The sequence below is a fragment of the Diadema setosum genome, chromosome 6 (assembly GCF_964275005.1).
Source record: "Diadema setosum chromosome 6, eeDiaSeto1, whole genome shotgun sequence".
Lineage (NCBI taxonomy): Eukaryota > Metazoa > Echinodermata > Echinoidea > Diadematoida > Diadematidae > Diadema > Diadema setosum.
The window spans coordinates 5,731,715-5,803,803 of record NC_092690.1 but is presented as its reverse complement, the minus strand read 5'-3'; the positions used below and the strand labels follow the sequence as shown (position 1 = coordinate 5,803,803).

Below are 72,089 nucleotides of genomic sequence, written 5' to 3'. Positions count from 1 at the left end.
CTTATTAGTTTTAAATTTGTCAGGTTTCAGTACCACCATTGCTGGATGAGAACACTCCTTCAGTTTGTGATGTCACGTGACCGTTGCGTGGAACATTATAAAGAAAAATGAAAATTCAACATATTTTCATTTTTCTCGCATATTACACTATTAAAGAACACATGACTTGCTTCTTTCAGAAGGCAAGGAAACTAATGTTACCCATATCATACACTCGTAGCAAGTGAATCTTACAAGGGAATACTTTTTTTTCTCCCACATTTTTTTTTTTTTTTTTTTTTTTGGGGGGGGGGGAGGGGCTTTATATTTTTTTCTTATTTCATTCTACGCATGTGACTTTAGAAACTGCAGTAGTATCCTCATCCCGGCAGAATGAGTGAGAGTTTTAATGCAGCAACAGTTTAGTGTATACCAACGTAGGCCCTATGTAAATCATGTTCTACTCTGGAAACGTATGATAGCTCGGTCACAATAATAGTTCACATTTTAGTATAGGTTTTTTCTTTTTCTTTTTCTTTTTTAATCACATAGGCATACCCCGCTTCTCTTACTTGGTACCATTAAATCGCGTGGTCTAATCTTTTATCTGCTCTCAATTTCTTTTTCCCAAATACTGATTACTCGGGGCTTACAGCCAAACAAGCTTGCTTTCATGTTTAGGTCCCGTCAGACATCTCTTTGTCCAACCCCATTTCGATTTCAACCAGTTATCATTACAATTGCTGTGTTATTATCATGTGTAATGTTTGCTTTTGTACAGTGTTGACAAAGTAAAAGATCTTGTGCTATTATTTCTGATGCAATATCATACATGAAAAGTATGAAATAAATAAATTGAATTGAACTGAAATTGAATTGAGTGTATGCACTGAAATTTTCCAAATTCATAACATTTTAACAGACTTTCCTCAGACTTTCACTGATGTGCTTTGATACAACTAAACCTTTCACATGAAGAACTTTCTTTTTGTGAACAACGACATGTTCGTGCACTATTTCTCACAAATCAAAATGTCTTTAGGTAATTAGCTAAATCATCGATTATTTCACCCATGTCCTGTATAGCAGGTAGAGCCGGACGTTTATAATCTTCCCCGAATTCAAATTGTAATCAATGTTGTTGTTTGGAGTTTTTTAGGGGGTGTGGGGAACTGTAACGAGGTTTTCAACACTCATGGATGTTGGCGTACCTTTCACGCATCATTCACCTGCACACACACCGGCAGTCGTTGAAAATCAAAGTCCCATTCCACACAAGTCGTATGTGAACCTTGGTGTCCGCTGGACTTTTATTCAGCCGAAAATGATGTGTACAGTTGGAGTGAAATGATTCTTCACTCAATGAGCTACTTGAAGATGTCGAGTTGTAACTAACTATTTTGAGGTCTTGCACCCTGGTTTTGTTTCAGGCTCTCAAGCTTCATGCATATGATTATTTTACTGAGTCCGCCCCTCTTGGAAACCAAATTAAAATGTAACATTAAATATGGCACATAGATGTCCCTCCCCTTGCCGACACAATTAACCAATCATATAGATGACCATTGGTCATCTGATGAATAATTATGAAGTGGACACTCCACAAGGCACTGTCAGCAAAATAAAGACTAGTGTCAGCACAATAAAGACTAGTGTCAGCACCTAGGGACTAATGTCAGCACATTACCCCCTTGTCAACTTAAAGCTAGTACTCATGGGGCAGATAAAACTGTCACTCCTCATCTTGTTTTGACCAGTGTCAGACTTCCACCAGTTATACCTTTTCTTTACAACGGGTATTCCCTTGTCTCGATTCCAGGTGCCTACAGCTGACCATTAAAACAAGTGTGATCCCTCTCATCGAATTCAGGATACCTTATGTAACGTACAAAGAAGGGTCATATCAGCACTTTGAGACACTTTCTTATTCTGTACATTGTCTACCAGGAACACTTTGTTATTATGTACATTGTCTCCCAGAGACAATTTGTTATTATATACATTGTCTCCCAAAATGAAGCTTCTCAGCAATTTCAGCATTTCTCATTTTCGAGAAAGACACTCATCAGCAGTTTGGCTTCTCTTCTACTTTGGATGGTCTGCCTGGACCGATCTGCAGCTTGATGTCCAAGCACAATAATGTGCAATGAATATGTTATTAGTCATATTCATTATAGGCCCTATATTCCTTTAATATGCTTCGTCACAGACATCCCCCTTCCCAAGACAATGAAAAGGGAATGGAATGCAGTTGAAAGTTTTCACTTCATTAAGACCCTTTTCATATCCAAATTAGAATAGTTGGATGGATACTTGCGAGTCACTGTTCTGTATGAAATGAAACAATCATTATTAAATCATAAATCACGAAATCACATAAACATTACTACTCATGCATTTGTACATAACACCAGAAGCATAATCGATCATATTTCTTGAGTCAGTGCATATTTTGTCACATTTAATGACGACACACTTCCAGTTTTCAAAGTGTCCATGCTAGTTCAATATGCATGTGTGTTTGGGTTCATCGCTGATTATTCGAATCTCTTGACTTCTAGTTACTCAGTCTCTTGATGCACGGTTTCCTTTGGATAGCAATGTTCAACATGTTATGTCTAGGGTACAATTGTGAGCTCTCTTTCACTATTGGCAAGGCAGAGTTGACACACATAATTATTTCATTCAAACGGTAGGTATTGCATGCTTACCGGGCCTAGTCTGGCTTTATAACATGTATATATTTCCCATGATCGGTTGCTTTAGGAGTTGAAATTAGCCAGTTACACGAATACCTAACTTTGCCCTTTTTTTTTTTGTCAACATACAATTAGCATACATGAACACTGACAGTTATATCTTAACTGAAAATATGACATACAAGTACTACCTCATCCGCCATCTTAGTCATGTCATGCCATTTCAGATATATTACATTCTAGACAAACCGTCTGCATTCCCATTTTTGCTACCACTCCTGTGCTCAAGTTTCATTGAGTGTGTCTGTAGTGCCAGACTCCATCTCATCAGTCTTGGGTTTTGATTTTTCATCGTGTGGAGCCATTTCAAAGGATTGTGATCGGTCTGTACGAGGAACTGTCGTCCAAACAAGTATGGCTGGAATTTTTGGATGCTCCACACGATTGCCATACACTCTTTCTCGATAGTGGCATACTTTTGCTCTCTTGGCAGTAACTTTCTGCTTATGTATGCCACTGGGTGATCATCACCTTCATCATCCCTTTGACTCAAAACTGCTCCAATTCCCCTTTCTGAGGCATCTACCTGTACGATGAATTCTTTGGAGAAGTCAGGATTTTTGAGCACAGGTGAGCAAGCAAGGGACTTCTTCAGGGACTCAAATGCCTGGCCACATTCGTTGTTCCACCTAACTAGTCTAGGTTCACTTTTACGAGTGAGGTCCGAGAGTGGGGCTGCCACTTTGCTATAGTTTGGAATGAACTTCCTGTAGTAGCCTGTTAGGCCCAAGAAGGCTCTGACATCCGTCTTTGTTGCAGGCTGCGGGTAATTCATTACTGCCTCCACTTTAGCTGGTTCGGGTTTCACACAACCCCCTCCCAAAACAAACCCCAGATAGAGTACCTCCCTCCTGGCGACTTTACACTTACTGGGTTTTGCTGTTAGGCCTGCTGCTCTCAACCTTTCTAGCACTTCCCGGACATGGACCAGATGCTGCTCCCAAGATTCACTGTAGATGATAATGTCATCTATGTACGCAGTCGCAAACTTGCTTAATCCACGCAGCACCTGATCTACAAGCCGCTGAAAGGTGGCTGGCGCGCCCTGCATCCCAAAAGGCATCACATTGAATTGAAAGAGGCCAAAGGGTGTAATAAATGCAGACTTTCTCTTTGCATCGTCGGTTAGGGGAACTTGCCAGTACCCTTTTGTCAGGTCGATCGTGGTCATAAACTTGGCCTTTCCTAGCTCGTCTATGATGGCTTCTATATTGGGCATTGGGTATGCGTCAAATTCAGTCACTTGGTTAAGTTTGCGATAATCGACGCAAAGTCGAAGGGTGTCATCTTTCTTTCTAACAATCACAAGGGGGCTAGCATATGGGGAATCGGAAGGGGAGATGATTCCCGCATCCAACATCTCATCTAGTTCTTTCTTTACTGTATCTTTTAACGCATGTGGGAGTCGGTATGCCCTCTGTCTGATTGGGCGGTCATTTGTAGTGATTAAGTCATGTCTCACTACATCCGTCCGTCCAGGTTTGTCACTAAGGATGTCGCTATACTCCCCTACTAGGTCAGTCACTTGTTTCGTCTGTGCATCTGAGAGGTAGTCTGGTATCTTGACCTCAGATGGGGACACTTCACAGGTCATTGACTCGATGACCTCGTCTAATTCCTCACACTCGGCACTTTCAACGTCTATGTACAATGTACTCTCCCGCTCTCGCCACTCACGCAGCATGTTTGTATGAAACACGCGGTGTTTCTTTCTTTTGTCCCCCATCTCAATCACATAGTTAACGTCACTCAGCTTTTGTATCACTGGATAGGGGCCTTGCCATTTAGCCATTAGCTTATTAGTGCTACATGGGAGTAGCACCAGCACTTTTTGGCCTACATTCAGGTCTTTTGCTCTGGCTTTCCTATCATACCACACTTGTTGTTTCTTCTGGGCCATGGCTAGGTTTGTCTGGGCTGCCTTCGTGATTGCGGCCAGATTTTCTCTGCTCCTTAGCACATACGTCACTATGCTCTCTCGTGAGGGAATTTCACCTGTCCAGGTCTCCCGAATGATATCTAGGGGTCCCCTTACTCTGTGCCCATACAAAAGTTCAAATGGGGAGAATCCCGTTGATTCTTGGGGAACCTCTCGGTATGCAAACAACACATAGGGGATGAGTTCATCCCAGGTCACATCCCCTTCTGTAGTGTACGGTTTCAGCATCCCCTTCAAAGTCCCATTAAATCTCTCTACCAGTCCGTTGGCTTGGGGGTGATAAGGGCTGGTCCTTAGCTGCTTGATACCCAGACTACTACACAGCTGTTTCATTAGGAGGGACATAAAGTTTGACCCCTGATCTGTTAAGAGCTCGTCTGGAATCCCTACTCGGCTGAAGATCTTTATCAGTTCGTCTGCCACCTTTTCAGCCTCTACTGAGGGGAGGGGTACTGCCTCGGGATAACGTGTTGCGTAATCACAGAGGACAAGGATGTATTTATTGCCCTTTTTGCTTCTTGGTAAGGGGCCCACAATATCCATAGCAACCTTCCTGAATGGCCTGCCGATCACTGGGACTGACACTAGTTTTGCCTTCCCTCCCCGGTACTGACTTGCACACTTTTGGCATGGACCACATGTTTTGCAAAATTCTGCTACATCCCGGAATATCCCTGGCCAGTAGAAATTTTGCATCAGCCTCTGTTGTGTTTTACCAACCCCCAAATGACCTGCCGTCAGATTGTCATGTGCAATATGTAGCAGCTTTCCTCTGTACTGCTTAGGGACTACTATTTGTCTGTATCCCTCCCCTTGGGCTTGATTTGCACCAGACCATTTACGCATGAGCACCCCCTTGTCCACATAAAAGTAGCATTTCGTGTTTCCATCCTCCTCCTCTACTTTCTCCCAAATTGACTTTAGGCCTATGTCCTCTTGCTGGGCTTGAATTAATTCTGTTACCCCCATGTCTAATTGGCTGTGCCCTCTACTTCTTGAGTCTATGGATTCTTTCTTCCCCATCTGTTCTCCTGCTTTGTGGCTACTTTCTTCCCCCTCGTGAGATTCCCCATCCATGGGAGCTTTGTCAGCATCGACTACTTCATCATTTCCCTCATTCATGCTGAATAAGTCTCTCACACGAACTTGGGAGTTCTCCCTCTCTGTTCTCTCGTTTTCTACCTTTTCTTTTTCCACGCGAGCCTGGCTCCGTGTTACTACCAAGCCCTCTTCCTTTCCACTCACTACGGGCATTTTCAACTCGGGGTCTTCTTCATGGACAAGTTCATTGCCCAGTATCATGTCTACTTCAATATCATCGACTACTCCCACACGAATCCACTTCTGAATACCATAGGCATCACTCGTCAGATGTACTCTGGCCACTGGTAGCTCTTTCTTAATGAATAAACCCCTAACATGGATTGTCTCTCCTGGGATAATGAGGTCAGGGTCTACTACGTCTACTCTAGCAAGGGAATGGGTGCAGCCTGAATCACGCAATAGGCTCACCTTTCTTCCTCCTAGCATAGCCTGGCTAGTGTATGCCTCTAAGAATTTGTGGGGTCTAGATCTACAGAAGTATGCAGGGCCTTGTTTTGCATCCCTTTCCTCCTTTGGGGTAGATTTTTGAGCGTTCTGACAGTTTACTGCTATGTGCCCTAGCTTGCCACACTTATAGCACTGTATCTTCCCCCGACTGCCTTTCTGTTCTTGGTTGTGTACCGGTTTCTGGGGTATGTTTTCCCCTTTCCCGCTCCCAAAACTGGGCTTTCCTCCAGATTTAGGGAATGATCTGAGGTCCTGTCTGCCTCCTGTGTATCCCTGGGGCTTTCCCATTCCTTTTCTACTCTGCACATATTGGTCTGCGAGCCTCGCCATGGCCTGAAGTGTTGGCGGCTCATGATCCCGGAGCCATACTCTTAAGTCATAGGGGACTTGCTTCAACATTTGCTCCATAAGGATTTGCTCCTTCAATTTGTCAACATCTGTGTCTGCTCCCGCCCCCTCTAGCCAACGCCCTAACAGGTCGGAGAGCTTCACAGAGAATTCTGTGTACGTCTCTTCTTTGTCAACTCTCAACTCTCTAAACTTAACCCGGTACGCATCTGGAGTCAGGTCATATCTACGCAGTATGGCTGCTTTCACTGCGTCGTAGTCCCTACTACTCTCTAATGACAGTCTGGCATATGCTTCTCTGGCCTTTCCTGACAACAGTGGGGCCAGTTGTAGTGCCCATACATCCCTAGGCCAGTTATTCAAATGGGCCATCTTTTCAAAAGTACGCAGGAATACATCTACATCCTCCCCTTCTTTGTAAAAGGGAAGTTGCCGCCTAATACCTCCCTCCACCACGCTTGCATTTCCAGGTGCTGCGCCAGGCATGTTTTCACGCTTTTCTTTTTCTAGCTCTGCTAGCCGCACTTGCATTCTCAACTTTTCTAATTCAAAGCGCATGCGCGTTTCTTCTAAAGACTCTTTGCGTGCAGCAGCATTTTGGGCCTCATCCCCATCTGTGCTAACAACAGTCGCCTCTGGCTGAGATGAAACTTGCCCTTTATTTGCCTCTTCTATGCTCTGAACCAACTGATTTCTATTCAGTCCTTCATGTGGCAGCCCCAACTCTTCACACTTTTGCCTCAACTCTTGCATTCTTAACTGACTTAAGTTGCTTTCCCCCTCCATGTTAATACAGTCTTAACAACAACCTGTCACAACACTTAGGATATAACAGTGATTATTTGTAGTACTGTTTACCCCCTCTGCCTTGCCGTGAAATTGACCGAGAGAAGCTCACTTACCCCCTACGATAAGACTTTTGCTCTCCCTGTCAATCGTCCCTGGCGATGTGTTGTGGTCACCCTGCTCAGCTGTCTGCTGCTCCGTGTAGTCTCGTCCCTCCTGGGTCCCAGACTCCGTCCTGACGGCACCGTCCACGTCCTCGTCTCAGCCCGTCCCTGGACCGGCGTCTGTCTGCAACCTGGTCAGCCCAATGTCGGAAGCGTTGAAGACATCACAACTGCGTTGCAGACGACTGACTTCATGCAGCTCAGCTTAGCTTTTCAAATTGTTCTCTCAATGTTGGGACTCGCCAAACTTCTGAGTCTCAAGAAACTGTTCTATAACAGCAACATCACAACCAGCATGGTTGCTACTCGGCTACTCAGGTGATATTTCTGGATCACACAGAAACAGTCTCAACTGATGGTTGCTTGCTTGCACTTTCATGGGAGTTCATCCCACCGCTGCCACCAAGTGTAACGAGGTTTTCAACACTCATGGATGTTGGCGTACCTTTCACGCATCATTCACCTGCACACACACCGGCAGTCGTTGAAAATCAAAGTCCCATTCCACACAAGTCGTATGTGAACCTTGGTGTCCGCTGGACTTTTATTCAGCCGAAAATGATGTGTACAGTTGGAGTGAAATGATTCTTCACTCAATGAGCTACTTGAAGATGTCGAGTTGTAACTAACTATTTTGAGGTCTTGCACCCTGGTTTTGTTTCAGGCTCTCAAGCTTCATGCATATGATTATTTTACTGAGTCCGCCCCTCTTGGAAACCAAATTAAAATGTAACATTAAATATGGCACATAGATGTCCCTCCCCTTGCCGACACAATTAACCAATCATATAGATGACCATTGGTCATCTGATGAATAATTATGAAGTGGACACTCCACAAGGCACTGTCAGCAAAATAAAGACTAGTGTCAGCACAATAAAGACTAGTGTCAGCACCTAGGGACTAATGTCAGCACATTACCCCCTTGTCAACTTAAAGCTAGTACTCATGGGGCAGATAAAACTGTCACTCCTCATCTTGTTTTGACCAGTGTCAGACTTCCACCAGTTATACCTTTTCTTTACAACGGGTATTCCCTTGTCTCGATTCCAGGTGCCTACAGCTGACCATTAAAACAAGTGTGATCCCTCTCATCGAATTCAGGATACCTTATGTAACGTACAAAGAAGGGTCATATCAGCACTTTGAGACACTTTCTTATTCTGTACATTGTCTACCAGGAACACTTTGTTATTATGTACATTGTCTCCCAGAGACAATTTGTTATTATATACATTGTCTCCCAAAATGAAGCTTCTCAGCAATTTCAGCATTTCTCATTTTCGAGAAAGACACTCATCAGCAGTTTGGCTTCTCTTCTACTTTGGATGGTCTGCCTGGACCGATCTGCAGCTTGATGTCCAAGCACAATAATGTGCAATGAATATGTTATTAGTCATATTCATTATAGGCCCTATATTCCTTTAATATGCTTCGTCACAGGAACAGAAAAACATGTTCATAATGATCCAAGTGTTACACCGCTCTTTCCTCGGCAACAGAGTGCAGCCGTGTATGTTTTCGCATTCAAATGAAACCAATGGCAGCACAAGCATGATGCGTACGAAGCAAACAAGCGTATCTGATCTGGTAACAGTTCAGGATTTTCTCGGTCATTTTCGGTCTGCTGAGCTTGACAAATTGTATTGTATAGAAGATACACATTACGTAACGCAGTTGACGCAGTTGGACTCCCCAAGGGCAGCCAAAGCAGCTGGGTGGAACGCGTCACTTACAAAATATTATGTTCAGACTATTAAACCCATCAACTCCTTACTTCCATTACGAAGTTTGATTAATGTTTTATAGATTTTCAGACTCAAACGATTATAAACATTTTTTTTTCTAATTGACTGGTATTTTGGTGTTGTTGCTGCTGCTACTGCTGCTGTTGTTGTTTTGTTTGTTTGTGGCACACCACCAAAACCAGGTCGCTTTTATGTGCCCCAATGATGTTTCTGTTCCTTTTGTGTGATTTTCTACTATACACGCTATATTGATAAGTGAGGTATGAACGGCTTTGTTACGCGTATGATCTGTTTTCTATTGAGTGAAATTCACGTATTGTATTTTTATCATGTTGTTACAAATTCCATTATCAGCACCATCATGATTTCCATCTTTCTCGTTGCCCTTTTTTCGTAATGAAAACTCTCAGAGATTGTGAATTTCTTGACAACATCGTTGATTTTCTTCAATTGATTGCTCTTGGTCAATTTGTTCTTTTTTAATTGCCATATTTTTTAAGCATTCGTAAAATAAACAGAAAAGGCATTGTAATAACATCGCGATAGCTATTATCGCAATTGTGTTCCTTGAAATTATTTGGGGAACAATCATGTCTTTAAATCTAAAGAATGGTATTAAAGGAATGGTATAGTTTTAGTTGATATGGGGCTTCAGGTTTCCAACTTTTCAGTTAGATAAAGTCAAGAGAAAGCAAAGCAAACCAAACGCAAAGGTGTCCTTAGTGTAAAGGTTGGACCCACCTTTTATTAGGACCACTTTGTTTTACCCTTTTGGGGGTTATCTCTGCCATTTCAAAACCCATTTTCATCGAAATTAATAAACTTTGAATTCCTCTTAGAATTGTATGCTCTTTGTTATTTCATAACTGGCTATTATTATTACTAACTGGTTATTATCTTACAAAAAGTTAAAATCTGAATCCCTATATCATCCAAAATCACTCATTCCCTTTCAGTTATCAGAAAAGTACCCGCCTTGTCTTTTTCATATAGGGCCTACCAGCTGTAAACATGGAATCATTGCAACATAGTTTCCGTAATATCAGGCTGAAATGTGTGGATTGTCGAGTTTCAGCTGCTATCTTAACTCCAACATTTTGAATGACGGTAATCAACACATCGATAAGCTATTTTCTAGGGGTTTTATGTTTTTGTTTTTGTTTGTGTGTTTTTTTTTTTACAATTTATGTTACCTGCCAGTCACTGTTGCATTCTCTTTACATTGGTTTTGTTTACTTCTCTCTGTAGGTGGATTGGGAAATTCAAAGCGTTGGTGGCTACTTCTTCTGCTAGTGTGTCTTGTGACATTTTGCATCTTTGCACTCGTTTCCGAAACCGGTAGTAGCATGGGCATCCCACAGTACGTCAGCCATTTCACCAGCAAGGTATAGTCCTGATTCAAGGAAACCAAAAACCCAAAGAGCAATGTGCATTGAGTGAAAGCAGCAAAATTAGTAGAACACATCAGTGAAAGTTTGAGGAAAATCTGACAATCGATGCAAAAGTTACGAATTTTCTAAGTTTTGGCGTTGGAACCACTGGATCAACAGACTAATAGAGTTCATGACGTCATTTGTGTACAACAATATAAAGAAAATATAAAGAAAATGTAAAGAAAATTCAACATGCTTTTACTTTTCTAGCGTAATGAAAGAACACTTGACTAACCGCCTTCAGAAAGCAGGGGGATTATTACTACCCCTATGTCAGTATCAAGTTCATGGAATGTGTAATTTTTATGAAAAATGATTTTTTTTTTGGTGGAATTCTCTTTATACAGTGTATTTTCTTTATTGTTGTCAACAAATGACGCCATACTCTCTAGTAGTCTCCTTATCTAGTGGTTTCAACATCAAAACTTTAAGAATTCATAACTGTTGCATCGATTGTACAATTTTCATCACACTTTCACTGATGTGTTCTACTATCGTTGTCGTGTTCATTCAATCCACATAATGCCCATTATTGAGTGTACACTGATACTGGAAACGATGATAAAAAGAATACAATGGCGGAGCAAACAATATTATGGAACTATGAGATCTGAGTCTAAGATTAAACTAGATGTTTTGTAATATTGAAGATAATAGTCCTGTTTTATTTCTGCAGTTTAGCGGCGTTATTGTTTTCTTTTGTTTACGTTGTTGTCGCTGCTGCTGCTGTTGTTGGTGTTATTGTTTGTTGTTGTTGTTGCCGTTGTTGTTGTTGTTGTTGTTGTTGTTGTTGTTGTTGTTGTTGTTCTTGTTGTTCTTGTTGTACTTGTAAAGCCCTCCTTCATACACTGTACTCCCTTTACAGGTGATTATGATGGCGGAAACGGACGTGGGCCGGAGACTTCCCTTCCGCTTCGCACCGGCCCGTTCCCGTGCGGATTCAAACACGGCGGGGAGCAGCTCCTACCCGGTCTATCAGACTGTCGGACCACCGAAAGAGGGGGCACTTCCGCTGCCAGCCCAGCAGCAGCAGCATGCTAGTGATACCTTGTTGGGGAAACAGCAATCCACGATGGTAATTTCATAAAACAGGTCACAGGTCGGTTGTGCTCGTGGAGTACATCTATGACTTTGGGGCTGAGAGTTACCCAATGGGCGATTTCAAGTTCGGTGCTAGTGCTGGTGCTAGTGCTAGTGTCAGTGCTAGTGCTAGTGCTATTGTCAGTGCTAGTGCTAGTGCTAGTGCTATCTCCCATCCAACTGCCTCAAATCGAGCTCCAATACCGACGGTCAGATTAACGAGGCGATACCGACCAAAATCATCGATCACCAGCACTAGGCGTTGGAATCACAGCACCACGAGGTCCGCGGGAATTGAGAGACGAAAAAAAAAAAGTGATGGCGCGTGATTACAATAAAATATTGAAAGATGTAGACAAAACTGCTTAGTTTTAGACACATAGCGAGGAAAACGGATTTAAATGCCACACATTTCATCCATTTTGCTCCCAGGCTCAAATAAAAAAAAAAAATAATAAAATTATAGCCTTGTCTAGAGTGTTCGTTCACGTTTACGTGATGAGCGAGCACTGCATTACCATGGACTTTACACGTAAAACGAATATCTACTTATGGACGTAAATGTGGGTTTCGCACAGCAATGCTAACACCAGCACCGGACTTGAAATGCAGAAGATGTTAATCCCTAGGGGCTAGTGTTAGTCAGTATGGGGAAAACACAAACAGCTGAGCTTGGTTCAGCAGACGACATTCAGCACCGAGCCCAGCACCAGCAACCGGAAATACGTCATAATTTTGAGGTCAACTTCCAATACCGGCGTGATTTCAAGTTTGGTTTTATCGCTGCAGAAAGTGCTGGTGCTGAGATAGCACTTGCTGAGATAGCACTTTGTCCCTCGGATAGGACATAAAATGGAGGTCCCGTGTATGAGAGAGTCACAGCTCATGCACGTAAAAGATCCCGCTTCATTCATTCATCGCAAAGAGCAGGGTGTCTAACCCGGTGAAGTGGTCCCACCCCACATCCAACTGGACCCCATGGAAGACCAGCTTAGTGTAGCTGAATATGGGCTATCCAGCCATCTTCACAGATGGAAAATGAACAACAACAACAACAACAACAACAACAACTAGCACTAGCATCGAACTTAAAATCACCCAATGAATGAAAACAAGGAAACACGTTCAAGGAAGCTCCTGAGAATTCAAATACCGTTCCGAATAGAGAGATCATTTGTGACCCTGCATCACAAAACCAACAAAAAGTCGCCAGAAAGCTAGGGGAAGATTCTGAGGGATCAGACTCTAAGCTTTAAAATTATGGAATACTTAATTCAAATGGACTCGCCTAACTTATATAGAACTTACATAGAAAAGAAAGCACTTAATCTGGAAAATTGTTTACTGAGAAAAAAGGTTCTAAATCACTGGGTCTATTTAAGCGCTTTAAGTCGTGTTAGCTGTGCAATGAATGGGACAAAAAAAAAAAAGGCTGTAAATCTCCGCAGCGACAACAATGAATTGATTATCAAAATAATTAAGCTGAGATTCCTCACGCTCAAATTAAGGCCTATATTACTTGGTATTACTACCATTAGCGGTTTTAATATTATTATTGTTGTTTTTATTTGTATTAACATTATTGTCATTATTACTATTATACATGTTACTATTTTTATTATTGTTGTTTTTATTTGTATTAAAATTATTGTCATTATTACTATTATACATGTTACTATTTTTATTATTGTTATTATTATTATTATCATCATCATCATCATCATTGATAATAATGATAATTCTACGAGTATTACTATCATTACTGTTGTTAATTATGCTTCCATTTTCATTACCGTTCTTAATATCATCGTTGTCATATCTAAACTGAACAGTCTATCAACCCGAAGCTGATGACAAGTGCCCATTACTCGCGCTTTTACATCACCAATCCGAAGCCATTCTACTCCATTGGCGAGGAGGTCAACGCCGTCATCGAGGCCAGAGACGACCTCAACCGACCCAAGAGGGTGGGCGGAGATCTCTTCCGGGCCAGGATGCTCAGCCGGGAGGCGACGGCCTGTCAGGGAACGGACGAAATGCTCGATCTCGGCGACGGCCGCTACGAGGCGACGTTTACCACGCGATGGCCTGGCGAGGCCAAGATCGACGTCTCCCTCGTTCAGGCCGCCGAGGGGCTGGCGGTGATCAAGGACATCGCTTCCAGTTTCCCGACAAAGATGGTTTACATTGGCAGATTTGGGAATTCAAAGAACGCAGAAACTCGTCGATGCAATGTTTTTCCACCAGAGGTAAGCTTCCTTTATAGATGGTGATAATAACGACAATGATGATGATGGTGATGATGATGATGATGATGATGATGATGATAATGATACCACTACTACTTTTTCTACTACTACTACTACTACTTCTAATAATGATAATAATGATAATTATAATAACAATTAAAATGTTTATAGCGAAAATTATAATAGTAGCAGTAGTAATGATAATAATAATAATAATAATAATGATAATAATAATAATAATAATAATGATAACAACAATTATAACAATAGTAATAATAATAATAGTAATAATAATAATAATAATAACAATAATAATGATACAGGGTACTTATACTGCGCCTATTCCTCAAGACTAATGTTCTCAACGCGCATTGAGAAAGAATGAATCATTACATACAGAAATAATTACACGCACAATGCCATGTACAGGGAAGTAAGTAAACAAGAATAGAACAATGATAATGCCACGAGAACTAAGAAATTACATAGTGTACATAATTATAAATTCAATGAAAAGCAGTTTAAACCCGCTGAGGACTGACTGATTTTACTACTACAGGCATTTCCCATAGACACTTGCCCGAGTATAGTACCCGGGACTCGTCCTCAACGGGTACAAACGAGTCTTGACAGCAGTTATAAAACAAATGATACATGTACATGTATTGGGTAATGATTAGGATCCTAGTGATTAGAAAAAGATATGATTCTGATCATGATAATAATTTCAATAGTAGCAATAATAGTAATACTAATATGAATCACGGAAGTATAAAGGGAAGTATAAACCGTACACCCACACGACGTACCTGTGTACACAAGCTCTCATTCTCCTTCTTTCCCACTTTGTTTTTATTTATTCATGTTTTATGTTTTCTTATGTTATTTCCAAACCATATACATGGGTAATACAAACGTCAAAATGATGGTATATTATTCCCCCCCCCCCCCCTTTATTGTCTCTTCTGTTTTGTCTATAATATATTACCTTCTCTATGAAAGTACGGGGCATTCTGCAACTTCACCAACCCAGTAAGCGGGGTGCCTTGGTATTGCCAAAAACCGGTACATCCTGGTCTGTCTTGCGGCGATTGGAGATGGTCGCAGAGCGACGAAATGGCCACAGCTGCACTAAAGAGGGCGCTATTGGGAAATCAGAACCGAGCAACATGTATTCTCAGGTAAATCATTATAATGATTATATTCGCTAACATTTACAGATAATACACTATTGTCCATAATCTCCCCTCCCCTCTCTCTCTCTCTCTCTCTCTCTCTCCTTCTGCATATTAAATACAATTATGCATGTATGTGCATTAATCGTGCAGTGGGTGATTTGATCGATGTGTTCCTTCAAAACTTTCTGCGTTTGGATGATCTACCGAAAAAAAAAACCCAATAAGAAAAAAAGAATACAGAAATATCAATATCATATACACGTATATATGAAGAGTTTGTTTGCAAAAACCGATAAGTCCATATTTGTCAAATGGAGATATTTGCGATTAAAGGTCAAGAAAAATAAAGAGAATGATAAGAAAATTTTTGCTTCTTTTGACCATAACTTCAAAAATATACCTTTATAATGTGGTGACCAATATATCATTTAATAGGTATTATTTTGTACTTTATGACAGAGACCGTACTTCAAATCCTTCAAAAATAGACTTATCGGTTTTTGCAAACCAACTCTTCATATATATATATATATATATATATATATTCCTGAATATAAGAACGACCCAAGTCCAAATTTTGGCAATCGTCTTTGGAAACCATTTACGAAGTCAGGCAAAAAAAAAAAAAAAAAATACAGATAATCATTCAAGCGACTGTGTTACATTTAAATTCGTATTTTGTATGAATAACATCCCAATAACTGAAAACACTAAAAGCAGTTGGAAGATATGTATTCATTTTTATTTTACCCAAATTATTATATATATATATATATATATATATATATATATATATATATATATATATATATTGAGTGAGCGTCGAATAAACTCATTGTTTATTGGCAAAAACTGCATTACCAGTTTTTATATATATATATGAAGAGTTTGTTTGCAAAAACCGATAAGTCCATATTTGCCAAATGGAGATATTTGCGATTAAAGGTCAAGAAAAATAAAGAGAATAATAAGAAAATTTTTGCTTCTTTTGACCATAACTTCAAATATGTGCATTTATTATGTAGTGACCAATATATCATTTAAAAGGTATTATTTTGTACTTTATGACAGAAACCGTACTGAAAAATCTTCAAAAATGGACTTATCGGTTTTTGCAAACAAACTCTTATTATATATATATATATATATATATATATATATATATATATATAATATTATGTGTATATAATATTTCATCATGAAACTATTTGCTGCCATTCCTGTTGCAGATACAGACAGAGACTGAATAACCAAAACGCAGAGACGACAATCAAGGTAGTGGCACCAAACTCAAAAGGTGATTTCTTGCGATTTCCTACACGCTGAATAATACGAGCTGCCTACAGGCGCCTGCCTATCTGCTGATAACATTTTCTTTCGTTTAATGACATTTTGTGAAAACTGAACAGTGAAACATGTAGAGAGATATTAAAAATAATAATTACGCAACCTGAATTTTTGCTTGGTTGGAACGACAATTTCGTTATAAGCGTGTTCGTTACGGCGGGAGTGCACTGCGCTCGTAATGTACGTTCCATCGCCTGCATTTCGTAGACAGTGCTTTGCTGAATGTGTTTAAACAAAGAAGAATAACGGTACATCGAAAAGAAAAAATATTCAAGGTACGTCATTTCTTGAAATAAAAATAGGGCTCTATCGCGCATGACTTCCGACCATTAAACTGAGCAATCATGATTCCGAGTAGTTTACAACATACACTGCATCTTACATACGTCAGCCGGACATAAACAAGTTTGTAACATAAAATAAAACAACAGGAAGCTACCTAGGTATGAATAGCAGAGACGCCTTTCGGGTGATAATGCTTAAACTAGAGCATACCAGTTGTAAAGTGAAAGCGTAAACATATAACGTAAAGTACCATTTCTTGAAAATATTTCCATAATTTCTTTCACTGCCCTTTGGAATTATTATTTCTGTCTATTAACGCCTTCGACAATTTCATAATATCCCTTTGTTGACAGACGATATCAACAACGCCCTCCACGTTACCGAATTTCCATGGCAGAACAACAGCCTTCCCCCATGCCGGCCGGGTCAGCACATCGGCAAGTCGCCTGATATGACGGGCTACTACTACCATGACACGTGGTACTCACTGCACTGCAAGATACGGCGGAGGTGGACAGCCGAGAACGTAACGAACTGCCTGCGGAATACAACACTGCAGATCATCGGGGACTCGTCCGCTCGCCAGATCTACCACATGATGCAGGGCATGCTGCAGGAGCAATTTACGAACAGCCGACGCCACTTTCTGCACGAGTCTGAGGAGCGGAGCGGACCGTTGTGGGACATCGACGGCAACAACGGCATCGAGATCCGATTCAATTTTCACGGTTTTCCCATCGGAGGATCGAATTGGTTCAACCGCTCGAATATCATGGACGCCGCTCGGCGGCTCGACAGGATGCAGCCGAGCAGGAACCGCACGATCATCGTCATGACCATTGGTGCGCATTTCACTTACCACAACCTGGATCTATACGAGAAGAGACTGCGCATTGTCAAGGCGGCGCTAGACCGTCTCTTCGTCAGGATTCCCAACGTGCTGGTCATTATGAAATCCATGACGCCCCGCGAGTTTAGCGACGTGACGCACATCGAGGTCAACAGCGAGTGGTGGATGTGGCGCCTCGATCAGAGCATGCGCAAGATCATTGCCAGTGATCCGAGAATCGCCCTCATTGACGCCTGGGGGATGACACGCGCGATGCTGTTCCCCTATGACGTACACCCACACGAGACGGTCATCGCCAATTTCGTCAGTCAGATATTGTCGTATGCTTGCCCGACGGAGAGGTAGCAAATATCCTGCTCCCTACCGGTGAGGGAGTCATCCATTATTAGTAGCTCAGGATAGACGGTTTGAGTAGATATCGAATTGAATACTATAGTACCTTATGCAGATCATCTAAAATAGACACCTCACCTCTCCTTGCGCTGACGTCACACAGACTGTCCCGAAATTGACGCAAAAGGGAGACACGAATAATTATGGAATTTTTTACTTCACGCGAAGTTGGAGCCAGACTTTATCAACGTCCAATCATCAGCCGAAGCAAGTACGATGGGTATACAAAAAAGGTCTCACCATGGCATCTTGAACGCAGACTATGGTAGGCCCTATAAAAGGATGTGATTTTTTTTTTCAAGTTCACCCGAAGGACATACATACGGCCACACGATTGCTACATGACATTGCATTGAGAGTACAATGGCCGTATACGAAGGGCAAAAAAGGCACACGAATTCCAACACGGAAATGGTCTTGGATTATTTGGGCGTTGTTTTCCCCCTTTTTACGCATGCATTACGCTGGCGTCATACTGTCCGGAAATTAACACAGGATGGCCATACGAATATTATGGAATTGTCAGTTTAGCGCGAAGTTGGCCCGAACGACTCAACATCCGAAGCAAATCAGTTGTCGTTTTTATGATATTTAGATAATTTTTCCCCACCTTCTTTTCATGAGTTTTTATGTTTTGTTTTGTTTTGTTTTATTTTATTTTTTTGTTTGTTTAGGTGAAGAGTACTATTCATTATCATCCCTCTCGTAATTCTAAAAATGTTTATTTGCTTAATCCAAAGTTATTAACTGCTCAAAAATCCTTAAGACGCAACGGACCTGACCTCTGAAACATTCTTCCAGATTATGTTAAATCATGTAAAACTTTAATTCTTCTAAGAAAATTATGTTTCTGTCAGACAACAATCTTTAAACATCAATTCTGTTTTGTTTTAATCAGATTTTTACCTGTGAAGTAGAGTGAAAACTCCAGTAAACAGTATTAATAATATATGCAATGATTCTGTGCCTACCATTTCATTTTATCACAATCAAAATAACACTAGACGGTATTTGGACTGATGGAAAAGGGGAAGATATGGGATAGAATTAGGGAAGTGCATGATTATGAGCATAAAGTTTACTACATGTGTATTTCAGGATGATTTGTAGGTAGACATAGTAGATGGGTGGTTCTGATTGCACATAGCTGATTTTGGGAGGTTGTTATATTTCTCGAGTCATCTCTTGACTCAAGATGAAGGAGATAACATTGAAGGAGACTAGAACAACAGTATTACACTCAAGCAATGTGTTTGAGTGGTTAGTTGCAATATTTACTCGGATGTAACCACTCCATAAATGAACGTGGTGGCAGTGGTGATCTAGAAGGGATATTAGAGTAAAGGCCACCGCACACTGTTCGACTTTCAGTCGTACGACTGACTGACTCTGGATCCGAAATAAATCACAAAAACCTCAGAATAGACATGCTAGGGCTTATCAGATCTAAAGTCGGTCAGCCGTGCGAGCGAAAGTCATGTAGTGTGCAAATTCCTTAAGGGAATGATGGGAACTATGATCATATTTAATGTTTTATTTTTGTTCCACTTATGCATTCTTTGTACAGTGCAATTTGAAAGGATACTGTGTATATCAGGTGTATTGTCATCGATAGAGATTATAAGATTTAGTAAACCATGAAAGATTTATTTCACTTTGTGTCGCATTTTCTGGTGTTGTATATCGTCATACAAGGTCTGATGTCTTCCATTCCTAGAAAATATTTACGGCAATTTTTAACATCGGCACGGACACTGTAAAGTATATACAGTAAAGTAATTTGCTGGACAAATGAAACATGTTGCAGTTCTCGCGAAATCGGGAAGTCAACGTAAGTTCGGCAAGTCCTATCAATAGCCCAGATCTTCAAGAACACATAACCCCTCACCAAATTGTTCTTTTTTTTTTGTACTGCAAGAACTCCACAGTACTAGTGTCTTTCCCAATTTTGTTTGTGCTTTCTATCATTACCTGTATTTTATACTCATATGATGTTTTCGGGGTTTTCTTCTCTCATAGTGTGTATGTTGTCCATTGAAATCAAATACCAAACTCCCACAAAGATTAGCACAAATATTAATTTTTCCTTTTCTTTATCATTACTAATTACAACTCTGCTTTCTCTAATTTCTTTATTCCTAAAAATGAATACAAAACCCTTCGAATAGGTGACTTGTTGACATCATGGCTTGAAAATGACAAAAGGAAAATAATGGTACAAACACATTTTCGATTTGGAACAAAAATACTGAGACTTTGTCAAGGTCTTCCCAAGGAGAGCCTATAACTGTATAACAGTTTTTTTTTTTTTTCCATCTATTGAGAGTGACGGTTATGTAGGCAATAGTGAATGTAGTTGTCACCTATTTGCTCGTTTGTTTCATTCCTCGCCTGACGCTTCTAAAAATACACAGAATGATTTGGCTTAATATTGACCTCAATTAAAAGACACACACGTTATTAGCGCGCGCGCACACACGCACACACACATTTAACCACTTTCCTATCATGCACAAGCACATTCATACACAAGCATGTTTGATGAAATCCCATTGCCGCATTTATGACACATTAATATCGCCCTTCCTGACAGTCATATTTTGCCAATTAATCATTGTATGTGTGTGTGTGTGTGTGTGTGTAGTGTGTGTTTATATGTATGTGAATGAATCATAAATGCATTATATATATATATATATATATATATATATATATATATATATATATATCTGTATATGAAGAGTTTGTTTGCAAAAACCGATAAGTCTATATTTGCCAAATGGAAATATTTGCGATTAAAGGTCAAGAAAAATAAAGAGAATAATAAGAAAATGTTTGCTTCTAATGACCATAACTTCAAAAATGTACCTGTATAATGTAGTGACCAATATATCATTTTGAAGGAATGATTTTGTACTTTATGACAGAGGCCGTACTTGAAAATCTTTAAGAATGAACTTATCGGTTTTGCGAACAAACTCTTCATATATATATATATATATATATATATATGAAGAGTTTGTTTGCAAAAACCGATAAGTCCATTTTTGAAGATTTTGAAGTACGGTCTCTGTCATAAAGTACAAAATAATACCTTTTAAATGATATATTGGTCACTACATATAAAGGTACATTTGTGAAGTTATGATCAAAAGAAGCAAAATTTTTCTTGTTATTCTCTTTGTTTTTCTTGACCTTTAATCGCAAATATCTCCATTTGGCAAATATGGACTTATCGGTTTTTGCGAACAAACTCTTCATATATATATATATATATATATATATATATATATATATATATATATACATACATCACATCTGCTTCTAATGTATCAACATCTATGTCAAACAGAGTAATTCAAACATTATCGAATCTCGTAGACGCGGCATGGTAGAAAAAAAAATATCATAATTGCTACACATTGCAGAGCTTGTTGCAATGAAGTGTGATTTATTTTTTTCTACTATCTAATGTTTTCCATGCAGTTGCAGGTATCGACAGTTATTTGACGCTTAATGGCGTTTCTCGAGAAACAGTCAAATTTCCGTTACATCGTCGAGGATTGTGTTGAGCGAGCTGTTTATATTCCGTTTTGACCGCCAGCACCTGAAAAAGGATAAAAACAGAAAACAAAACGGATAAACACTTATCATGATGCGTATATCAGGGCTCGACGTTGGCGTTGGTCTGAAGGGACAATGACCAGGGGCCATTAGAAATTGATGTTGGACCACTAGACTTTCAAAAAGCTTAATGTTTTTGTTCCCCCGACCTTGCGGTTTAGATTCATAATAAATTCCTGTCTTTCCTTTTATTTAGTATCACCACACTTCACTTTTCCGGAAGTCCAACATTTGATATATATATATATATATATATATATATATATATATATATATATATATGAAGGGTTTGTTTGCAAAAACCGATAAGTCCATTTTTGAAGATTTTGAAGTACGATCTTTGTCTTAAAGTACAAAATCATACCTTTTAAATGATATATTGGTCACTACATATAAAGGTATATTTTTGAAGTTATGGTCAAAAGAAGCAAAAATTTTCTTATTATTCTCTTTATTTTTCTTGACCTTTAATCGCAAATATCTCCATTTGGCAATTATGGACTTATCGGTTTTTGCAAACAAACTCTTCATATATATATATATATGATATATGATATATAATATATAATATATAGTATATAATATATAATATATAGTATATAATATATAATATACAATATATAGTATATAATATATAAAACATAACATGTAATATGACACTATTGACGCAGGTACTGTGCAACAAGACGAATTCATTCAACATGTTCAAAACAATGTACTGCAGATAAGGTAAAATAATTGGTATGTTTTCCTACGGTGGGGGAAGGGATTGTTGTTTTAATAAGATGATGGTATTGTCGTTGTCAAGAGGTAAAGTTTGTGGAGACCAAACTTATGTTGTTTTGCCTAAACAAAAAGATGGGCATTTAAACAGATTTTCTTTTTAATGCAGGTACTATCAAAAGCTGGTAATAATTACGACTGCAACCATTTAGTACTGCCTACGTAAATTACATAATGGCGGAACACCCATTGCAAGAAAAAAAAAATGTGCTTATTAATTTGAAAGTCTTTGCCCGATATTAGAGAAATTTGGATATTGCACTTTTATATTTGTGGTGGTATTACTTTTTGTTTTCTATCTTTACAAGAAGAGGGAGAAAAAGGTGGGTTGAAAGAGGGCTTTTTTTTCACTAATGGCTCCCTCTGTATTTCAAGATCCCCACTGTTCATTTCCAAGTTTAACAAACGTGTGAGAAAAACGAAATCAAAAGGAGGCCTGTGCTTTTGATCCTAGCAGAATCTTCGTCAGAGACAAAATGACAAACAGGCAGGGAAAGCAGTCATGTATAAGGACTTCGCACAACAAGAACAGTCAGGGACAGGCTAGGGACACAGAACAAAGAAAACAAAAGGAGAGGGTGGGAGGTCATGGGCAAGGAGCCCAACAGGACAAGGGAGGGGGGATTAGAGCAGGAGGGTAGACAGACAAAAGGCAGAGGAGGGTCAGTAATGATCCTGAGGACCATGGGGGCAACCACTGAAGGAAAAGGATGAATAGGGTGGCAACATCAAACACGATAAGGAACAACAGAGAGATAAAGAAAGGAAAAGAGTGAAATAGCAACAGCAGGGGTAAAATTATGTTAATTTCTTTTTTTTCAATATCATTATCATTATTGTTGTTATTATCACCATTTTGATGTGTATATACCTTGATGTATATATTTGATTACTTGCATTTGTTGGTTGATTCTCACTTTCATTTTGTTGCCTCCTCTTGGTACACCCTTTTAGGGCTTGTTGTTTCCTCAGCCCCCCCCCCCCCCCTCTTCCCCTTGCTGTTGCTATTCGCACATGTCTATTGAAACATCAGTATAGATTATCACTATATAAGCGCTAAATAAGTGTCATTCATTATCATTATCATTATTGAAGTTCTAGATCAGCAGTAGCAATTTTAAAATACAGAGGATGTCACTTTGGCATGTTTGGGGAAAAAGAAATCTGTTACAGGGCAGAGATCTTTTTTTTTTTCTTTTTTTTAATCTTTGAATGCTATTTGTTTATTCGTTTTTGTAACATAAGAAAAAAAAAAAAACAAACCAGTACAGTAGGCAGTGGTTCCACTTCTTCTGAAACACCAGCATTCCTGCGAACCAGTAGGGCAAGCTGCCAATAAAAGACAACAAAATTTCTACCTGAACTTAGAGAATCGTTGTAATGCAGAGGAAATCAGACGCAGGATAATGCATCTTTGGCATGTTTCATAAAAATTGAGCATAAGTTTTAATCAATTGCATATTGCGTTTCATAAACAAGAACTGATCGCAAGTAATGTTCAATCTACTCAAAGTTACGCTTGATTTTTCTGGAAATCAATGGTAAATGTCTTTATGAAACAGGACTTACGTTCAATATTAAACCTACGCAAAATTCAACGACTTACTCTCAATAAATCGAGCGTAAGATCAATCGCAAATCTTTATGAAACACGCCCCTTGTATCATACTTAGTGCAATGCCAAATATACGAAACATTAATACACGAAACAAAAATAGATAAAACGTATTATAGATAAAAAGGACTATGCAGACTGTTGACAAGTTATTTTATGTGTACTCTTTTGATGAAAGAAAAATAACCCTACAATTAAAAAAGAAACATATGTAATTATCATAAAACTAAAAAAAGCACTCGGAGAGCGCAGACGTCTACCCTGATCTTGTCTTCACTCAATGATTACATTTCTACAACATTAATATCATCTGCTTTATTAGGTTTCATAACTCTAAAATATGCCATTGTCAATTGGGATCACATAAATGTTTAATAGCCATAGGGGCCTACAAAAAATTGACATCTCGGTAAATACGGTTTCTTTCTAGCTCCATAATCGTGACAATGATTAGAGATTACAATAAGCGTCCTACTTTATTGTTATCTTAATTAGAGTCAACACAACCATCAACACATGCCAATGGAATCATCATAGTAGATTATACAAAGGAATGACGCTGACGATGGGGTAATCTGGGCCCTATTTCATTAAAGTTGTTAGAATGACAACTCTAAAAGACAGCTGGAATGGCAACTTCCCATAGCAACAGCAAATCAGGAAACTGGATTCTTGTCGTTACCATAACAATTGCCATTCCAGCAACAGTTGCTATCATATATATATATATATATATATATATATATATATATATATTTTTTTTTTTTTTAAATGAAACGGGGCCCTAGTCATTCGCTGTGGAGTTATATAAATAGTGATTTTCATTATGTTGAAAAATGACAAAGTGTCCACGTGATAAAGAACCCTTTCAAATATGTTAAATATATAAAAATAAACATTGATATTCATACGCACACGCACACAAACACACATACACACACACACATACCAGGGCGGATACAAGGGTGGGCGACACACCGGGCCCGCACCCTTAGGAAAATAAAAGAAATGAAAAGAAAAAAAGGGGGTTCCCACCTCCGCCCCTTTAAATTTTTGCACCAGTTCACACACACACACACACACACACACACACATACCAGGGCGGATCCAAGGGTGGGCGACGAGCTAGGCCCGCACCCTTAGGAAAATAAAAGAAATGAAAAGAAAAAAAGGTGGGTGCCCACCCCCGCCCCTTTAAATTTTTGCATCAGTTCCTACCAGAAAATTGAGCCGAAGTCTTTTTTTCTTTTTTTTTTTTTTTTTTTTGCTTGCTTGCTTGCTTGCTTGCTTGCTTGCTTGGGTTGACAGCCGATGAAACCCGGGATGATGCTAATAACGAAAAAAAAAATTTTAGAAAAATCCCCGGAAGCATTTTCTTTTAGCATTATTATTTTTTTTTTTTTTGCATGTCAGCTGATTAAATCCGGAGGTGGCACCAAAAGTTTTCTGCGAGAGCGCCCTCCCCTCCCCCCTCCCCCCTTTACGGAGTTCCTGGATCCCCACTGCTGGTAGACAGCACACACACGGCGACAAAGTATCCCGTTCGAGACAAAGTCGTAAATTCCCTCTAACGAAGGGTCCAACCAGCTCACCCTGCTCTCTGTCGTCGTTAGAGGGCGTTAATATTCTTGAAAGCAAAACATTACAGGCATATCGTAATTACGACTCGTGACCTATCGAATGGTGAATATGATAATTACGTCCTACTCACGTTTGTAGCGGTTCATGTTCTTCCCTCTCTTCTCCGCTACCATGAGATCCTGCATAACTGGGTCGCGTTTGATGAACTCCATGTCGGCGGCGACTTCCTCATCGTCGAGGACTTCGAAAGGCGACGCCGAAATGGTGGAGACAAGGACGCATAGCGCCGCGACGAGGAGGAGCAAATGCTGAGATGCCATCTTTTGTTTTCACACCAAACTAGGCGTGAAAGAAAGGGACGACGAACCAAAAAAAAAAAAAAAAACATAATGAATTCAGATAAAAGCGAAGTTACAAAGTCGTAATTTGTATTAAGGAAGAGATGTTATTATAGTTCAATTGATTTGTCTTCTGGATAGAATAAAGGGACAGAAAACAATGATATTTACCAACCTCTTATCTCACTCGTAGAACAAAATGTAAGAACGACTTCTGAGAAAGTAAGTGATAACCTCTAACAAACACAATATAACACATCTTCAAAGTGCAAATATTCAATGTCATACAATTTCAAGAACGTTTACATTGATAGAAATACGTAAGTATGATTTGCCTGCTGGTGCATATTTTTTTTTTATCGAATGAATCGCTTTCACGCTATTTTAGAAAGCTTTAATTTCAGAGTGTTTCAATTCCTCTATGAATGCTACTACAAAATTAAATCTTCACACAAATGATTTACATTTTTCTAACGGGCACCTAATTTGACAGTACTGTCAAACGTATAAATCTGCAATCTTATTTTTCCAGATGATGTGAGACAAATTTGAGGGAAAAAAAAAACTGTTTGGGATAATTGTTTTTGCCGACTTATGTGGAAACTGAGTACAAAGATTACTCTGAAAGAAGAAAAATACTCACCAAAGACACGCAATGCAGGAGAGACTAAGCAATGGTCGGTATTTACCTAGACCGCTGTACACCGTTTTGGAAAAGTGGAGCCTTTTATTCGTTTTGGTCGGTCATCTGCCAGGAACTCAACCCGTAGGGGGTATAATATGCTCATTCTAGGCCATATTTGCATAAGGATGTCAAAATGCAATTTGTCTTGTACAGTTACTGCCCTGCTGTGATGCAATATAGGCAATAGTCTTGTAACAGTAGCAGAAATACTCGAGCGTGAAAACCTGTATATACACAAAAACACAGGAATAGAGAACGAAAGAGGAGGGGCGGAATACCGGAACAGTAATCATAAACAGCATGTGTCTAGTTTCTTTTCTTTTTTTTTTCTACCTGCAAAACTCAAGGTAGTTCAACGAGTATTACAGAGCTATCTGTTCAACGAACCGTCGAATCGGAACTTCCTTATCCTATATAAGTACTTCATGTCATTTTATATCTTGTTGTAAACGTATGCACGTGAAAGAGCAATATTGTATGTTAAAGATTCGATTGGTTATAATTCAAAATAAGGATAAAACTTCTTTAAAAAACTTAAGTCGATAGAATCAGATGATTATAATTGTAACGAATAAGTGAATTACTATGTGGATGAATAAGTTACTGAATAAAAAAAAATAGATAAACACAAGCATATAAATATTTGTGCTTTTTAAGATAGGATCCCAGGGAAATATTTCCATCTCTTTCACAATTAATTTTGTTCTATTTCATTTTCGAACAAGAAAAAAGAAATCTTTTCTTTCTTTCTTGTTTTTCCATACGGGCATTCAACGTTGGCAAAACCTCGACATTATATATTAACATCTAAAGAATTTGATTGAAAAACATGTTAGACGCCATTTATCAAATAAAACAAAATCAAACCATGGTGATTCACTCGTTGATTAGAAGCAATGTTTTTCAAACTCTGACTAAAAGCATCCCATATTTTCGTATCATTTTTCTGTTTTGTAACATCTTTAATCGCAAAAAAAAAGAGACAAATCTCAAATTAACGGAAAAGACTCGTCTAGAGATTAAACTCTTTATTGGCACATCTCGATGGAAAAAAAAAAAAATATGGGCCTAATGTGGTACATGCCATTTCTTCATAACCGTTTATTCTGTCTATTAATCTTATTCTTTTAAGGAGCTTTTCCTTAATAGACTATAATGATTATACCACGGGTTTTCCAACACTGTCGTTATTTATATTCTGGTAGGGAGAGGAATAAAGGGATAAGACGAAAAAGCTTATTAAGTTTCCTGAGAAACAGACTGGTTTCAAGTCTATTGTTTGAATCGTATTAACGTACAACTGTATTCAGCATGCTCATGTTTGTGACGTGACAAGGCAAATAAAAAGTACAAGTACAAGAGCGCCAGCTATTGTCACTGCATTGGAAAATGCCTATTTTCCTCACACCCATTTATTCCACTTTTCACCTACGTTTAGATTCCAAGTGGGGAGGACACACACTGCTACCGAATCCCCTAGATAGTAATGTCTCCATATTGTTGGTTATGTAAGTCATCTTGTGATGGTAGCTCGTGGTTGGGAAATAAAAAAACTAAAACAAAAACAAAAACAGGAGAAAAGGAGACTACTCACCAGGAACAAAATATATATATATATATATATATATATATATATATATATATATATAATAATATGTAAATATATATTATGCAAAAAGTCGTGTAGTAGGCGGCGACTGAGTATCATAGCAAAATCAAATAAACACTGATTGTCATATTGATGGTAGAGAATGGTATTACATAATGTTACATTAATGTGTAATGTTCCATTCGTTTTCTCCCCTGTGTAACCTATACGGTATGTCACTGATATTTCATTTCATTTTTGTTTGATTTGGTTGTTTTATGCGATTTTATTGGACGCAAGTGCATGGGAGTCAAAGTATTTCCATAAACTCTTCAGACATTGTCAGAACCGAATATTCAATATCGCATACTTCTACATGTTTCCGTGCAAGGGCTTCTCATAACACCCTATAATAAACTAACAAGAATCTGCCTCGTACAAATCTCTGTGTCTACACTAATATTCAAAGAAGATTTGGGTGTGTGTATGTGTGTGTGTGTGTGTGTGTGTGTGTGTGTGTGTGTGTGTATGTGTGTGCGCGAGTGTGTGTGTGTGTGTGTACGCGCGCGTGCGTGTGTTGATGTAGCAGTGCGTGGATGTAGCACCTTTCGGTGAGCAAAGAAAAAGAAAAAAGCTTAGCACGGTGAAGTACAACCGAGTGCGGACGTGTTGTTGATAGTCAGAAATGTTTGTGACTCTTGTTTTTTTTTTTTTTTTTTTTTCTGGGATAATTTGTTATCTCTTAATAATTATTCTCATCCTGTTTCCTCCATCTCTCCAAAGAATTTGCGTTCAAAAAAAAAAAAGAAAGAAAGAGAGAATTGAATGATTTCACAACCAATAACCAAGTCAAATTATGTAGGTCATCTGCAAAGCTACACAGGAAGGAAATCTAGCTAATCTGGCTTTAAAGTATGGTAAGTTGCTCTCTTGTATCTCATTGGATCCTGTTGGATTTAGTAATTTTGTTTTTAATAAAACGTTATTTTCATTGCCTGTTCTCCCCATTACCTTTCTCATAAGAATCTAACTTATCTAAAGAGTTGACTACATGGGACTGCTGGAAATGATTACATTTCTGTCATTTCAAGAGGAAAAATCCAGTTAGAAGAAAGTATGGATTTAGGCAGCTTTCGGAAAGGAACACTTATCCACGTCATCATAGAAGTATCACAATTTTATTAGAATTCTTTTTTTTTTTCTTCTCCTAAGAACATATGTCTGAATTTAGAGAAGTAATCAAAGTTCATAACGATGAAAACTAAACCAGGAAATGATTGAGCCTTAGGTACATATTTTCTCGTTAATATTTAACAGTTTTCTAATCTGTTAATTCAAAGTGAGGAATGATAGCGCTGATTGCTTTCCTATGCCTTTAAACAGTATCATTACTGTGTTCTGATATGTGTGATGTCTTGTTTGTCTGTTTGTTCGTTTACATGTCGCTGTTTGTTTGTGAGTTGATAGTTTATAAATATACATGTGAGTGTGTCTGCGTATGTGTATGTTTGTGTGTGTGTGTGTGTGTGTGTGTGAGTTGACGAAATAAAAAAAAAAACAAGGTTATTTGTTTTATTTTAATTCGACTCATAATTCAAAGAGAAAATGCATGCAAGAAGCTCGCACGAAGCTTCATAAGATGGAATGACAAAGCTATAGAAATCTAAAGGAAAATCAAGTTACCAAACCTTTCAAACCCATGGTGATCACAAATATATTTCCCTACCTGATTACATTGCAGAGAGGTAAGAGAAAGAACATCAAAACTACTAGATGGCAGCCTTTCTTTTCATGATAATAGAAATTTAAGTCGTTTTTCGTCAGGTGCTATCAACTGTACCCACTTTATCAATGATGAGAAATAAAAGCAGGTTCAGCTCATACAGTGCATCTCATGTTACTGTGGATGTTCAGTGGTGACCAGCGCATACAAAGACGATAATGATTTCTAATTGGACAGTATATTCGTGACGTAATCTAAGTCTGAGCCAATGGGAAGTAGTGTTTTTTTTTGTGTGTGTGTGTTTCCAATCCGCACATGGTTTTCGCATCATGTGCACTATACATGAAAGCTATCCATGATGATGGGGGAAACATGTAGACATCACAGATGACTGTTCTGTTTAGAGATGAACACCGGAAATTTCGATGAACTATCGCCCTCATTTTGATCAGCATGAGTCTGTTTTGCTTCAAGGATGAAACTAATCATGCGTCCTGCCACCCAGGAATCGCCATCAGTCACTTGGGAAATCTCAGGTACTATGCTCATGCGCGATGGATCATTGCTCACGTGCCAATATTAGCTTAGCAGGAGATGAAAGATGATAGAGTGTGCGTACACGTTGTGCGACAGGGAGTAGAGAAAAAAAAAGTTCTCTAACTTTCCCAACCTACTTCGACATCTGCTTCGACCGACTGCTTCGACATCTTAAGTAGACGTGGTGTCCCTAAAGAATTATAATGTCTATCTCATCAACAACAACAAAAGATTGCCACGTCCTCCAAATATGAATAGATTAAAATGATACGCGCAATTTTGTCAATGGTTTTGTCACTTTTCCTTTCGTTTTTTTTCTGTTTCAATCTGTATCATTGTAAGTTGTATTGATGCATTTTAAGCTGATGATCAAGAGGGAGGAAAAAAGGACTCAAAATATATCAAGTCTCTTACTTTCTCTTCTTTCATATAATCAATCTTCGTGCTTTTCACAGGGAAAGTGACATGTGTCCCTAGGAAAGGCACCGCGTACTTATCATTCTATTAGTCTATATTAGTCTATCTTCTTATTTCATCATTAACGGCATCACCGAAAGGGGAAAGAATGTTTCATGAATTTCATTTTTATTTTTGCCTGTATGTGTATGTTTGTGTTTGTATGTGAGGTTTTCCCTTCTATATGTTTATTTTTTTTTTACCATCACGATATTCATTGACACACACACACACACACACACACGCACACACACACACACACACACACATATATATATATATATATATATATATATATATATATATATATTTATATATATATATATATAATATATCAAATTAATAATGCTACTTTATTTACTTACACAAGAGAATGCAAGAAAAACACCTACAAAGCATTGAAACATGAATTACGACAGTGTATCATTGCTGCTATTATACAGAGCTGACCAGAATAAGCAGAAAATGAAGAACGAAGGTGTCCTTCCGCTGATAAAAATCTCAATGTTATATTGAGTTCCTCTATCTTTGTTTCCTACCAACTGAACATAGTATGACACCGTCCAGTCTCCACCCCAATCGATGGGGGCTTTCCCCTTCAAATTTCATCCATGTCACACCTCTTCTCAGTGAAAAATTTCTCTACTGGCACGTTGCATCATTTGGGAAGGTTTACACGAGAGAGATTTAGATTGTTTAACCAGATTACTTTTGTTCTTATGTGTCTTCTATTATTAAAAATGTCTACTTCAGCAATATACATACTATAGGTGTTTCACCCGTATTCATTTTAAAACAAGCTGTATCTTTAAAAGCTCCGGCCATAGTATATTGGTGACACGAAAGAAATACAAGTACTCATTTTGCAACTGTAAAAGATAAATTGTTGTTCTCAATGAAAGAAAAAAGAAAAAACACACAAAAAGAATGTTCGCTACTACCGAAAGTTGCAACGAAAGCAGCAAATCTGTCTAGAGCGAAACGTTTTGCTCATATAATAGAGATTCGTTGTTACATTTCCGTTGACAAACTTATTGCACTTTATTAGTGCAGCTTGTGGCAATTTCAAATCCCTTAATGAAATGGCACCCTATGAAAGAGTGACATGAAATATCGTGGGAATTGAAGGAAATATATTATATGTGGGCTATTTTGGTTACCAATTAGCCTACTGGGAATTATGTGTGTTTTTGTCTTAAACTGAAATACAAACTCCCATGAAATTTGGGTAATGGATCATTGCTTACAATATACAAATCATTAATCAGAAGCGAATCACAGAGTCCAAAAAACTCACTAAGGTGTCAAAACAGGCTGCCTAATTAAAGGAGCATTGTAGTGTTGACCATTGAACATGTTTGACCAGATGCTTGACCACTGAAAAGGTGATTGAACCTAATTATTGTCAAAGACATGTAATATGGCGAAGATTCATAGCCCGGTTACAGATGACCGCTTTACTGATTTGATCTACGACCACGAGTTGTACGAATCCAGCCGTCATCCGATACCCACATATTACACGTGGACAGTCTAGTCCGTCTTCCTTTGATTCCTTTGATTTCCGGGAAAGAGATCCCCTATCCATCTCTTTAATTTCATGTAATTTAACCTGCCATGATTTGAAAAAATCTAAATCTAAAGAGAATATAACAATGAATATCGTATATAAATGGTAGCAGGATGATTCCCAAGTCAACACTTCAGTAAAGTTCGACGTATCGGATCAATTATACTCATTGACAGTCTTTGCTGTACGACATCAAACGGTAAGTTTTGTTTTGTTTGTTTGTTTGTTTGTTTTTTGCTGAAAGGCATGATTTTCGTGAGTAAATCAAGCAGTAAGCAAGTTATACGTCTCTGTATTATTTGTTAGCTTAAAAAACCAAAATTGTCAACTTATATTAAGTTTTTAAGTATGTCTCAAATTAGATGTAGATGTAGTATATAAAAAAGGAAAAACATATAGCTTTGATTTGAATAAATATGAAATCATCTGTACTCTCTCATTACTTTTTCCTTATTACTTTATAAGATTATATTTTTATAACATTTGTAAAGAAAGAACCGTTTAAGAAGGTTTGACATGTGCATCAAAATAGTTCTCATTTTTGCAGCCTGATAGCGACCTTAAAAAACCCTAATTTTCACAAGTCTTTTAATCATTTATGAATCAGGGGCACTGTGGCACTACGTAATAGTTTGATGTTGAATTACACTCCTGACTTTCAGTCGGAAAATAATGGCAAGACCCTCTGGTAGAACAGTGTCAAAAGTTAAGAAACTAACCTTGCTCAAGAAAACTATATTATTTTAGCATTATCATCAACAATATCAACATAATGTATGTTCATAGAAGTGTCTGACGTTAAAGGCATTATACACTATTCGCAGAGGAAACAAAATCCGGTAGCAGTGCCTTAAAATATTCTAAAATGTGAGTTAGAGATAGAAAACAACCACTGTATAGTATTTTGAACCCATTTATAATCGATACTACGAATTGTTAAATACACAAAATGTGAATAATAGTTATAATAAAATTGTTTCCAGACTAAAGCGTAAGCAGTTATGGTTTATTGAAAAAAACAGAGATATCTTCTCATATTTTAGGCTTAATTGCAAAAAAAAAAATAATAATAACAATGGTAGGATTTTTGTGATATATCAGACCTACACATATGCATCAAATGTGATATCTTGAACATAAAAATTACTACTACCAAAGGTAAACAGGACCTTTAATCCTCGTTTAAGGAGTTATCCTGTCTTTCTGTTTTCAATGCTTAACCAGAGTTCATTGACTTATTTACCCCTTCATTACAGAACGCACAGAATGGCATCAAAGATCTTGATCGTTTTCGTAGCTCTCTTCGTCGTCGTCGCATCGGCAGTCGATCTCGACGAAAACTTCGACGAGGCCGAGGTCGCCGCCGACATGGAGTTTATCAAGAGGGACCCGGTGATGCAAGATTTCTTTCTGGCCGAGAAGAGGGGAAGAAGAATGAGGAAATATAAACGTGAGTGCAATATATAGGGCCTACATAAGAGAGTGGTAACGGTGACAGTTACACGCGGTAATAACTTGTTAATCCTTGAAAATAAGAAGTCCGTTTTAACGTTTTCCCTGGTACTAATAAATGATCTCATACGTATTTGATGAAGACTGTCAAGATTGCAGTGTTGTTAATGTATTTAATTACATGCTATGACATTAGAAATCGTTCGGACATTAGTGCGAAACGAATTTAAATTTGTGTGCAGAAGAAAGAGAGTGTGTGCACACAGTAACTGATAATAGTATGTCTCCGTAGGCATTACTTTTCATAAGATAGGCACATTAGTTATGCCTGTCACCTTGTGAAGAAAATTGTCCACGCATTATGCTACTTCATGACATTACGGGGGGGGGGGGTTGTGTTGTTTTTTTTTTTTTTTTTGTACCTATGGCAAATCGCCAGTTTTGTCGCAGCTGTTTTCTCTCCGTTCTTAATGTACCTGTGGTGTCTCGTCAGCCACAGGGCGCAACTTGGAGCACCGTCCTGGAACACGCAAACACACGCACATCTCCCACTCATTTTGCACACACTGCACATGATAGAACAAACATTAAGCAAAGCGAATGCCACTGTAGGGCTAACCCTTTTTTGTCGTTTTTATAAACTGTTCTCATTTATAAACCAGTGCATTATTTCTCCTGTCTAGTTTTGAATAGTTTGTTACATCTGTTGAAACCTCAAAAGCAAAAGATAATCTCTGCATTCTGTTTCTGCGTGAAAGCATCATACATGTAAAAATTTCTGAAAATGCCGACATCTTTGTGAAGGATAAATCAACCCATTCATGAAATAGATATATTATGTGTTTTAATCTCCGAAGTATTAAACGGAAATGTCTTTCATCATTAATTTGTACTAATATAGAATGCGAATATTTGACTCTATCCCCTCAGTATGTCCAGTTCAGGCCAATGCGGATCAAGAATGCTGGTGTTCTAGACGGAGCGGTAAATTCATCTTCTGCACAGGTGGGTGTCCTGTAACATGACAGATTCCTAAATATTCTCCTCTTCCTAATATTCCTCATTTCAGACCTTCTCTTTCATTTCCTTCTCAAGCTTCTCTAGAGCATTGTTCTCTCTCCCTCTTGTTACCCTCTTTTTCTCTGTTTATTTTAATGAATCGTTATTTTGATCTTCCTCACTCTTCTGTTCTAGTACTCGCGAGTCTCTCTCTCTCTCTCTCTCTCTTCCTTTCTCTTTCTCTCTTTCCAGTTCTTCTTCCCCTTTGTCCTTCTCCAATCTTTTTTTTTTTTCACGGACTAAATATCTTCTGAGCTTTTCGGTTCACCTCCATATCACGCGTCTTTAATATAATCTCCCAACTTTACCTTTGGGAGCAGTGATTTCAAAAATTTTCAAAATATTACATTCGATGCATAATTTAGTGTAGGTCTGTTATATCACAATATATCCTACCAGATAAAATTTTCTTCATAAAGCCTTAAATATAAGGGGATATCAGGGTTTTTCTAAATAAACCGTAACTGTAGACAGTTTAGTCTGCAAGGATTTCTATCATAACTATTGTTCACATTTTGTGTATTTAACTACACTTAACATCGATTACACGGATTCGGTTTTTACAGTGGTTATTTCTATCGTTAACTCACATTTTAGAACTATTTTAAAACACTGACGTTTGGTCTTGCTTCATCTGCAAATGGTAAATCATGCGCTTAATGTGTGAACTTAGCCGTCTTGTGAAAAGCAGTATGATAATTATTTCTGTTCAGGTGCGAGTTTCTTCACTTGTCTCCCTCCATAAATTAAATTTGTTAAGTTCGCACTAGATGACAGGTTCGAGTCCCACTGGTTCCTTTTTTCCGACATGTTTGTTAATTTACAGATCAGCAGTTGCGATCTGAAGAAATTTGATTTATAGAGGGAGACAAAGTGAAGAAACTCGCACCTGAACCTTCACCACTCTAAATGATATCTTTCTTTCAATTATCTCTGTTGTTTCTATCCGCTTCCTGCCGCTTGAATCAGCGATCATTACCTAAACTCGTTTATCGAGAGATAAATTCACGCGCTACAACCTCTGTATTTTGAAATTGAACGTATAGAGTGTTCTTGTGTGTAAAGGTTGTGTTAAAGTTAATGTTGCTCAAGATCTTCGTCGTTCATTGTCAACGGATATCATCGCGTAGATCAGGGTTACCCTTTACCTGCAACAGTATGAGAGTTAATATCTCACGCACCATTCGTTCCTTTATCTTTTTTTATCAGGGCAAGCGCTTGGAGAAATATAGAAGACGTAGATGTTGCGCCATGACGCCAGATGTCAACCCAGTGCCTCGCCGTAATGGGCCGGCTGATTGGTCGACATGAAACGCCCTCGACGCTCGCTTATTCCTCTGATAAATACCATCAACGAAAGCTTTCAAATCAGGCCTACTTCATTTTCACGAATCTTGTTTCGTTTACTTCATGGTTATGTTTGTTTGTATGTTTTTTATCACTGTCGCCACTTGTATTGTTTTAGTGCATTTCCTGTTAATATAGATTCATGCTAATCGCACTGTTAATTTGCTGCAATAAATCTGCACCCACAGAGCATTATCAGTGGAATACGATTTTTTTTTTCATTTTGAGAACTTTGAACATACACTTTCACGTGTGTGTGCGTGTGTGTGTGTGAGTATAAGCGTGTTTACTGGAGGTCACGTGACTAATCGATGGTTTGACGGTTTCATCAAGTTTCTTTCTTTCATTAAAAAAAAATCAACTTTGCATCTATTCTAAAGATAACATAATTGAGCGTTGTCTAGGAGGAAGAAACACATGCAAACACACTAACGCAATCATTCACAGGCTGTAATGAATTGAAAATCATTTTTTTTATATACAAACATGTCATGTAAGTAATGTAGGATGTTGTATAGATTGTATATGTATACAGATATATATGAGTGTGTGTCTGTGTCTGTGTCTGTGCGTCTGTGCATTTGCTTGTGTATGAATAATATACATACACTTACATACCCAGAGGGGTAAGTACAAGGTTGAGTTCAGAACAAAATTAAGACATTAAATCTCCTTCCATCTTGTCTGTCGTATGGTTAGCAGATTGCCGGTAAAAAAAATAATAATTCAAATTCAAATTCAAACTTTATTTTCACTTTTTCTTTCCAACAGAATGTACAAGATACAATATTATGAGTTTGACATGGGAGTAACAAGATATACATAACCAGACAGGATTAACAAGATGTTCATGTCTACATGATCAGTACAAAAAAGATACATACATTTTATATACACTCTGCAAAAAAAAAGTGGAGGTACCCACTCAAAAGACTAGGCTTGTATCATGTGGGTACCTCTGAAGGAAAGCGGGAAATAAGGGGATGAAAAGCTTACAACTACAAAGAGTGCGGGAAACTGGGGAGGTCGGGAATAGAGAGGAAAAAAAGCAAAAGTGTGAAAAGAGGGAACAAAAAAACAGGGAAAAGAGGGAGAGAGAGAGAGAGAGAGAGAGGGAAAAAAAGAAAAGACTAAATAATTTTGATGCAATCACCAAGGGCGAAAGCCCACAGAGACAATTAGCCAAGCGTCTTCCAAAGTGATACATTGTCAAGCTGCTTTCCAGCGGAAGAGATTGTAACTGTGGGGACGAGAGCACGTATAGAATACTAGCACGCAGTAAAGATTATCTATGCCTCAAGAGAACGCAGCCTATAGTGAAAGAAGAGAAGACAATATCGTGCTTACGAAATACATTACAAAATTAAATTCATTCGGTTAGATTATAAGACTTCAAAAGAAACATTTTCAATCTCTTTTTAAAAGAATTCAATGAAGGTGTATTTTTTATATCCATGGGAAGGGAGTTCCAGAATTTAGGACCTACATAGATAAAAGACTCCTGAGCTAGCAAGGTTCTTAACAGAGGTAAATGAAATTCATTTGACTGTCTAGTTGAATATCTCTGCATGTCCGGTTACGCATAAACATAGAGCTAAAAAATTAACGGGAGGCAAAATATAATTATTATTATAAGTATGTATACATAAATTGTCCCATTTGTAGTGAAAACGAATCTTTAATTTTCAGGATCTTATTATCAAAGAACGAAGGATCTGTATGAGAATATGGAACGGTATCACAAATAATGCGAAGAGCTTTTTTTTTTTTTTTTGCAACAGTAGAACCCTATCCAACAATAATTGATGCGTATTTCCCCATACCAAAATTCCATAATTTAAATACGGTAATATCAAAGATGAATACAATGTAAACAAGGAATGTTGAGGAATGGAAAATTTTACTCTATTGATAACACCTATATTACGTGAAATTTTCTTGCAGACATTATCAATATGAAATTTCCAAGAGAGTTTATTATCAACTGCAATACCGAGAAACTTTATATGGGAACACTTTCTAAGACAGCGTCACCAAAATAAATGTCCATATTCAAATTATCTAAAGTGTTACTAAAAAGGATATATTTTGTTTTTTGGATATTCAACGACAACTTATTTGACAAATTTAATTCTCGTGGGGTCCATGTTTACATTCCACACGTGCCAAGCACACCCTCCATGTTGACACTAGCCGGGTTCACACGTACACCAATTAGCGGGATACAAATCTCGAGATTTGCATCGCGATCGTCATCCCGAGTTTTTTGCACGTGTGGACAGAAAAAACCCGAAAATTAGCGGGATAAGCATCGCGATGCTAATCCTAAGAAATCTTGCGCTGGTTCATCAATTAGCGGGATAATTGGCCCCGCGCTGGTACGTGTGAACGGTCGGGATTAGAATCTCGAGTTTTTATATCCCATCATGCAATGCGCTGATCACAACAGCGAGGCCTCTGCGAAGGACAAAGGGAAGTGCGCGCAGGTAGTGATAGAGAAGGGCGCTGTGTGACCCAGTTTGCAGGCTTTGCTGTTATCTCTATCGGCAATTAGCGGGATAATTCGGTACGTGTGGACGCTCGCCAAATTAGCGGGATACCGATCGCGATCGCTATCCCGCTAATTTGGTACGTGTGGACGCTCGCAAAAAAACTCGAGATGTGGATCGCGATCGTCATCCCGCTATTTTGTACGTGTGAACCCGGCTACTTTGCCAGGGTTTCTCCTCTTTCCGGCCTTCGTCCTAAAAATTTTAGGAATTTTGTCATAACTCTACCTCATAAAGTACCGAGCAAGGCACATTCCAAAACAAGTGGATTTCTCTAGCCTGAATTTCTGATTAAGTACACATTCCTTGCATATTCCGTAAATTCTGACCATTCCTCGAATTACATTGTTTGGAATTCTATGTTGTGTATAGTCCTGCCACTGAAGAATTCTATGTTTTACCCTAAATCAAGCTATGCACCCAAATATTCTATGTTTCTCATAGCTTCCACATAATTTGAATCGCCCGAATATTTTTTTTTAAGTTTAAAGAAATACATTAAGCATTGCATGATTGAGGTATAAATAGCGATTGCTCTGACAAATCAAGGAACTTAATTCTTGCATCTACAGTTGTAAGACTTCTTGAATCTTAGGACGAGACTTCGTGTCAATGCATTTAGAGCCTCACATTCGTTGCAATATGAACAAAATACCAATGATGATGATGAAGATGATGATGATGATAATGATGAGAGTAATTTATATGTCAGATGTGATGGTGAAAATGGTGACCTTCTTTCGAGGGGGCGTTGATTGCTACTTAATGGGACACCAGAAAACCAAAATCAAAGGCGTGAAGATATTACCATATCGTCATCAAATCAAATGAGACTTAAACGACTTCCAAAACCGTGGCAGTGGAAACAAATTAGATGACGTCAGTCAATGTCAGGGGTCGATTTCCATGACAGAGTTCCATCCTACTTCCCCGATTCTATAAAAGCGGCCAAAAGCATGTCTGTCATTGCAATACAACCCATCTACACAGCCACCAAGTCACCAAAGTTTTCTGCCTCTTCACAAATCGTAAGTGCATTGGTCTTATACTCTCCAGGTTTATTGTAGCGGCAAAATAAATGGACCAGTTAGGGCTACACCTGTTTTCAAACCTAGGAAAGGATAGCACGGCCACTCTGAGTGTTTATAGATAGACTGACTAGTGAATCTATTCGTCTATCACTGCAGCCTGTATAGAAGTCATGTCTATCATTTTTGCAATTATGGAAAGGAGAAAGAGGGTTGACCGGAAAGAGCTGTTTTAGAATTAGTTAAAATAAAATAAAATCATTCAACGATTGACGGAGACGGAAAAGCATTTTATCAGAAAAAAAAAGACCTATTTTTATATTATTGCTTTGTTCTTTTCATAACTTTCTCGTGTAAAAATTGAGATAAGGTTACCGAAATATACGAACGTCACCAATAATCAACATGCCGAGAATAAATAGTACAGGTAGCATTTGTTGCATAAACAGGCGACTCCCATTATACGAAGTCCTAGGAACGGTCTGTATCCTTCGTTATAACGAAACTTGGTTATAACCGAACAAAATATAGTATATAAAGATGATATCTAGATTATAATTTCAGGATCGGAATGGTAACTTCGTTGTAACGAGGATTTTATTACAACATAGCATTATATCATGTGAAGGTTTCGTTATTTCGAAGTTTGATCATAACCGAACAACTAAAGCTTTAAAGATATATAGATTATGATTTTGGGATCGGATTATTTACTTCGTTGTAACGAGGAATTTGTTATAACGTAATAGTAAGGTATGTACATGTAAAGATTTCTTTATATTAAAATGTGGTCATAACCGAACAAATAAAGTAAGGTTAAAGATAATAGATTAAAATTTGGAGTGTATACTTCTTTGTAACGAGGATTTTGTTATAGCCGAACAACAAAGTATGTTAATATATTATGGATGATACTTTTAGACCTGAATGCTTACTTCGTTATGACGAGAATCTTGCAATAACCGTGTTCGTTATAACGTCAGTGAACTGTTTGCTCTTTTCCTCTCAGAACTTCTCATCCAAGATGAAGACCCTCTTTGTTCTCATGGCTCTCTGCGTGGTCGCCATGGCCTTCGAGACGGAGGAGGAGCTCCAAGCCGACCTCGCCTTCATCAAGAGAGACGCGGTCCTCCAGGATTACTTCCTCTCATCGAAGAGAGGACAAAGCATGAGGAAGTACAAGCGTGAGTTTCCATGCCAACACTGCTTTCTCTCCATCCTTCATTTACAATCTCGCTTAAAATTCGAATGCTTTGCAGAAATCTCATATAATAGTAATGATAATTATAGTTGATAATTTTAAAGCGCCTTTTCCCCTGGATACAAAGCGCAATGAGGTGTCATCCCTGGTCGCCATAGGAGATAAAATATATACAAATAATAATAGTAATAATAATGATTTCATTTCTTGGAGAAACGCAAAGTAACATACAATTAATCTTAATGCGTGAACATGGAAACAGAAATTGTATTGAAACAGTTTAATATTCGGATAGTAACATAATCAAAAATTATCGAAAGATTAGTTCTTAGAATAAATCTAAATTCATCGAAAGTTCGATACTTCTGTTTTTGGAGAGTTTTTCATAGTGATGGTGCCGTCTTCGAAAATTCCCATTTTATTCATCAAATGTTTTGGATGTCACACTTATTTCAAAAGAGAGATTCTTTAACGTTGAACGTAGTTAAAATGGATGATATAGATTGAGAGTTATCTGAAATATGCGGGGGCATTTCCAATCAAGAATACAATTGTCAAATCTTAAACTTCATACTGGCCTTTATCGGCACCTAATGAAGAATATAAATATTAGAAGTTTTGTGATTCGATTGCCTTTTGCAAGTTACAAGCCTTGCGGCTGAATTTCGTTTTTTGTTCGAGTCCTGCTGTGCGTTGAGATTCCGGAACTTAATGAGCAAACCATTATCATTTTCCAGATGACTAAAATGAACGCATTCTCCAGTTTCTCTATAATAGTTTTATAAACACAGAGCTGCTGATTTACATAATGTCAATATCAAGGTGTGTTTTGATACTAAGATCATCTTAGATTGTCACGCCAAGGCCACATGCCTTAAAAAATCGACAGAACAGGAATATCACAACCAATGACGATAGAGTCGTTGAGAATTTGTTACGAGATCTTCAGTTTTCTCAAGATCCTTAAAAAAAGCTTTAAATCACAATCTGTGCATAGAAAGTAAGAACTGGATTTAAATTTCTAGAAGTAGCAAATTCCTTACAGTGAATATGATTGTGATTGCATACTTGTGCAAGAAAGACCACAAATAAAAACTATTACCAGATTCTCTTAGAGATACGCCTGCAAAGTTTCGGAAGGCAGGGCCATTTAACTATGGATAGTCAAAGATATCATAAAGTTTATCATCTTGGACTTTGGATATTTTCGATAGCGTGTGCCACCCAGCTGAACGAGGACCAGACCTGCTGGTGCAGCCGACGAGGAGGCAAGTTCGCCTTCTGCTCAGGTAAGCTGTTTTCTTCTTCTTCTTCTTCTTCTTCTTCTTCTTCTTCTTCTTGTTCTTCTTCTTCACATTCTTCACATGTTTCTTCTTTTCCCTCTACTTATGTTTTTTTTTTCTTCCTGTAGGCCTCCTCTTCCTTCTTCATCCTATACTGTTTCTTCATCTCACCCTAACTTGGCTAAGATTTCTTTGGAAGGTAAAATTTCAGTGATCATGTCCTTATTATCTTGACCTTTGGACAACGGATATCATTTTTCTTCTTTATGTTGAACTACATGGGGAGATCTTTACGTTTCATCCTTTTTATTAACTGAAGTTCATTTTAAATTAGATATGAAGATTTGTGTTGGATGTTCTTCTACTTTGTTTTGTTAGCTTGTTAAAAGGCAATTCATTTGCAAAAGAAAAAAAAAGCATGGGAAGCAAATGCTGTAGTGAAGTATGTTGATAAGGCATGACGAGGCTGTTTTGTAACGTTTCGCTTACATTTTTTCCCCGTATGTGTCTTCTCAATATCTAGGAGCTGCCGGCGGAGAGGGCATGTAAGCAGTCGACTTCACGCCACCAAACACACACCCAGACCTCGATCACATGAAAGACCATTATGCAACACAGACTTGAAGAATTACACGGAAACGCAATGACGGCAGCTGCTGCGTGTAATCCTATATTTTTGCTTAAATATGTATCGTTAACGGCATTTTAGATCAATAAACTGCTCTCTCGAGTAGAATGATGTCCAATTTTTGATTTGTCGAGCTTGTTCTATCAGTCTGAGAATTAAGGCTTTCAAGAGAATGTTGCGACCTCGAGAAGGACATTATTTGACAATCAACCGCACACGCATAGTTACTGTAACTCTGAAGAGTTATAAATGTCACATCCCCACCGACCTTTTTAGGAGGAAATGGCAAGATCTACCTCTCTTCCTCGAATTCCATATATGCGATCTCTCACCACGTTGTGGGTTACTCATGATGACAAAGAATTTGCATATATGCATATTCATGACAAGAGAAAAGACGAGAGTGAGAGGGAGAAAAGGTAAATAAAGAGAGGAATGTAATAAAGTGAGAATGAAATTAGCTCGAGATGAAGGAGAAAAGAGGGAACGCAGGATTGAGAGGAAGACACGGAATATTAATGTAAGTGTACCGCCAATGATAGGGATAGATACAGTGTGAGGGACAGAAAAACAGACAAATCAACACAAATTTACTGTCCGAACTTGAGAGTTCATGAGAAGTGCCACACAGTCAGTACCAATAGACATCATCAAGACATCCAAGTCTTCAAAGTGGTAGTTTTTTTATGGATCCTTTTCGACGATATTTGGCAGAATGTGATATAGCTTTGCGTCCGAAGTGAAATAAGGTATAGTATCTTATGAAGTATCTTATGTTTATTGTTCGCTGATAGAAGAAAAACAAATAATGGCGGTCGAACAAATAGGGACACATGAGTGTTACAGATGCTGTTTAAATGTTGCATCATTCATTTCATATTGTCAAACTTGTAACTATATCCGCAAATACATTTCAAACAAGATATTACGTCAGCCATTCTCACTGTTCTCTATCAACATATTCATTCATCATCAATCTGATCATCTTCCAGCGTTTCATTCCTTATCCCATCCTCCCTCTGTCTCCCCCTCTCCCCCCCCCCCTCTCTCTCTCTCTCTCTCTTGGTGTGTGTGTGTGTGTGTGTGTGTGCGTTCTCTCTATCCCTCTCTCCCTCTCTCTTGCCGAAATGTTGTGGTTACGTATCGGTGTCCTACGTTAAAGGAGAATTTTACCCAAATGAATTATATTTGGGAACAATTCCCCTTTAACGGGAGACACCGATATATCAGGGCAAATTTTCCCTTTAACGTACAACAATCGGTATCAAGCATCGCGACAAGAGAGAGAGAGAGGGGGGGGGGGTGAGAACACACCTGCATAGTACCAAATACGAATGTGGATTGAGGGAATGCAGCAGTATCAGTAGAATACATATGTGTAGTTTTATGACAATAGGACAATGGGTTGCAAAGTTATGAATGTTCAAAGTTTCAGTACCGCCATCGCATCGGCTGGATGAGAAGACTACAACAGTTCGTGACTTCTGTGCAGGACAATGATAAGAAGAAAAAAGTAGAAGAAAAGTAAACAAAATTTCTTTTTTTTTTTAGTGAAAAGCACACATTTCTTTCACTTGACACATTCTAAAGGTAATATCATTCCCCCTGCTTTCTGAAAGAGGTATAAGTCGAGTGCTCTTTCATTATGTTAGGAAAATGAATATGTTGAATTCTCTTTTTCATTATATCGTTGCTATGGAAAGACGTCACGAACTGCTGTAGTCTTCTCATCAAGATATGGCTGCACTGAAAGTGAAACAATTCATAACTTTTAAACTTGCTATATACACTTGGTGCACGGAGCCACATCCGTGCCTAGGCCAGTGAAGTAAACGTTACCTCCACGAAACAGTCCTCATTTTACCAGGAAAGGACACTTAAAACTGCCTGCCTTGGTGATATAACACGTACCATACTGCATAGCCGGCAGGAGGTGTTCATTTCCAAAGTACAGAAAAGAGTATCCACGTAAAGGAGGAAGATTTTAAGCAATGCTGAAAGCGCTCGCTGATAATGAATGCCACAATTATTGAAAAGAACACCAAACAGAATTCAAGTAAACCTCTCGTGCCAAATGGGACAGGTGAGACGTTGACGTTAGGCCGCATTGCGGCGAGCACACCGGCCTCTCAAGCCGACTGCCTCTCCCACTGTACTGCCAGACTGCAGGCGCTGTCGACATAGCTGGCAAGCTGAGCTGAACCAGCCAGCCGCTCGTGGCAATGATCAGTCGGAGAAACTCCCTCTTACCTACGGCTGAGTGAATCCAGGGAAAATTATATAGATGAGTGTGCGCAGAGACCTTGCTAGCTGCGGCATGTGGCTCTGCGTATTCTCTGAGTAATTACCATCTCTTTGAAGATATTTTTTCGCCTATCAAGAGGTCGACCGTTTTGGATATGTGACTTCCAAGACGTGAGCAGGTTTGGTTATATTCGTTAGGGGTGATATTTTTTACCTCCATTCTTTCTTTCAAGCAGTTATTTCTATCGCTAGTTCATTCTCCTCTCTCATATTCACCGAGACAACGTGTGTTACACTCATTTTCTGGTTTGCTTTTCATACTTACTTTACAATTTCCATTTAAGACAATCAAAATAATGAATACAGTCACCGTGTAAATAGTTGTGCTATCATCGCGAGGTATTCCTTTATTGGTTTCACCCCATGTAATAATCATGTGAATAAGAGAAAAAAATACTCAGCGGCAGCTGCTGTTTGAATTGATCAATGGGATATCATGTCACTTCTGTAGTCTTTATGCATGCATTTCTTTCGTAGTCTTGGTAGCAGAGGTTCGATGATTGGGGAATGCGTCAACATTTTTGGTTAGATTCCCTCTCCAATGCCAGCTTCTGCAAATTAATTGAAAGTTAAGAAGCATTGGACTAAAAAAAAAAAAATGAAAAAAGTTTAGAAAAATACATCGAAGCGCACAAATGATAATGATCCAAATGAAGGCCCTCACAGTCATAATAAAGTTAAAACCAAATCTCATGCAAGAGAATTTTTCACACGCACGCACACACACACACACACACACAAAGGTCAAGCCAAAATAACTTTTAGTATCTACACCGACCGTGTACTCGATTAAAGGCATAATTTACCATTATTAATTTTGTAGCTGAAACAAAAACCTATGATTAGTGCTTCAAAATAGTGCTAGAACGTGAGGTATGGATAAAAACAACCACTGTAAAAATTTGAATCAGTATAATCGATGTTAAACGTCGTTTAATAAACAAAATGTGCAAAACAGTTATAATAAAAATGTTTCCAGATAAAACCATCTACAGTTATGGTTTATTGAGAAAAACAGTGATATCTCCGTATATTTTAGCCTTTACTGCAATTTTTTATATGGTAGGATGTTTAGTGATACAACAGACCTACACATATGCATAAAATGTGATGTCTTGATTTTTTTTTTAATCCTCCTCCCAAAGGTAAACAAGACCTCTAAAGTGAGCGTAAGACGTCAACCGTAAATACTGAAATAACAATACAATCGATTAACCTGTCAGTGACATCTTCAGCTGGAAAAACAATAGCAGATTCTCAATGATACAGTTCTGTTCTTTCAAATTCGTCATGCTTCATTCTGAAAACGTATTACTTTTCAAAATCTTTGCTTTCTTGTCAAAAATAGACTCTCAATCATGAAGAACTAAATAACGCCAGATCAATCTAAATTAAATAAATCGGTTATGTTAACGTGCTATCCCCTCACCTGTGCAGAATACGAATCTATTTCCTCGACGGGTGCACCAGCAGGTCTGGTCTGAATTCACTTGGTTCGTACAAGCTGTCGAGAACATCGGAAAGATATTTTTTTGAGACAACAAAAATTGAAAAGGATTCAAACAAAGTTAACTTAAAGTACATAATATAGTGACGAATAATGTGCGACACATCACGAAATGCCTCAAATGAGGGAACATAAATTGATATAGTTCAGTGCGCGGATTGATAAATGAAATATTAAATCAAGCATGAACATGCTGCCTGAATTCCCCCCCCCCACCTTCTCGTCGCCTCATTGATAATCATTTTCTTATTGATTGTTTGACTACAAATAAAACCGTAACTGCAATTGAAGTGTGGTCTGTGCCTTCTGAAATAAACATTTCAAATATTCCGTATAAGAAAATGAACAGGAACTCCATAAAAAAAACTGTCCGTCATGAACGTACCCTTGAGAATGATTTCAATTAATTTTGTGCTATGTAAATGCAATTTGTATATACTGAACTTATTTTTACTTATAATTCATGTGTTGATGGATGTTGTAAACACAACACTGTATGATTTGTGTGGAAACCTAATAAATGAAATGAAATGAAATGAAAATCTGGCACACTTATACTGACGGTGAATGGCAAAATGACAGTTATTTGCTGGTATCTGCACCGTTCTTCGCAATAAATTCCTACTCACGCTTGTACTTCTTCATGTTCTGGCCCCTCTTCTCGGCGAGGTAGAACTCCTGCATGACCGGGTCCCTCTTCATGATCTCCATGTCGGCGGCGAAGTTGTCCTCCTCGGCGAACTCGAGAGCCGACGCGACGACCACGAGGGCCATGAAAGCGATGAGGACCTTGCTAACCATGATGATTCTGAGACAAAAGAAAAACAAAATATACGTATATAATAAATATTATTATATTCAATATTCGCAAAGACCATCACAACCTTGGACATCATGTTGACACGGCTGCGATAAACATTGAATGAAGAAGTAAGCCTTACTTTTCCAAAAAAAAAAAAAAGAAGTTTGAATACGGCTGTTTCCTATTTTCGAAACACGCAAGGACATTGTTGTTTAAGAGGTATAGAAAAGATATTTTAAACATTAGAAAATATATATGATCTTGAATGAAGCAAAGTGAATGAGTTAAAGATAGTGTCTTATGCATATTAGTGAACAGTAGCTTCAGGAAATAGCTTTTTGCTCTTACTGTTCAATATAATGACGCCACTAATAAATCCAAATAATTAACCTGCAAACTTAAATAAAACAGTGTTCTGCAAATGAAAATTATCTCTTGCAGAGTCTATGAGTATTCACACGAATAAGTAAATAATTGCATGAATATATCGAATATGATCAAGTTATGTATATCTAGAGAGACTGAGAGCGAGAAAGAGAGATCTGCTGGTTTGTGTGTAACTGCCGAGGATATAATATTGTATAGAAATCACACGAAATAATTATGTCTCAGTTTGCATCAACGGAAATGACATGATATTGCATTTTCTAACACAAACATCGTTCTGCATCTTTTTTTTATCAAAAGAAAAAACAGAATCTACAAACTGCTGCCCTAATTTACAATGAAAGAAGATAAAACACATGACTTTTATCATGCGAATATATTATGAACAGTAAATAACTGGTCAAGGTTATCGAGTGAATTATGAATTAAGACACATTTAAGAAGCCTAAATAATCATGTGTTTTTAGGTTGAAAATTGTTACAAACAGGGTTTAAACACTCGTGAGTGATGATCAAACTTACGTGGTTGGTGAGTGAGCCAGTAGTGGATGTGTAATGCTGAAAGTTGTTTCCGAGTTTAATGTTGTCATGCCGTGATGTGATCTCCTTTTTATACTATTAGTCTGTAATCAAGAAAAAACGGCTCTGTCTTGAGAACTTTTATGATTTGTTTTATCATCTGAAGAGAGACATCATGGTGTGAATATGTGTTTTCCTCATTATGTGTGTGAGGTGTATGGACTCATATTGATAACCAGCAGGAGATGTCCGAAACACAATAACGATATCACAGTAAGTTCTGAAGTATGTTCCATCACATTCCCAGTGGGAGTCTCCATCTCTACACGCTCTGTTTGTTATGAACTTCATTAGATATGTCCTATTCTCATGGTTTTTGTTGTTGTAGCTGATGTCTTGCGTTCATTGACAATAAAAATCGTAGGCCCTACATAAAGTTCATGTATGTGCGCATTCTTCACGGACCCGTGGCCTTCTTTGTTAATTAGTTGTGTGTGTGTGCGTGTGTGTGAGTGTGTGTGTGTTTTCGGCAGTGGAATCTTGAATTTTTCGTTTGTTTGTCTGTTTTTATGTCACGTACTTTTCATCTTCTTTTACTTGTTTTCGCATCTCTGTTTGTTCCCTTGATTCCGTGGGGTCTTGACAAAACCGACACACCTCTGAAAAGAAAAACCCACACCGTCTCTGATTTATTCCATAGTTTATGTTTGCTTGGGTGAAATGCATGTTATTATGATAAATATCAGTAAGGTTTGTATATTCGGTGTATCTTGGAGTCCATTACTTTCATGTTTGTTTTCCTCACAAAGATGAATCCATCTGTAGATTAGATAATGATTAATGGTGCATATAAACTATGTACATAATGTACAATCTGACAATATTGATTCTACGCATTTGTTTTTTCCTCCAGAATAAAAAGAAATAATTCTTGTGGTTTGGATAACGTTATCATAGCTTCGTCATAACATTTATTCCTTGCAAACAAAAATAGGATACTGACATTGGCAAATTGATATCTCTATTACCGATGTAAGCAGTTACAAAAAAAAAAAAAAAAATAGCGAGGATTGCTTGTGTGTATGGCGAATTCTATAAAATAAATGATCAGGTTTGGTAGTTGTTGTTTTTTTTTTTTGGTTTTTTTTTTGTTTTTTGTTTTTTACTTCCGAGCAATGTTTCTCTTTAAAACGTCTTTCTCCTTGCTTTTTACCACCATACCACCTATACTTCCCAGTTGATAACGTATTCATAGATACTGCTGATGATAATTTTGTGTGAACAAATAGGTAAACTTTTTCTGAAATAGGCAAAATATTCTGTCCTTTCCTTTCTTCTATCCTATATATTTCCCTACGTTACACTTCCCCTATATTTTTTTCTCTCTCTGTCCATTATGCATAATGATTATGTTATGTATAAAGGCTGCCAGCAAATCAAACTACACTTAAGTTATAGCCCTCCTGTATTATCTATTGTATCGTGTGTACACTTTTGTTGAACACTTTAAAAAAGTATGCGTTATAGTGCATATTATCAACAATTTGTACATGTACAATGAAAATGCAGAAATGGTGTCCCACATTGTGTATTATTATTCGGTTTCGTTAAAGTTTGCACGACAGAGGTTTGATCCTAACATGGTTTTGCAACTTTGTGGTTTAGAGACAAAGTTTTACGGTTTAATGTGCATATGTGTAATGTATGTATGTATGAGATGTATGTATATATATATATATATATATATATATATATATATATATAAGTACACACTATATGCGATTCCATGTGTGTGCGTGTGTTTGTATTTATGGAGATTAATTAAGACAGATAGATGTTTGCATTTCTACTTGTTCGTTCTTATCTCTCATATACTCCTTTTACCACTCTTCATGTCCACTATTGTAAAACATCAAAACGCCTTCTTCATATCACACTCTTCTTACATAATTGCAAAACATGTACAGACCACGAGACCCAAATCTAAACGACACTGAGCAAAGTAGCCGTTTGGTTTTATATAAGATTTATTGCTTCTAGTTCATAGAATAATCTGGGGCGAAAATCAAGGGAAAAAAATCTAACACTTGGTTATCGCAGCTTCTATATACTTCAGAGTCTGTATGACATTCGCGTGGTCATCGAACTCGTCCTGGCTCTTTCCGAGAGTGACTCGGGTCAGGGGTCATTTGAGGGGTCATGGCGGATTTCCGGTTTAGATGCCCTCTCCTCCGGCAGCTCCTGAAATGAAGAATAAAAATGATAGATGATAGAATAAAGAACTGTGATTTATTTTTTTTTTTTCAAGCGCAGTAAAAGAATAATATAATTTACGTTTTTTTAGTTTCGGGAAAAGGCTTAAGGCAGAGAAATATCAACTTTAAATACCAAGTAAAATCCTATCTGAACAATCGATTTCAAAGGCAACTAAAAGAAACAGATGTCCATTTTGTTAAACCATAACACACACACTCACGTGTACACAGACAGGTAGACAAGGAAATTAGTATCTAACAACAGCTTACCTGAGCAGAAGGCGAACTTGCCTCCTCGTCGGCTGCACCAGCAGGTCTGGTCCTCGTTCAGCTGGGTGGCACACGCTGTGAACAAATTGGAGGGAAGAAAAAGGGAAATGAGTGGGACCCAGGATCGAAAACAATCCTCCCTATATGATAACATATGTTCATAGTTTGGTTGTTCAACGCATTCACTTATTAATCTTACTTTTATTTTTTTTTTCACTTCCCAATGTATACATACAATAGTGTAGATTATGTCAAAATTGTGCGATATTCGGAAAACACATGGCATAGTTTTGACCCTTTTTCATAAAACATTGAATCATAATTCAAATATTAACGTTTGGAAGGTGGAGGGCTTGCAAAAATACTGTACGAATTTGTTTACGGGAACATTTTTGCGCTCATGCCCCCTCCCCTCCCCCCCCCCAAAAAAAAAAAAACAACAACAACAACAACACAGAATGACAGATGAAAAATCAAAATTCAAACATTAATATCTTTCCTTATGCGAATTTCCAAACAAAAGGTTAACGGTATTATGAATATGTATATGAAGCAGCTTAACGATGGTGATCACTTTAAGCTGCCAATTACATATTATGATTATTAAACGGGCTCCTTCGAAATGTACATATAAAAAATATGACGTGTAATCTACCAGGACACTCCAATATATTTTAAATATTTTCGTCGCTTTTCAGCAGTTCTGATTTCAGATATTTCAAATTAATCAAATATATATATATATATATATATATATATATATTTGTATTTAAACTCTTCATTAAGCATAAGAATAATATCACATCTTAAAGAAATGTAAAAGCAGGTTTTAGAAAAGCAGACAAATGCAAGTAGTCCTCCTTACGCTTGTACTTCCTCATGCTCTGGCCCCTCTTCTCGGCGAGGTAGAACTCCTGCATGACCGGGTCTCTCTTCATGAACTCCATGTCGGCGGCGTACTCATCTCCCTCGGCGAACTCGAGGGCTGAAGCGACGACCACGAGGGCCATGAAAGCGATGAGGACCTTGCTAACCATGATGATTCTGAGACAAAAGAAAAAAATATATACGTACATGTATATTCAATACCAACAGTTTATTTTGGCACATACATTTTCGAGCGCCTCGCCCTTTGTCAAGGTGTTCTTGAAATAAAGCCTTTTTTGGACCTTTTCTCAAGTATTCTTGAGAATGTAGAACACTTAGACAAAGAGCCATGAGACCTTTTCTGTACCAACATGCCAAGATACCATTTTCGTTGCACATGAATTGGTTGACATACTGACATACTGACTAATATACTGTCTTAACTAAATTTAAGGGAGAAACTCATTCTTTTTAGGGTCGATATCATGAAGCATGGTTGAAATGTTCAACATTCAGGATTGTCTCATGTTTTGGTATTACATTCAGCAATTTTATTGTTCATGCCTGGGTTAAAATTTCTTACATTTAGGTTTGAATTGATTATCATGGGCTTACATAATAGCGTTAGAATGATTTTATTTAGGGTTGATATCACATTAAGGCTTAAAATGAATCATAGTTATGCTTGATATTAGATTTAATGCTATTACTACATGTAGAAGTCATACAATGAAAAAGTTAAAGCTAGCTAGGGTGCTTAGAATACGACGGTGATACTCACGTAGTTGTGATGGATGTGTTGGAAGGTCGACTGTTGAGGATCTCTTGCTGAGGTCTGATGATCTTTACCCGTCAAACGACTGCCTTTTATATATTTCTCGATCAGAGTTAATCTCATAAAATACCAAGCGATAGAAAGAGAGAGAGATTGTGTGTGTGTGTGTGTGTGTGTGTGTGTGTGTGTGTGTGTGTGTGTGTGTGAGGGGGCAGAAAAGTCTACATACGTTGTTATGACGTGACATTTCTTCCTGATTCCCTATTAAGTAAATTAACTTTTCCCTGTTCTTTTTTTTCTTTATGTGTAGAAGCAAACAAAGTCATACAATCAAAGCAAATGGATCCCTTCCATCTGGCCAATGCTTGCTTACCTATGATGCGCTTGAGGCTCCGTTGGTCATGTATTTCATATCTCACGTAATCGAAGTGATGATGTCCTTTTGACGAGCAATCTGTTCCTGTTTGTATGAGTCATCGATCTGTTACGTTGAGGTGAGAATAAAGAGGCAGTCTTCAAGAACCTACTTACAGGTGTTGAACTTCCGTCATGCCCCAGATATAACCTCTACTCCTCCAAATTTTCAGTAAATACATCAATTAAAATCCTTTGGAGTTTCTGCTTTAACCTATTCCCCTTACCTTCCTTCCTGAAAATCTTTCCCGTTTCCATATTCTAATAAAAGGTAAAGTCTTACTTTCTCAAAGAGCCATGACCTAAATTTGGCATTTTTATTGATGAACGTCCGCTTGCTTGTGCGGCAAACAGTTGGCAATCATCACCTTGACAACTCTAGGTTTTAAAAGACCAAGGACTTTATAGTTTGCAGCCAATGTGTATTATCGTCGTATGCTGAACACAATTTTGAACGGTAAGAGATTGAAATTATCACCCCATTGTTCTCAACATTAAAGTGGAATCAATAAATCTATATAGTCAAATGGAAATGTGTAATGTTTGATAATTAAATGCACACACACAAAATATTACATTTACATTTATATTCGTATGTTGTGACTCTATAAAGTAGCTATAACCATATTTTCCCTTACCTAGCATGCGTATAAACAGTCTCATGCTCAACACCTCATTTTCAAAGTATTATATTATACCTCGATGGAATCTCTAAGCATTTTTTGGATGTTGGTAAGATTGTTATATTCTAAATATTAAAAGATTGACAAGAATGTTTCACATTTCCTTTTTTAATCTATTTATGTTATTTATGTTATTTATGCCAATTATGCATTTATCTATGTTTGGTTTCTCTGGTGATGGCGTTTCATGTTGTTGTTTGTTTATACTATAAGAAAAAGGTAATATTATATCTACCTAAAAACGTAGAAATGGAATTGGAAATGTTCCGTGAATAAGTCACGGAAAAGGAAGGTCGAGGGCTTATTGATGTGAGTTTGTCTTTTTTACTAATTATTTATTGTTCATAAATGATTGATTAGTGATTTGTAATTTGAATTGATTGACTGATTGATTAATTGATTGATTGATGGATGGATTTTAATTCATTTTCACTGTCTGATCAAAAAACTATGAAACAAACATAACTGAGTTACAATGATTATTACAATTATTACTATACAATAGCAGTTTGTCCATTTTTATGTTAAAAAATAATCCGAACAATAATACATGTACAAGTTTATAACATCACTTGCAACACTTGCAGTCGCAAGAACCAAAGTAGGGGAGCGTAAATCAAAAGTAAATTTGTTAAATCAAATTTAGTGATATTTTACAGTATGTTACACTCGACGATATACCTATCGATACACAAAGCATGTTCTTGATCAAACTACTAAAGCAGTTTCATTTTCCTAGCCTTGACATGATAATTGAAAATGTGGCTACCACTGAAATTTAGGAAACCCATGACTGGTAGAGCCCCCAATTAAATGACTTTGAGATAAACTCAATTACCATGACCTTTAAAACTTAACAGAGAAAAGAAAAAACACGTAATGTCATGGATCAACGCCATGTTATAACTAATAGCAATAACTAATAGTTTGTTATAACTAACAAACAGCAATATTTATGTTCAAATACACGCAAAATCTACTCCCACTCTTCCACAACGCATTTTCCCTTAACAGGGATGTCCATGCTTACCCCACGCGCCATCGTAATGATTTCCATTTGAATAACCCTAAACTCCTATTAGCTCAAAAGTCAATTCGGCATAACGGGCCTGATATTTGGAATTCACTCCCTCTCCACATAAAACAGTGCACATCTCTCTATTCCTTTAAGGCAAATACAAAGAAATATTTCTTGGCACAATATCATACGGTACAGTAATCATTAAACATGTACCTCTTATACTCAACAACAAGGCAATATTTGGTCCACCCCCTTTTCCTTTTCTTTTACTTTGCTGCTTGACCCTTCGCCCATATTATAACATATCCAATCATTTTCTTAGAAGTGCTGACCATCAACACTTTCGCGCTTCATCACCTGCACATGCACTCACAGGCACTACTCCTGTTTACCAAGTAATTGTATAAAACTGGATTTACACGATTTAACACGGCCCATCTGTATTAGTGTTCAAGTACTACAATAAAAAATGGTAATTTAACTCTGGCTGTCCGTCTGTTCAAGCACGGCTTATAACGGCGGCCCTCTGCATCATATGCATATATTATATATTGTACTGTGAATTAAGTCATTATTGGCCATATAAACATTTTGTATGTTATTTAATGTTTCATTTGTCTTTACATACAAAATATGACTTACTATGTAATATGTCAATAATTTTCAGAATTGTATTTGTGTAATTGAACCTGCCTTTGTCATTTTTGTTATTCTGAAAGAAAATATGAAATGCAGAAAATAAAATCTTTTCAAATGTTAAAGGCATAATTTACCATTTGCAGATGAAACAAAAACCCAGCATTAGTGTCTTAAAATAGTTCTAAAATGTGAGTTAGGGATAGAAACAACAACTGTCAAAATTTGAATTCGTATAATCGATGTTAAGTGTTGTTAAATACACAAAATGTGAACAATAGTTATAATAAAAATGTTTCCAGACTAAACCGTATACAGTTACGGTTTATTGAGAAAAACCCTGATATCTCCTTATATTTTAGGTTTTATTGCAAATATTTCATATGGTAGGATGTTTTATGATACAACAGACCTACACATATGCATCAAATGTGATATCTTGAACATTTTTGAAATCACTGCTCCCAAAGGTAAACTGGACCTTTAAAAAATGTTAATTATGCATTTTAATTTATTGCCACTTCATGGGGTTGAACACCGTGATCAGCAGAGCTGGTTTCCATATGGGTCAACATACATGCATAAATAACGGTAGAGTGCAAAAAAAAAAAATACATACATCTTCAATATAAACAAATATCACGGCTGTATACACAAGAATACATTTAGAACAATAGAAGACACATAGAACGAACATAGAACGATTCAAATGTAAAATACATCTAACACAGCTTTTATTCCATTACAATCCCTAAGTTAAATGATATAATATTATACAATGCCCATCACTACATGAATACAGATTTAACAGTACATCAAGCAACAATCAATAAGTAAAAGTAACGTAAAGAGTAACACAGCAACAGAACAACAAACTCTCAAAAAGCAAGATAATAAATTAATGTAAATAAAAAAAAATGATAATCTCGTCTTGTTCTCTTTATATCCTCTATTTCCTTCTCTCCCCCCCCCCCCCTCTCTCTCTCTCTCTCTGCACGTGTCATTGCTGCATCATTTAGTACCACGTCGATATGCAATTAAACATTATTATGACGTAAGAAGAAGAAATTAATGTTATTCATCGTGTAATTGAAGAATGTGAAAACTGCAACCCAGGTAAGGGCGTCATTATAGACCCCCCCCCAAAAAAAAAAAAAAAAAAAAAAAACACGCGAGAAAGTCATAAATTGGACGGATTTCAACTGACCTGAACAGTGGACAGTTGGATACATGCCTTCCAAGACATTTACCGGTTTGATTGATGCAGATTCTTTAGGTTTGTTTGTATATTCTTTCTATCAAGCAACGTTATTTTATCATTAAATCACTCTTACCCCTCAGACCTTTCCCTTACAGACTTTTCATTTCTGTACGAGTAACAATACAACTTGTAATACATTCTGTATTTCTTGGTTTATTTCTTTGGTTTAGACTGCAATTTCCATTGATAGCAATCAAACGAATTGTTAATCTAAATGTGATGAAAATATGATATTTCATATTACAACATTATGTACATTGCATTACCTATTGTTTTGAGATACAGTATAAATTCACTGAAAATTAAATTAAAAAAAAATGATACCTGTACCAATTGTGGTGTTGCTAAAAAAAAAAATCAAACTGTCATTTAGAATCAGTTTAACTTTGTATTTTGATATCATATGCCTTGCCTTGTGTTTAGCATGATATATAACATGATGATTTATCAAACCCGATCCTGTAGTTAAAGAGTGGTTTGCTACATTGAATATCATAATACATATTTATATATCATATATCATATTATGTATATCTTAAAACATTTCCCACTTTTAATCCTTAATATGTCAAAAACTATATATCAAAAAACACTGACATTGGTATGAGCAATACTAGTAACTGATAAAGTGTACAATTTTGTCGAAGGTAATTTGAAAAAGGAGCATAAATCAGTTTCAATAAACTCAAGATTTATTTTTATTGAAGTAAGGTTTCAGATTTTGCTCTGTTTTCAACCCTCTGTACAAAACTTTCACTTTGTACAGGGGTTAATTGGTGTGTATGGGAGTGTGTGGTTAACACCCAGACAATGGTCCTAAACAATGGCCAGGGTTTGAATGCTCTATTACGCTATTACAGCTAGTCTTTTATTCATCCTGAAATGTAGTGTTTAAAAGCACATGAAAACATGTGCTTACTTTTTTCATGTGCATGCATTTTACCCCTTCCCATGAATTCAGACTAGCAGTAGATGCCCTGGGCAATCCATCATGAATGATTAATAAAGCATCCATGCGCGTCTGAGCAAGAGACCATAAGCCTAGTCAGCAGAGCTCTGAAAAGGTGTTATTTGTGGCATTCATGTCTATTGTTAAGGGTCATTGTAAGCACACATTCTCATACACATCATTGGTTCTTGTGTAAAGTTTGATTTTGTACAGAGAGTTCAAATTCGACCAAAATCTGGAACTTAACTTTAAAATTAATCAAGGATTTAATGAAACTGATTCATACTTTCATATTCAATTCACCTTTAACTAGTCTGTACACTATTCAGCTACAACTCATATCAATGACAGTGGTATGTATAGTTTCGTAACTATTACAGATCAAAAGTAGAAAATGGTGGGGGTTTTTTGACACCTACTACAATGTATATGAATTTTCTTTTGGAATAATCTTATTCCAATAATGCGTAGTGTCTTGTACAACTGGTGTCACTCTCTATCATCATAATCCTGGCAGTTGTTACTCTGTGTTTTACAGACACTAAATGCACATATCATACTGTATATTTACATATACGTGTGTATATATATATATATATATATATATATATATATATATATATATCATATTGTCAATGTGTGAGTGAGTGTTTGTGGATCTAAAGAGAGAGAGAGAGAGATGTACACCTCTTTTTGTTCGTTCTTGTTTATCTTATACTCCTATTAACATTCTCCATTTCTAGTACAGCAAAACACCTTCGTCATACCAACCATTCTCTCACTATTCTTAGAATTACTTGCCAACTTTGACATACGACAAGGCCAAGTCTAAACAACGCTATGCGACGCAACCGTTTTTTAAAATATTCGTATTTATTCTAGGCCATGGCAAAATCTGCGTCAAAAATCATAGAAACTAACAAGTGATTATAGCAGCTGCTACATCAGAATCTACATGACATTCTCTTGGTCGTTGAACGTGTCCTGGCTTTTTCCGGGAGTAATTCTGGTCAGGGGGTCATTGAAGGGGTCGTGACGGAGTTCCTTTTTAGATGCCCTCTCCTCCGGCAGCTCCTGAAACGAAGAATCATAATATAATATGTAATAATATATTAAACAATATTATATATATATATATATATATATATATATATAATAAAAATAAAGAGACTTTTTCTTTAAGCTGAAGGAAAGAGCGATACAACATATTACTTACTTGCCTTATGCAAAGTGATGGGAAAAGACTAAAGCCAAAAAAAAAAAACATTGATTGATACAGACATTGAACAAAACGCTAGAGCAAAGTTACGGTATACACATACAGAGAGAGAGCGAGAGGGAGAGAGAGAGAGACTCTCTCTCTCTCTCTCTCTCTCTCTGTCTTCTCTCATGGACGCACCGAAACAGACAGACAAACAAGCAATAAGAAAAGCTCACCTGTGCAGAAGGCGAACTGGTTTCCTCGTCGGGTGCACCAGCAAGTCTGGTCTGAGTTTATCTGTGTAGCACACGCTGCGAACAGAGTGGAGGAATATATTATGTTATGTTATGTTATAAAGTCCTATCTATCCAGGGTAGCCTCTTCAGTGTTGCCACTGCTCTAGCAGAGGGCCCTGCCATTATTATTACCCTAGCATTACCAGGTATCCATTCATGCACCTGGGTCGAGAGGGACATGGCGGATAAGGTTAACTTGTCCAAGGACGTAAGCACTTTGCTGGAATCGAACTCGCGTCCTGCGATTGAGAGTCGAGAGTTTTACCCACTTTGTCACATCGCCCCGAAATAAAATGACGAATAAAGAAACAAAATGAATGAATGAGACCTGGAAAGGGGGATTCAACTCATTTTCTTCATTGCATCTATCTTAGATTTGGTATTTTCATTAACAATGTACAAAACCGTACGATATTCGACAAGGTCATAACTTATCTTTCCCCTTGTTTCTATATATTAATCATATTAAAGGCACAATTTATCATTTGCAGATGAAACAAAAACCCAGCATCAGCGCTTGAAAAATAGTTCTAAAATGTGAGTTAGGGATATAAACAAAAAATGTAAAAATTTGAACAAGTACAATCGATGTTAAGTATTGTTAAACATACGAAATGTGAACAATAGTTATAACAAAAATATTCCCAGGCTAAATCGTCCACAGTTATGATTTAATGAGAAATATATCAATATCTCCTTATATTTTGGGATTTATCGCAAAAAAAATTATAATTCATGGTAGGATGTTTTGTGATACAACTGACCTACATATATGCATCAAAAGTGATATCTTCAGCATTTAAATCACTGCTCCCAAAGGTGAACAGGACCTTTAAGACCTGAAAGTCAAAGGAATCGAAAAGACTGAACAAAATTGTTCATGAGAACGGAAAACACTTATCAACCACAGAAAGCACGTATCACTTTTTAAAAATCTAACATATCACCAAAATCACCTTGATATCATTATGATCACATCTTACGAAGTATAAAATAAGGCAGGTTTTTATCTCCTTCTCATTAGGTACTGGAGGTCATCTATACCGCATGTGCGTTCCCGATTGTGGGTTAAATCTGGAGGGAAAAGTAATTATTTTTAGGGGTTCAAGTCGAGAAAAACATATCAAAAAATACAATATCGAATGATGTATAGAGTTTCAGTATTTTTCCATGAATAATGTTCTTAATCAGGTGTAGTTATCAAATCTTTCCCAACTTATCCTGATATAGGGTTCCGAATGGGGCTATAGTTTGAAATCCCCGAAAAAAAAAAAAAAAAAAAAAAAACGAAATATAGTGGGACTTCTTGGTGTTTGCCCGATCAACACTCTCCCGAATATCCTTATATTGATGCAGGGAGATGCACCTCCCTGATTGATGTGCATGTTTTGCTGCCAAGCACAGCGGGCCGGGATTCTTTTCGCAGGACATTTAGCCACCTGCACTGTACATACGTCATGCTGCTTTGCTAGCTTCCCTTCCAGATACCTCGACAGAGGGTAATTTTTGCTGGATTCCCTTTCAAAGCCTGTGATAGTTTGTCAAAATTCTAACCCCTTCCCATCCGAAAAGGAATCCTAAAATTCTAAAAAGAATCTGGAGCATAACTTTATGTGTATGACTGACCGCCTGAGTGAGAGGGGTATTTGTTATTCATGCAAGAGCAGGCGCATCTAACCCTAGTCATGCAGGGTTCATGTTACTTACGCTTGTACTTCCTCATGCTCTTGCCCCTCTTCTCGGCGAGGTAGAACTCCTGCATGACCGGGTCCCTCTTCATGAACTCCATGTCGGCGGTGAATTCGTCATCGACCTCCATCTCGAAGGCAAAAGCGACGACCACGAGGGCCATGAAAGCGATGAGGACCTTGCAGACCATGTTGACTCTGCGACAAAAGATTTTTGAAACGATACTTGGGATAAAGATTCAAATGAATTTTGACTGTCCTGTCGCACAGCTTTTTTTTTTCTGTCTTTACTTGAATCTTACAACTCCTGTAAATTAGGCTTTATGTTATCTTAAGAATACCTAAATGGAGAGACTGATTGATCGAGTCTTTGGCAGGCTGTCAGAGTGAATAATAACAATAACGATAGTAATAATAATAATAATAATAATAATAATGATAATAATAATAACAGTGTGGACAAAGAGCCACGGGACACTCCTAAAAAAACATGACAAGATCGTCCTAGCATTGCACATTTGGTGATGGTTGCATCACCTCTTAATGTAAAGCACGCTAAATGTAATGTCGACCCTATACTAACAAATAATTACAGTTAGGGTTAAATCTTTATATTTAGGATGGTAATTGCATTTAGGGTTAAAATATATCAGGGCTTTTTTTCCGATTATCACATTTAGGGTTTAAATAAATGCACTAAATTTAAGTTTGACTTGGTCAATAGAGGCCTACATCTAATGTCTATAATCACATTTGACATTGTGATTACATTCATGAGGGATATAACGGCAAAGTTTAATCTAGAGGACAATAAAATGGTGATACTCACGTTAGGTAGTAGTGATGGAAGTGTAGGAAGGTCGACTATGGAGGATCTCTGGATGCCTTCTGGTGGTCGCTACCCGTCAAACGATTCCCTTTTATATATTTCTCGATCACAGCTAATCCCATTTCATCTAACGAACATGTCTCATAACCACATCGCGTGACATAAAGAGAAAGAAGGATAGAAGAAAGACCGTATGCGTTGTTAATACCAGGCATTTGCTCGCGAATCCCTGAAAAGTAAATTAACTTTTCCCCGCCCGCATTCCTTTTTTTTTTTTCTAAAAAACAAAAACAAAACAAAACATTGCAAAATTTAAGAGTTCCATCTGGCCAAGCTGTGCGTAGCTTAGCTACTACTACTTAAGGCTCTGTTGGTCATGGAGTTCCTCCTACCTTAGTAGAAATGATGATGTCCTTTTTAAGGACAATCTGTCCCTGTTTACGTGTCATTGAACGCCCATGTTAGGCTGTCTCAGGGGAATGTTACGTTGAAGTGGGAATTAAAAAAGTCTGCAAGAAAGCGTTCCTAGATGCTGCCTTTCCGTCACGCTGCGTTTATGACTTTTACTCCTGACTGTAAAGAAACCATCTGAAATCCTTTGGACGTTTTCCTTAACCCTCCTCCTCCCTAAAATTTCTTTTTTTTTTCCATATTTTACTAAAAGAGGATGACCCATCTTCTCAAAGTGCTATGACCCCCATTTTATTGTTTTAATGTGCAGTTAATCGTTGACGATCGCCCCGTCACTGTACAGGCATGCTAACCTGGAAACATTAAACTGCATTTTGCTTGAATATGAGACCATTCTGAAGCAAATAATTTTCACACGACAATAGATATATAATGTACTCTTAAATGCATCCCACAAGGATTGAACAATTATCCCCCAGCATTCACACTGATTCCCACTGATCAGTTAGTAGCCATCCCCTTTAAATATAATCATTTCATGAAAAGTCCATTATGCTGTCACGCATGAGTTGTAAATCTTCAATTTGGAAGTGTCATAGTATGATGTGTATAAGAGTGTTATGAACATACACGTACCTTTGTAATAGCCTATACCTATGATGTTTTTATTCCACTTTAATGATGAGATTAAAGGGGTGATAAATTCAGTTTAAACAATTCAAAATCGTATACAGCATACTAAGAATTATGCACCTACTGCCAAGTATAAAAGTCGTAACTATTTAAAGGTAGGGGATACCTTTTACAGAACTCCCAAAATGCAGCAAAACATTAAATATGAACCTCAGGGGACTTGTTTAGGCCACTGCTTAGAAATTTGGAAGTCAACAGTTATCTACCATTTGAATAATGCACAAAACTTAACTACTCAGTAGTTCTGTGTGTCAGCCACACTTAAGCCTTTTTGTTGCAGTCTTCTGTATTTTTTATCTATAAACACAAATCTAAAAGTATAAGAGGTGATGTAATAACATATAGAGTGTGTGGCAAGAATGTATATAGAAATGTTTGTAAGTTTTGATGAAGTTCATTCACAAAATATACATGATGGACACACATGCAGTGCATGGGTCTGCAAAGGTAGCCTAGTAATGTACTGGAATTTACGGTGAGCCCCGAAAAGAATTCACTTCAAAGTCTAACGGTCAATAAAAATGTACTAAATGTTACCTTCCACTTTCAATACTTTATGGGAATTTCTAAAATGATACTCTCTTCAGCATACCACTGTGTTCATACAACTCTTCATTTAAGGCATGCAAATGGGATTCCCTACCTTTAAAACCTATAATATCAAGGAGAGGCTTATTGAATTAAAAATCATATCCAATCAAAACCACAAAATCAGCTCATAAGATTTTTAGAAAGTTACACTTTAAGTATTGGTAAAGAATATGGAAAAGGGGAAACGATTTTTAGGACTAAATATTGGTTAGATCATTCTAGATTTTCAGATTATTTATCTGTCTTTTCTGAAATTATATCACAAGTTATAAAAGGGGCAATAACGAAAGAGTTCGCGTCACACGTTCGACAGCCCACGAGTTATACAACCCACGAGTCACACGGTCCATGGGATAGACACTAAGCAAACGAAGCCCATGAGACCGACACATTAAGCCCCGTGTTGTGACGTCAAACTCATGGTCTGTTTTTACCTAGTATTGAACATTGGTCTTTTTTTTTGCCTATAGTGTCGAACTCATTGGCTGTATGATGGCAAGTGGTGTTGGTCTCACGGGATGACCCCTAACGAAAGTTCAGAACCTATGAGGAGTTTATTGAGAACTCCCCGTCCTCCCTTCAACTTAACATTCTCCTAACATGACATAATTAACAGCGACAGATTGTTCGTCAGGAGAGCAATATTACATGGATTACACGAGTATGAAATACATGATTAACCGAGCCTTAAGAGTCGGTCTAACTAAGATAAGCCAAGTTTGTCCAGATGGAACTGTCACATTTTCCTTTGTTTTATTTTGTTTGTTTGTTTGTTTTACCCAAGATAAAGGTCCACAGAGAAGAATGATTTTTTTTTTATAGGGGGGAGGGGTTATGGAGGAAATGTCTTAATTCCGTATTAAGTCTCCCCTCTCATTCCATCTCCCCCCCCCCTCTCTCTCTCTCTCTCTCCCTTTATGTCACGTGGTGTGGTTATGAGACATGTTCGTTACATCAAATGGGATTAGCTCTGATCTAGAAATATATAAAAGGGAATCGTTTGACGGGTAGAGATCACCAGACACCAGGAAGACATCCTCAACAGTCGACCTTCCCACACTTCCATCGCAACTACCTAACGTGAATATCAACATAGTGTTGTATCTTGGATTTAAACTTTGCCATCACAATTGTCGACCTGTCCCTACGTATTTTGGTGTGTTGCTCAGGAAAGCGTCACATGGTTCTTTGCCCATATTTTTTTCTAATTTTTGAGTCTCATAGCCATGAAGAGGTTCTGTGAATATGTTATTGGTCAGTCCATTTTAGCAGGCTCGTAACCAATGGTGGAGGGATTCAGGGGTTCAGGAGGACGAACCCCCCCCCCCCCATCCCCCCATCCCCCCCCCCCCCCCGTTAGAAAATAAAAAAATGATAGGGAGCTTGTAGTGGTACAAAAAAATTGCTCTGACAGTTTGTTTGTTTGTTACTTTGCTTTTTGTTTTTTGTTTTCTTTAGTTTTTTGTTTTGTTTTTTGGTGGGTTTTTTTTTCTGCCTGTCAGCCGATGAAACCCGGAAGTGGGACGAGAATTTTTTTTTTTTTTTTTTGCTTTAATCAGCTGATTAAACCCGGAAGTGGTCTACTGTTTCGAATTCTGACCCGGCTTACTAGAATTATAAGATTTAGTCGTTAAGACACTGAAAGAATGAACGAATATAGTATAAAAAGCTGTGTAATAGGTAAGCGAAAATTAAATTGATCTTCATCACAAATATCTTTAAAAATATATATTCTCGCGTTACAGAGTCAACATGGTTACCAAGGTCCTCATCGCTTTCATGGCCCTCGTGGTCGTCGCTTCGGCCTTCGAGATGGAGGGCGATGACGAATTCGCCGCCGACATGGAGTTCATTAAGAGGGACCCGGTCATGCAGGAGTTCTACCTCGCCGAGAAGAGGGGCCAGAGCATGAAGAAGTACAAGCGTGAGTAGGAATTTGTTGCGAAGAACTGTGTAGTACAAGCGTAAAGAAAAGGATTTACTACTGGCTGTCTTTTTTTTAACAAGTACTTTATAATTTTTTGATGTTATTGAAATGCTCATTATATATACATAATGCATTTACATAAGAATCATGTACAAGCGGAGACAGACGTCTGCAAACATATATTTTGAAAATTACTCAGGTTCTTGATTGAGTTATCGTCATGATCGTGATGTCCTACTGGCGAGTCTTGTTTGTTTGGGTTTTAGTTTCTTTGTTTTTGTTTTTTATTTCTTTGTTTTGTTTTGTTTAATCTTCATAACCATGGGTCATTATGCTAACTTTTAAAGTTTGAAATCCGAATAATTGAAGATAATGGCCTCTAAGTTTTTGGACGTTTATCTAATCATTTTTTGTCGTAGGAGAAGGCAGGGGAGTAAAAGTGTTTTGTTTTCTTCTGTTTTCGTTTATTTCTATTTTTGCTTTTGCTTTTCCTGATGTCATAAACAAATCCGTAAAGTATTTTTACGATTCCTCAAACTTTCAAGCGTTAATGATAAACAATGATTTAAAAGTTGAAACAAAAACGAAGAGATAGATCAGATAAGTTTTTGTCGAATGCCGTTCGGTTTATCTATAATCTATATATACTTTATGAATGAAAAAGAATATCAAATGTGAGATAAAGGAAATAAATAAATGTTCGTATTGGTATTTAGGTAATTTTTCGTTTCTGCATCTAATGTATTTTTGGGGTTATTGTTCGCAGCGTGTGCGACTCAGATAAACCAGGACCAAACTTGCTGGTGCACCCGACGAGGAAATAGGTTAGCCTTCTGTTCAGGTGAGCTGTTTTTGTTTGTTTGCTTGTCTATCTGTGTGTTTGACACTGTGTGTTTGTGTGCGTGTTTGTGCTTCTGGACGTCCCTATTTTGTTTGCCTTTCAATTTGATTTTTAATTCTAATGTATTTTCAATTTTCTCAAAGAAAAAACATCAAAATAACAATCAAAGTAAAAAGAGTAATGATATCTGGCTATTGCAACTGATTGACAAATTGCCCTACATCGACGTAAATAAATAAGCACTGAATTGATCAGTGTTTAGCAGTAGCCATGATAAAAAATCATGGGCGTACATACTCGAGCAGGATTCGAACCTACGACCTCCTGATCACCGGACAGGCGTCATCTTCACTAGACCACCGAGCTTTCGCCCGAAAGCAAGTGTTGGTTCTAATCCTTATAGCATGCAGCGGGTACTGCTTTGTTATTCAAATTCATGAATTTCTTCCGTCGAGATGTTTTCATTGCAACTGATTGACAAATTGCCCTACATCGACGTAAATAAATAAGCACTGAATTGATCAGTGTTTAGCAGTAGCCATGATAAAAAAATCATGGGCGTACATACTCGAGCAGGATTCGAACCTACGACCTCCTGATCACCGGACAGGCGTCATCTTCACTAGACCACCGAGCTTTCGCCCGAAAGCAAGTGTTGGTTCTAATCCTTATAGCATGCAGCGGGTACTGCTTTGTTATTCAAATTCATGAATTTCTTCCGTCGAGATGTTTTCATTGCAACTGATTGACAAATTGCCCTACATCGACGTAAATAAATAAGCACTGAATTGATCAGTGTTTAGCAGTAGCCATGATAAAAAAATCATGGGCGTACATACTCGAGCAGGATTCGAACCTACGACCTCCTGATCACCGGACAGGCGTCATCTTCACTAGACCACCGAGCTTTCGCCCGAAAGCAAGTGTTGGTTCTAATCCTTATAGCATGCAGCGGGTACTGCTTTGTTATTCAAATTCATGAATTTCTTCCGTCGAGATGTTTTCATTGCAACTGATTGACAAATTGCCCTACATCGACGTAAATAAATAAGCACTGAATTGATCAGTGTTTAGCAGTAGCCATGATAAAAAAATCATGGGCGTACATACATTATCATGGCTACTGCTAAACACTGATCAATTCAGTGCTTATTTATTTACGTCGATGTAGGGCAATTTGTCAATCAGTTGCAATGAAAACATCTCGACGGAAGAAATTCATGAATTTGGATATCTGGCTAGGATGCATTAATTACTGCAAACCTAAAGAACTTGGTGGTCAATCGATGAAAAATTGTATAAATGCTGAAAGAAATATGCTGGGACCTGTAGATCCTATGAGTATTGAACCGAGTGTAGAGATTCTTCAGAGAGACTGTTACTTGATATGTTGCAATAATTGCCTTTCTCCTTTTCCTTCAGTGAGGTTGTACATTATAATTCAATCAGGCTTTTTTATGATGTCATATTTGAATAAAATCATGTAGTTTTAAGAAAAATATGATACATCAAATTGGACTTGCAGGAATTTTTTGAGGGGTTTATATACAATTGAATGTTCACTGGCAAAATACCCATTTCTTTGCATATTCCTTTTTTTGTCTGTATCTATTTTATGTATGCTTGTAGGCCATATAATATATTGTCAGCCTTACGCCAAAAGGGCCTTAAAGAACTTCCCCTGTTATGCCAAAAGGTCACTAATAGTGTACAAAGTCTATAGCGTTAAGGGCCTTTTGGCATAACAGTGGAAGTGGTTTAAGGCCCTTTTTGCACAAGACCGACGATATATATGTACAAATGAAGAGTTTGTTCGCAAAAACCGATAAGTCCATTTTTGAAGATTTTGAAGTACGGTCTCTGTCATAAAGTACAAAATAATACCTTTTAAATGATTTATTGGTCACTACATATAAAGGTACATTTTTTAAGTTATGGTCAAAAGAAGCAAATTTTTTCTTATTATTCTCTTTATTTTTCTTGACCTTTAATCGCAAATATCTCCATTTGGCAAATATGGACTTATCGGTTTCTGCAAACAAACGCTTCAAATGTATATATATATATATATATATATATATAATATATGTATATATATATATTATATATATATATATATATATATATATATATATATATATATATATATATATATTATATATTTTATTATATATATACACATATACATGTAAACCGTCGCTGGGGTGACAAGACGCATTAGCACTAGATAACATAGGATAGCCTTTCTTTCGACATTCCGTGTTTGCTTTATTTTGGGGGTAAGACCTAGATTTTGAACAGGACGTCACTTATTTCATTTTCTGAAATGAAAAAAAAAAACCAACAACAACAAAATAATTTCCACCAAATTATATATATATATATATATATATATATATATATATATATATATATATATTCTAGGGCGGCCATCACTATCTAGCAGTTAACAGAGCCCTGCATTTTTTTAATTTTATACAATAGAAATATAGTTTTGTTGCTGATTCTTAATCACCATACTGTGAACTTATTATGTACGTTTTGTTTTTTCCAAACCACACTGTACCTGTACCATTATGTTTGATTTTATATAGTTTGAAAGATTTTAGAAATAAAATCAGAATAGAAATGAAAGAATAGAAACAAAATACAATGGAAACGAAACCGATACTTCATATTATTATTTCCTAAAGCTTGAAAAGTATCTTTCATCGTTTCATTTCAATTATCTTATCATTTATTGTTTATATTCTTCATTTCAGGAGCTGCCGGAGGAGAGGGCATCTAAACCGGAAGATTGCACGACCTCATCTATGACCCCTGACCCGAGTCACTCCCAGAAAAAGACAGGACACGGCCAACTACCAAGAGAATGTCATGAAGACATTAATGTAGCAGCTGATACCATTTCTTGTTAGTTTTTTTTTTTAAGAAGATTTTGCCATGGCCTATATAATCAATATAATTATTTAAAAAGAAAGAAATATTGCTACGTTTCACAATGTCGCTGAGGCCTTGCTGAAGAGCAGCTTCAAAGCTGATAGCAGCCTTTTTATTGTGTTGAAATAAATAAGATGAAATGAAATAAAATCAGTCGTTGGTCTCTTTCTCTGTCAATGTTTGGCGAATGCTCTGTTAACAGTGAGAGAAGAACGTACGGAATGGAGAATGACAGGAGGAATGGAAGATAGATAAGAATGAACAAGAAGAGAAGCATATATCTAAATCTTTATCTCCACAAGCACACATAAATATACAAACTCACACTCACACAAACATATATATATATATATATATATATATATATGAGAATATGTATATGAATATATATGAATATAATTATATAAGAATATGTATATATTTGAATATATATATATGTATATATATATATATATATATATATATATGAAGAGTTTGTTTGCAAAAACCGATAAGTCCATATTTGTCAAATGGAGATATTTGCGATTAAAGTTCAAGAAAATAAAGAGAATGATAAGAAAATTTTTGCTTCTTTTGACCATAACTTCAAAAATATACCTTTATATGTAGTGACCAATATATCATTTAAAAGGTATCATTTTGTACTTTTTGACAGAGATCGTACTTCAAAATCTTCAAAAATGGACTTATCGGTTTTTGCAAACAAACCCTTCATATATATATATATATATATATATATATATATATATATATATATCAATGGTTTGAAAATATGGATTAGTTTTAGAAATGAAATACTGTTAGATAATGTTTCTGAGATTGTATCACACATGACGAGATCATTTACTAATAGTAACCAATGAAGAATCTTTGAGTATGTGCCCATTCAATTGTTTCAAAGAAGAAATCGCTCGATGTATAGTTTTGGAAATGAATAAATAAAGTACATCTGTAGAGGAAACAAATATATGCTATATATGATATGGTATCAAATAATTTACTTTCTATAAACCAGAAATTATACGTAGCAGAATGAAGTATTAGGAACGTCCTCTAAGATGCAACATGAACATAACTTGGCTGTATAGTGTAGACAGATAGAGAGTGTAAAGTGACACCAGTTCAAATACAAAAGACATTGATATAATACTAAACAAGAACTAGCAGCAAATGCACATATAATAAGGACACACACAAACACCTTATAAATGTACTCTCTCTGGAAAAAAAAAGTACTGAAGAATTTCTTTTTTTTTCTACTGCAGTAGATTATTTCACAAATTCTATAAAAACACAAAATTTGTGATTTTTATGTATGTATATATATATATATATATATATATATATATATATATATGAAAGGAAGAAAAAATATTCAAAGATTTCTTTTTTTTCTACTGCAGTTAATTATATCACAAATCCTATAAAAACCACAAAAAATGTGTCTTTTAAAACATTAAGCGCATCATTAGTTGTTGAACGCATATTGCATATGATATAAAAAGATGAATAAGCCTCTTTATACATGTAGATACCATAAAAGTTCGTGAGACGATAAACAAATAAGCACGGACAAGGTAAAACATTTTGAAATTGAGGGGGTCGGTGCAATATAGTGCTAACCCACACAATAGTCATTTTGAGATAATCGCTGTTGAATGTTTGGAAAGTCCATACATTGAACATTAATAAAACATGAATGCATGCATTTTTTACCATCTTATTGGTTGAATTCAAATATGATATTTTCACTGAGGTTAGACAGAAGAACAAGGATTATGAAAATGCATGTAACCCAATTTTAACAAAAGTGTGGGTTAGCACTATATTGCGCCGACCCCCTCAATTCACTAAAATAAACGGAAGTCGCAAAATAGAATACAATCACACATATGGTATCTCCCTCGTGCACCTGGGCCATGTTTTATAAAGAGTTAAAATCTATTATATAGTTTATTTCAACTCTAAGTCTATGGCAGCCTGTATGGTAAAGAAATTTAAAATCGATTTTATCTTTTGATAAAACGGGGTCCATGAGTAATCATTACCGAACTTGAGTTGTCAAGACAGAGCCCTTCTAGGACCAAAAATCATAAAAAGGAGGTTGCAGCACGGCATGATACCAGATCTCCGAAACAACTACATGCGTTTTTAAACTCACTTCATCTTATTTCGTTTCACTGATAGTTGTATCTGAGACAACTACAATGATAGCATAAGCTTGTTTAAAATTGTAACCGAAAGCCTGCTGTACATGTAAACGAATTATTACTTTATAGACAATAGTTTGAGGACCACAACCCTCTAGTTAGATGTATCCAAACCAACCACCAACTGCGCAAAGATTGATGAACTAAAGTCAAAAATATTCGACAACAATGTCCGGACACAAGGGATTAAAAAAAAAAACATATCAATTTATATAGAGCTGTACGTGAAGATTGTGGCATAACGACTTAATTTAAGAAAATTTAATCAGAAAAGCGATAAGATCGGCCTCCCAAAATAAATGGCTGCCATTTCAAACACTTTTACACTTTTGCTATTTCTTTTTAACGGGGGTGACTTTTGTGTTATGTGTCTTGTCATTAGGGGTATTACCTTCCATTTTATGAATAAACAAGTAAATGTACCAGGCAATATGTTAAAATTCAAAAGGAAAATTCCTATTGAGAAAAAAAAAAGATACAGCATCAAACGTCAAGATCAACGGCACAGCTTTAGCTGTGGAATTTTACAGCTTAAGACTATTTCACTGATTATGGCCGGTTGGAACACGAACCTCCTTGTTTAAACACCATTTAATACCAATAAAATTTGTGAAAGTCTTGAAAGGCAGGCATTCAACGCGGTCTAACACTTGATAGTATTTCAAAGGGATGGTAA

General features: G+C 37.2%; 6 protein-coding genes across 6 annotated transcripts in view; 3 read left to right on the top strand and 3 right to left on the bottom strand.

Annotated features, from left to right (window-relative positions):
* Positions 1-19,665, top strand: part of LOC140230191 (NXPE family member 3-like) — a 100,633-nt gene extending 80,968 nt beyond the window's left edge. Inside the window, exons 4-9 of the mRNA XM_072310374.1 lie at positions 10,523-10,659; positions 11,573-11,782; positions 13,620-14,036; positions 15,039-15,217; positions 16,444-16,511; positions 17,200-19,665. Coding sequence (XP_072166475.1) covers positions 10,523-10,659; positions 11,573-11,782; positions 13,620-14,036; positions 15,039-15,217; positions 16,444-16,511; positions 17,200-18,041 — 1,853 coding nt within the window. The 3' untranslated portion in view covers positions 18,042-19,665. The remainder of the gene's footprint in view (positions 1-10,522; positions 10,660-11,572; positions 11,783-13,619; positions 14,037-15,038; positions 15,218-16,443; positions 16,512-17,199) is intronic.
* A 21,378-nt stretch (positions 19,666-41,043) lies between these two features.
* LOC140230261 (uncharacterized) lies at positions 41,044-43,128 on the top strand. Its single transcript, XM_072310439.1, has 3 exons — positions 41,044-41,208; positions 42,440-42,514; positions 43,032-43,128. The coding sequence occupies exons 1-3, from the start codon at positions 41,049-41,051 to the stop codon at positions 43,055-43,057; spliced, it is 261 nt and encodes an 86-aa protein (XP_072166540.1). The 5' UTR covers positions 41,044-41,048; the 3' UTR covers positions 43,058-43,128.
* Positions 43,129-46,849: 3,721 nt separating this feature from the next.
* On the bottom strand, positions 46,850-47,748 carry LOC140230190 (uncharacterized). The gene is made up of 2 exons (XM_072310373.1): positions 47,577-47,748; positions 46,850-46,944 (listed from the first exon to the last, which is right to left on the bottom strand). Exons 1-2 carry the CDS (start codon positions 47,746-47,748, stop codon positions 46,850-46,852), a joined length of 267 nt encoding a protein of 88 aa, XP_072166474.1.
* A 3,058-nt stretch (positions 47,749-50,806) lies between these two features.
* Positions 50,807-52,217, bottom strand: LOC140230284 (uncharacterized). Its single transcript, XM_072310455.1, has 3 exons — positions 52,046-52,217; positions 51,181-51,255; positions 50,807-50,896 (listed from the first exon to the last, which is right to left on the bottom strand). The coding sequence occupies exons 1-3, from the start codon at positions 52,215-52,217 to the stop codon at positions 50,871-50,873; spliced, it is 273 nt and encodes a 90-aa protein (XP_072166556.1). The 3' UTR covers positions 50,807-50,870.
* A 6,617-nt stretch (positions 52,218-58,834) lies between these two features.
* Positions 58,835-61,871, bottom strand: LOC140230262 (uncharacterized). Its single transcript, XM_072310440.1, has 4 exons — positions 61,801-61,871; positions 60,991-61,169; positions 59,224-59,298; positions 58,835-58,860 (listed from the first exon to the last, which is right to left on the bottom strand). Exons 2-4 carry the CDS (start codon positions 61,160-61,162, stop codon positions 58,835-58,837), a joined length of 273 nt encoding a protein of 90 aa, XP_072166541.1. The 5' UTR covers positions 61,163-61,169; positions 61,801-61,871.
* A 3,376-nt stretch (positions 61,872-65,247) lies between these two features.
* On the top strand, positions 65,248-69,161 carry LOC140230252 (uncharacterized). Its single transcript, XM_072310431.1, has 3 exons — positions 65,248-65,419; positions 66,189-66,263; positions 69,026-69,161. The coding sequence occupies exons 1-3, from the start codon at positions 65,248-65,250 to the stop codon at positions 69,049-69,051; spliced, it is 273 nt and encodes a 90-aa protein (XP_072166532.1). The 3' UTR covers positions 69,052-69,161.
* Positions 69,162-72,089: the final 2,928 nt, after the last annotated feature.

Excerpts from the sequence above, each read along its gene's own strand:
- LOC140230261 (XM_072310439.1), top strand. The coding sequence starts at position 41,049 with ATGAAGACCCTCTTTGTTCTCATGGCTCTCTGCGTGGTCGCCATGGCC. Across the intron at positions 41,209-42,439 it reads AAGCATGAGGAAGTACAAGC|CGTGTGCCACCCAGCTGAAC; the intron begins GTGAGTTTCCAT and ends TATTTTCGATAG. Across the intron at positions 42,515-43,031 it reads CAAGTTCGCCTTCTGCTCAG|GAGCTGCCGGCGGAGAGGGC; the intron begins GTAAGCTGTTTT and ends CTCAATATCTAG.
- LOC140230190 (XM_072310373.1), bottom strand. The coding sequence starts at position 47,748 with ATGGTTAGCAAGGTCCTCATCGCTTTCATGGCCCTCGTGGTCGTCGCG. Across the intron at positions 46,945-47,576 it reads GAACATGAAGAAGTACAAGC|CTTGTACGAACCAAGTGAAT; the intron begins GTGAGTAGGAAT and ends TGTTCTCGACAG.
- LOC140230284 (XM_072310455.1), bottom strand. The coding sequence starts at position 52,217 with ATGGTTAGCAAGGTCCTCATCGCTTTCATGGCCCTCGTGGTCGTCGCT. Across the intron at positions 51,256-52,045 it reads GAGCATGAGGAAGTACAAGC|CGTGTGCCACCCAGCTGAAC; the intron begins GTAAGGAGGACT and ends ATTTGTTCACAG. Across the intron at positions 50,897-51,180 it reads CAAGTTCGCCTTCTGCTCAG|GAGCTGCCGGAGGAGAGGGC; the intron begins GTAAGCTGTTGT and ends TCTTCATTTCAG.
- LOC140230262 (XM_072310440.1), bottom strand. The coding sequence starts at position 61,162 with ATGGTCTGCAAGGTCCTCATCGCTTTCATGGCCCTCGTGGTCGTCGCT. Across the intron at positions 59,299-60,990 it reads GAGCATGAGGAAGTACAAGC|CGTGTGCTACACAGATAAAC; the intron begins GTAAGTAACATG and ends CTCTGTTCGCAG. Across the intron at positions 58,861-59,223 it reads CCAGTTCGCCTTCTGCACAG|GAGCTGCCGGAGGAGAGGGC; the intron begins GTGAGCTTTTCT and ends TCTTCGTTTCAG.
- LOC140230252 (XM_072310431.1), top strand. The coding sequence starts at position 65,248 with ATGGTTACCAAGGTCCTCATCGCTTTCATGGCCCTCGTGGTCGTCGCT. Across the intron at positions 65,420-66,188 it reads GAGCATGAAGAAGTACAAGC|CGTGTGCGACTCAGATAAAC; the intron begins GTGAGTAGGAAT and ends TATTGTTCGCAG. Across the intron at positions 66,264-69,025 it reads TAGGTTAGCCTTCTGTTCAG|GAGCTGCCGGAGGAGAGGGC; the intron begins GTGAGCTGTTTT and ends TCTTCATTTCAG.